Here is a 71,939-nt window from a genome sequence, read left to right as displayed (position 1 = left end):
CATCGTGTTCCTGAGCTCAAACTGCATCCACTTGACACCTTTTTTGTTGAAAAATTTTAATTTCAAAAATTTGACTTTTTTACCTGAAAGTGACCTGACCTAAGCTAAATTCGACTCAAAATGACTTCAAATGACACAGACGACATCAAATTCGAAATATATGGCCTAAATGGACCATAAATCATTTGTCACGTGACCGACGCATGATATAATATTTCCGTGACCTGTAATGACCTGACCCTTACCTGAAAATCAAAGTACAAGTTTGGTACCCTCAGGGTATCTGGAACATCTGTTCATGAGTTCATCAAAAAGTAGCCTGATCTGACTTGTAAGACGGCGGCCAGAGCCCAAAATGTGAACAAGCCAAAACACTTGTAATTTTTACTTTGACCTGACCTGTGACGTCATCGGTGACCTCGAGGTCAATGTAATTAGGTTTCGTTCGACAGTTTTTCCGGGGCTATCAGACGCCGTTTGAATTTTGACGATCAGCCCAGTAGTTTCGGAGATAGGAGGGGAGCTATGAAGAGCCCCCCCCCCCCCAGTAGGGTGTGTTATACGCAGACCCCAGTGGGGCGCGGGTTAACTTGACCTGGTGACCTGACCTAACATAACCTGGGGTCAAAAATTTCACACATTGTCCAAAATTGATGTAAAAAAGCTACCCCAAGCGGCGCGGCGCTACGCGCCGCGGGTTTTTATTTACACACAAAAAACGCGACAGGGTGGTAACATTCCCCCCCGCCCACTGGGACGAATGTTAATGGTCCATTTTACATGACAAATGTGATTATGTGGGTTATGCAACCTTTGAGGCCACTTTTAGGCTACGTTCTGGTGAAGGTCAGGTCAAGTTCAGGTCAAACTAGGTCAAATTTTGAGTTGATATTTTATGAAATAAGTATTGACTCGATGCAGCTCGTCACGGGAAGTCTAATCATCGTGGCCTTTGTTTTGCGCGACGCGGTCAGAATTGCTAAAAATGTGTTTTGGAAATCATGCGTCATCATTTAAGAACAGTTTTCTCCGCTATAACTTAGCTAAAAGAGAGGTATATAATATGTATCTCAAATTTGGTACGTGGACGATAAGGGCTATGATAATTATTGCGTTTTTATTCGAACCCTAAGCGGCGCGGCGCTACGCGCCGCGGTTTTTTATTTACACACAAAAAACGCGACAGGGTGGTAACATTTCCCCCCCCCCACTGGGGCGAATGTTTTAATGGTCCATTTTACGTGAAAAATGTGATTATGTGGGTAATGCAACCTTTGAGGCCAGTTTTAGGCTACGTTCTGGTGAAGGTCAGGTCAAGTTCAGGTCAAACTAGGTCAAATTTTAAGGTTGATATTTCATAAAATAAGTATTGATTCGATGCAGCTCGTCACGGGAAGTCTAATCGTGGTCTTTGTTTTGCGCGACGCGGTCAGAATTGCTAAAAATGTGTTTTGGAAATCATGCGTCATCATTTAAGAACAGTTTTCTCCGCTATAACTTAGCTAAAAGAGAGGTATGTAGGGTAAGGGCGGGTAAGAGGACGCAGGCGACAAGAGTACGCAGCAGCTGTGTCGGTTGCTTAGCAACGTCTCATCAGCGTCATCTCGAGTCCTAAGGAAGCTGTCTCTCACGTGGCTTCGATGGTTGAAGGTGGGCGCGCTTCGGGTTCACTTGTCTTTTTTAGAGGCTTAACCCTCGCCGGACCTATTGGTTTTCTACATACGCGCCAGCCGAGGGGGGGGGGGCGGGTACGACCCCCCCTCGCCGTTTCGCCCCTGGTGGAGCTAGCGCGTCGCGGAAAAAACGAGCGTGTGCGCCGTTACGAGACGCAGAGATTGGTACCCGATTTTAAGGTCCTAGGTCAACCGGTGACCTCTGAGGTCAGGTCAAGTGCCCCAGGGTACGGTTCAGTTTTTGGTGAATAACTTCGCAAAAAACGGTCGCAGAGCCGCGATTTTGGCAGCATCGTGTTTGCCTTGCTCAGGCGCGTCGAATGATATACTTTGGACGCCATTTAATTGCGTCCCAGAAAAGTTATTTCTGGCACCTAAAAGCTGATTCGCCCCAAAATTGGTCCTCAGCACCTATTTGGTGGATACCAGCACCAATCATGGAAAATGACCTTAATTAGCTGTTTCTGGCACCTATTCATCGGTACGCCTTACTCTTTTTTCTGAGTCTGGCACCTAAATGCTGAGCGTAGCACCAATCTAGCAGGAAAATGAACTACTGGCTGGTAGAATCATGTTGTTCTGGTATAATGACCCCTGGAGTCTAGCCTAAAGGTTGCCAGTGCAGCTACACTCTAAGACAGCCCCGTAGTGATCTCAGCATTGTATATGACGTTTAACCCTCGCGGGCCCGGGGGGGGGGGCGTTTTTCGCCCCCCCTGGCGAATATTTGCGATAACTCCCGAACGCTTAGGGATAGGAAGGCGAAACTTTCAGTACCTTTTCTCCCATCAATTTGACATCTTCTGAAGTAAAAAATTTGGACCTAGCCCCCTTGATGACGTCACAAGGTCCATTTTTCTAGACCCCTGCACGGCAAAAATCGGCGTCACAGACGCAAACTTCAAATAGCTGCTAAAAATAGAGTTTTAGAGATAAAGACAAATTACGAGCACGGCTGTGTAGCGTTTGACCTAGAGAAAAATAGAAAAATAGTTTTGGTGACCTGAGGTCAGAGGTCAGGTCAACGACCCCGAAATGTGGTTTTAGTTTTTCGCAAATAACTTCGACAAAAATGGTCCTAGAGCTACGGCAGTGGTACCATCGCATTCGCCTTGTCAAGCCGCGTCGAATGATATATATTTTGTTCGGAAAAGGTCAAGTTTCATGTTGACCTCATGTGACCTCGAATGACCTCTGGTTGACCTTGACACATGAAAGGTCGTTTATGCTGGATTTGTACCCGCTGATCACGAATCTGGCATCTATTTTCCTCCTAGCCTTCATTTAGAGCTTCCGGATGGCAAAATTGTCTTATTCATTATTACTAACTTGAATCAGTGAAATAGCCTCTAGCAGGGATACTCTTCTGTGACCTTGACCTTTGAGCAGCCTTGTATCGTAAGATGAACCACAAATAGGGAACTGATAAGCCTCAAAACATTTCAAAACATCTTGGAAGTTAACACGCCAGATGTGCGAAAAAGTGCCAAGTTTGAGGTCAATTTTGAGCGTGACCTTGACCTTGACCTTTGATTTGGAGCACATTTTCAGAATCCTCAGATTCTCTTCTTTCATTTGACACCCAATTTTGCCGGTTTGATGCAGCGTGCCGTCCTCTAGAAGGCTTACTTTGAGATCACTACACATGTGCCGGTTTTGGCCTTTGACCTTGACCTCTGACCTTGAAAATTGACCTGAGGTCAAAAATTTTAGGTGCATTAGAATCGTCTCGTAAGGACCTTTCGTTTGGTATCGCTTTTGTTTCCGTAGCTCCCTTATTTACGGAGTTAGACAGGGGGGCGAAAAACGCCCCCCCCCCCGGGCTGCGGTGGTTGGGATTACCCCCCGGGCCCGGCCGGGTTAAGTAAGCAAATAATATTGATTTGTTTGAAAAAAAACAATGTCATTTAAATATTTAAAAGTATTTATTTGTAATGCTTAAAGGGAAACATTTTTGTGAGTAATTGTCTCGATTTTGACCATTAAAACGGGTATTGTATTTTTTGACGTCATCAAATAGCTCCAAAAAAGAAATGTAATGTTTTCATTCCGTTCAAGGCCGCTGAAGAAACGCGGGATCTTGCGTGGGACATTGTCCGTTGTTTGCCGCGCAGAGTTGTGCCGTGGTTGTGCCTTTTTCATCCGTTTCTTACTTATGTGTGCATGAAGCTTTGATTTTGTTTTTGGTTATTGTGTGGCCGGTCAGTCAAACGCCCCTGTAGAAACCGGATGCTGGGTTTGATCGAGATGGAGTCAGACGATGATTGCAGAAAGCTAATAATATTGAAAAAAGGGCCGGTTGCGTGGCATGTCTGTTCAGAGTTGACATTTTGCTTTACTCCAGTTTATGACCTGAGAGCCTGGCTGGAAGTGACGGATCTAAACTTTTCACGTTAAAATGGCTGAGGGTGCAATAACCTCTACATAGCGGGCTGGTATAGGAGCGTCTTGCTATGCTGCACCATAGCTGGCTAGTGATTCTCTTTTGGCTAGAAATGGCATTAATCATTATCTCCACTGGCGAAAATGGCACTTGACATCACCGAATGCAACGTTCATGTTTGTTAGGATACATAAAATCAGGAAGATTACGCGAATTAGGTAGGCAAACGTGGAATAAAATAGGTGCTGGATGTTTTGGTTTTGGTGCTGAATCAGCAAACAGCAAATACGGAGTTCAACTAGACGATCTGGCAACTTTAGGCTGTGTGGAAGCAATTAGGTGCCAGATTCAGATATTAGGGTCGAATAAGCATTTTGGGGCTGGTCAGCAATTAGGTGCCAGAAACAGCTTTTTAGGGACCAGAAACAAATATTCCCCATATACTTTTTGTTCGGGTCAGGTCAACTTAGGGTGTTGACCTCAGGTCAAGGTCAGGTCAGCACCCCCAGGTCACGAAGTTGGTCGAAAGAGGTCATGTCGCATATCATTCGATTCGGCAGGTCTTCCTGAGTCCATTGGTGGCTTTCCCGACTCGCTAGCTCAATTTGATCGGGAGTTATTGACGAAAAACTAATATGACCTTGATGACGTCATAAATGACGTCACGGAAGGTCAACATTGCAAAAGTGACGCATCTAACCTTGCAAGGAGTGCATCAAATCACAATTCTGTGTGCTTGATATAGTTGGAGATCGTTCCCGGCGCCAGAATAGCAGTTTTCATTTTTCCCCATTGACTTATAATGGTGAGGTCACGAAAATGACCTGACCTCATATGACCTTTAGGAAAAATCCGAGATATACAAGTTGTGAGACTCATAATGGATACTAGATCCTGCAAGTTTCATTTCCCTGTGACATCTCCTCTGGCAGTGAGGGCGTTGCGAAGTTGCGACATCTGAAGACCGTGCAGAGGTTCACTTATGACGTCATAGGTCAGTGACCTGACCTGACCCAAAAATGCGGTTGGTGTCAAAAGATGCGGCTTGGATCAAAGGTCAGGTATGCCAAGTTTCAGCTCTCTATCGCCAGCGTGCTCGGAGCTATCGCGAAAAAACCCTATGGGGGGGCGGCACCCGCCCCCCCCCCCTCGGCCGGCGAGGGTTAGGGCCTGGCTACACTATGCGTTTTCTTCGTGCGTTTTTTGCGTGTTTGCGTGTTTTGCGTGATATCGTTCTAGAAAAAAGAACGATATTACGTTTTTGTGATGTTTTTCACCCTAAATTCTAGTTACATAAGAGTTATATTAGCTTTTGTATCCCTCGCCCATGTAGGGGGGGGGTTGGTGCAACCCCCCCCTGAGGTTTTTCGGAAATAGTGCAAAAACGGCGGCGCGCAGCGCCGCCAAATTTTGGGTACCTTATGGGGCAAACCTTGCGCATCTTTTGATGAAAAAAATTTGACCGGGTCATGTCAGGTCACGGAGTTATGACGTCACAAAGGGAACAGCCTCCGGCCGGATTTTCACAAACTGAGTGCCAACGCCCGAGGTTTCCTGCCGGTGGTACAGAGATCGGTTGATGGATCGTGATGAAACTTCCCATGCATGTTGGGGTAAGTATTGGCTATCATATGGTATAAGAAACTTGACCGGGTCAGGTCAGGTCACGGAGCTATGACGTCACAAGTGGAACAGCGTCCGGTACTATTTTTGAAAAGCGCCCGAACCACTTTTTTGCTAATTCTTGTCACCTCAATGGGAATATGCAGCAATATTAGCTTCTATAGGGAGCAAATGGACCTCCCAAATCCAAAAATACAATCAGATTTCAAAAATTTAAATTTTGATTTTTCGAATTTCTGCCGCCGACTGTGACCTTGCCGACTTCCGGCGCTCCCAACGCGCCATTTTTAGAGCTAGGGAAACGAAATACATACCAAACGATAGAGAATTGATCAAGGAACACGATAGTGAAGGTTTCAAGTCGATATCTCCCACCGTGTTGCCGCAATCGCCGCCGAAAGTTGAAAAAAGTCTATTTTTCCGAAAATTTGACCTTTGACCGGTCAAAAGTAGGTCAAATGTTGACCTAGGACCAAAAAATATACCACCAATCGCGAGATCTCGGCGAGAGCAATCCGTTGGTCTTTTCCGCTAAGCTCTACGACGCTCCGTTTTCAAACGCCAAGGGGGGGGTCGCACCAACCCCCCCCCCCTGCATGGGCGAAGGTGGCAGATCGCCGTTTACGGGCGAGGGGTATATAACCAAAGTAAAAATTATATTGTTTATAACTTTTTTCCTAGAACGATATTACGCAAAACACGCAAACCTGCAAAAACGCACGCAGAAAACGCATAGTGTAGCCAGGCCTTTAGACGTGTTTTTCACATCGCTTTTAGACTTTTTGGGGTGCAGGAAAAGGTGTGACCTTCCTCAGGGAGCGGCAATAGAATTTTCATTTTTTTCCTATCAAGATACCACGGGGAATCTGGTGTGTGTGTCAAGTCCCAATTGTTTACGCGACGACTGTGGCGCCAGCTCTCAGCCCGCTTTGTGTCTACCGTATGTGTCGGCCATGAGTACGCATTGCCGTGGCGGTCAAGAGTACGCAGTTTTCCGAGTGCGTGGTTGTGTTGTATTAATCAACTTAGTGCATCAGGCGCGCAACCCCTCAGCAGATTCACGGGATTGGCCAACAAGGTGGATGACACTTGGGGGGACGCCGAGCAGTTGGGGAAACCACGAAGAGCATCACTGTTTCTGGTAGACCAGGGGGCATTTGCACGACCACAGCGGGGCGCCTCGACTCTGTTAACCCTCGCCCTGGCAGGGCATTTTTCATAACACGGCCTGGCAGGGGGGGGGGGGTCGATGCGACCCCCCCCCTCGCGATTGGCTCCTATGGCACCTAGAAACACCAAATTTGGTAGGTAGGTGGGCCCCCTGCAGTTCTCTCCCCTGTGCAAATTTGGTTGCTCTAGGTCAATATTTAGGGGGGTTTTGGGGGGTATGAATGTAAAAATTTCGCTAAAAACAGGTCAAAAGTTTTTCGCTTATAACTTTTGATCTAATTAAGATAGAGCAAAAAGAAAAGCACCAGTGAACTCAGCACGTCAAGGCGCGTCGAATGATATACTTCTTACCTTGCTTAAGTGTACTTAAAGTTTTTTCTTAATTTTTAAGTAAACTTAAATTAATTAATTAAGTTCAAGTTAATCAAATTGCATCATGTCGCATATCATTCGATTCGGCTGATCACCAGGAACACAATGACACCATTTTTTAAGCTCTAGCGTCATTATGTGCCTAGTTATTGGCAAAAACGTCATTTGACCTCAGTTGACCTCATTTGACCTGACCCATGGATAAGTACACCAAACAAAGAAGCACCAAGTGACCTGCTGTTAAGTACTGTGGTTTCAAAGCACAAAAGTGATAGAACGAAGCGGATATCTCCAGTATTTTCCGAATTTAGTATTTTCCCAGTACGACGTAATGACCTCTAACTGACCTCAGGTCAGTGACCTCAAAAAAAAAACGGAATATATGTTATACAACTCAGTGAACTTAGCATATCCTGAAAGTTTGAAGGAAATCAGTCCAAAACTGTGAGTTGGACAGGTGCAAAAAGAAACTTGAAATTTGACCATGACCTTGTACCGGTTTTTCTGACCTGGTGACCTGACCCAAGGTCACCCGGACCTGAAATTTTCAGGTCATATGTAAAAAGGTTGCCCCATAGGCTGTGCAAAATTTGGCGGCGCTGCGCGCCGCCGTTTTTACGCTATCTTCGAAAAACCTTAGGGGGGGTCGCATCGACACCCCCTGCCAGGGCGAGGGTTAAGAGTGACCGTTTTAGTGGCTGCGGCAATAAAGATAGGTAACAAAAGTTTAATTAATGCATTGATTCCAGCGAGTAGGAATGCATAACATATGTTACAGTGTGTCCGCGAAATCCGTGAGTTCGCAAAGTCACTGGTTGATCCTAGGGACTCCGCGGAGTTACGTAAACTCTCGTGAATCCGCGGAATCACTGCCGTGGTTCCGTGGATTTACTAGAGTTTTCAGTGCGTCCGTGAAGTCACTGAAGAGTCGCAGGGATCTGCGAACTTCCTAGTTAATCCGCGGACTAGCGATTCTTTTTCAGTGAATCCGCGAAATGCCGATTCTTTTCAATCAATACGAGTTAAAATGATTGCATCGGACTTCAGCCGTCTATAACACTATTCGAGGTAGGTGCGTCTGTCCGTTACCGAGGTCCCGACAGTGCGACACGGTGAATATACATACGGTACGATACCTTCGGTCGGATGGAACCCCCATGGTTTTTCGCAAATTTCTCGTGCAACAAGCAGCTGATCGCGACGAGACGTTCAGTACCATCGACTTCATCAATTTTACACCCAACCTAAAAATTCCATGACCCTGACCCAACTGACCTTTTGACCCGTGACCGATTTCTCGAGACAATGTTTGGTAAGAATCGCGATTCGGCGTATGCCAGCTCACTTTATCCGCGCGTTTCCAGTCTTTATGTGGTTTTAAACGTTCGAACATGGTGTAATGATGCTGGTGTAATGCAGTATGGTGGATGACAAGGTCATGTTTAACCCACGCCCCGCTGGGCTATTCAGCCATACGCGCCCTGCTGGGGGGGGGGGGGGCAGATTCTGCCCCCCCTGTCTAACTTCCGAACCGATGGTCGTAGAAAGACGGGGAAAACGGCAATCGAAAGCTCTCAACAAGGCGGATCTTAAGAGCCCAAATTTTTTTGCTTAAGTAGGTCAGAGGTCAGGTCAAGGTCAGGTCAAGGGTACAAAATGCAAGTTTCTACAGTATCGGCCTTGCACCGTAGTTGCCGAAGAATGGACTGAGACTGATTGCCCAAAACGTGTTCTTAGACTACCAAGACAATATTCGTTACACACAAAGTCATTCAAAGGTCAAGGTCAAGGTCAGGTCAGGTCAGGTCAGGTCACCAAAAACAAAATATAGAAAAGGGCATGTGCGACACATGTTTTATGGGCCATTTTACTCATGGAATTCAATAGGCACACTCAATAAGTGATATGGACCACCTCTGGATGAATTTCAGGTCGAGGTCAGGTCAAGGTCAGGTCAAGTGAGGTCAAATTTTGAAGTTGGTTGTTAAGGCCTAAAAAGGTGTCTATCCGATGCAGTTTTTCACGGCGAATCGAATGGTGCTATTTTTATTTCCGTACGAGCTCTAGAACTTCCAAAAAAATCATTTTTCAAAATTTTTGTGTGTCGTGACGTCATAAAATTTTGAATAACTCCAACATTTTTGAACCGATTCTTCTAAAAATTGGTATGTAGGTGCACATAGACCACTTCTTTGACATATATTCCGGTTTTTTCGATAAACTCAAAATTTTGGATTTTATAATTATTTTCCCAAAAAAGTCAGTTTTTTGGAAAATTTTTGGCCAAAATCCAAAATTTTCAAAAAACCGAGATAGCTATTTGATAGACAAAGTAGAATCACGTATAACCTTTTTTGTTACGTCTTGATTCCTTTAAAAATGAAGAAGTTAGCGGCGTTTGAAATTTTGCCGTTTTTTAGGCGAAAATGGCGAACATGACGTCACTAAAACGTCAATTTCTCAAAAAATTTCCGACGGATTTCGCTCAAATTTTCAGGGAACGTGTCAAATTGATGTATGATAAGGTACTAAAAGTTTGACGTCGCTGGCGTAACGCGTTTAGAAGTTATTGGCGAAAAACGGGAGGGGGGGCAGATTCTGCCCCCCCCCAGCGGGGCGCGGGTTAAGTCAGGTCAAGGTCAATGACCTTTGACGACCTTGGTTCACTTTTTGAGTTTTACTTGTTTCTAGAGTAGTTTTTGGAGCTGATTTCGAATTTAACAGCCATTTGAACATTTACGAAGTAGTTGTGGTGCCTTCATAACATCTTACAAAGCTGTCAGTGGTGGGCAACACCTACTATGAATAGCAGGCAGGACGCCTATTGGTTGACCTGACCTAACCTAACCCGACCTGGCATATATTGCATGACCCCATCGTCTGGAATCAAAACTAACATGAAACTCGTGATCAGCACCCCGAAATACCCCCGTAACACCCTCACTTTAAGAAGTTCTAGAGAGGTCCTGATTTTCCCAACTTTTTGGGTCATTGACCTGACTTGGAAAGTCAACTAATGACCTTGGACTTTGATATTGGATATATTCGGCTTTCTCTCGTCATAAGCAACACGCTTGATTTTTCGGCGAAGCTCTAGCTTGATCAGGGGCCAAACAGCTGGGCCAGGGGTCCAATTGCCCCCCTATACTATGTTGATTATGTGCATGTACATGAGGTAACATGCTCTCACCAGAACACACCAGTCAACATCTGTGCACAATCTGGCTACAATTCTAGCTTTGGTGACTCGAGGTTGTCCGAAGGTTGATCGTATATGAAGTCATTCATGGTATATTAGGCCATTCCGACGCGTTTTAGTGGAAAAAAATCAGGCTGTTGATTTTCCCCCCATTGACTCATAATGGGGAGGTCAAGAAATTGACCTGACCTTAGGTCATCGATCTCGAAATTCCAAGCTAAACAATTTGTAGCTACCAATGACCTAATTACATCCTGCAACTGTCAAAAGACTCCGTCATCTGATGTAGCTCTGAAGCGGTGACAAAGTTGCAAAAAAGTGATTTGAGGTCAAGGTATTCCAACTGACCTGGTGACTTGACCTTGAAAGGTAGGAGGTTCAAATTTACACACAATGTGTAAAATTGATACGGGAGCAAAATTTCGCGGTGCTACGCGCAGCGTTGTTTTTCTCGTTATTTACGACAATTTTCAGGGGGGGGGGGGCAGACATACGGATATACCCTCCGGTCGGTGCGCGGGTTAACAACCATTCGCAATTGTGAGCTCGAGGTCCATTCAGATTGTTACCTAACTCTTTACAGCAAATACACACCTTTGAAGTGGAAGTGTGCGGCGCATAAGTTTTTTTTTTGAATCCAGAATTGGAGGATCAAAAGCATGCGATAGCATGCTTTTGCATCCGGAAATTCCCATTGGTGGGTCGCTGAAAAAAAGTTTGGCTGAACCTGTTTGTCAGTGAGTGAGTGAGTATGTGAGTGAGTTTGTCCAAGCTTTTTTGGACCTGGAGTCAAAATGGGTGGACCGATCGGGACGAAAGTGGGACCGTTTGATTCGTCTCCGGCGAGGTAAACTTTTGGTGCTGGCCTCGGTTCGCTCGGTGCTTCGTGGCACATGCTATTCCGCTTCAAATTTTCGGTGACACGAAATTTTTTGTCAAGGCTACAGGTCAACCCGAGGTCACGGGCAAAGCCATAGGTACTGGCGGGACACATCGGTAACACCTTGAACCAGTTTCCAGGGGGTCACCGTCTGCGAGGGTGCAGGCTGCACGTGCTGGGGTCGGAAAACCGTTTTGACGTGAGGTCCTCTGGCTCAAATAAATTTTAAGCTATCAACCTCAAAATCGGTTCAGTGGTAGTCCCAGGCAAGGCCTCCAAAATAATGCACATTTCATTGGGCTATGGATCCTCCAATTCTAGCTCAAGGCAACGCACGAGCGCTGCCGGCATCTAGTAATATAAGGATATATATTAAGGAAAAATTTAAAATTATAAAGCTAGCAGGGTATCTACGTAACAATGTAACATAAAATTTACCAAATGTCCCTAAGTTTAATTCCGATAGACTGATTGTACTTGCCATGCCGGCACACGCAGAACAGGACCAGCATATCGGCAACATGATTCGGCTCGAATTGTCTTTACCTAAGCCTCTACGAATAATCGGCATAAGAACTAAATAACGTTTGTTTTTTGGACATTCTCTGAAAAAAGAGTCGGTATTTCGCGGACTCACTGAAAAAGAATCGTTATTCCGCGGATTACCTAGGAAGTTCGCAGATCCCCGCGACTCTTCAGTGACTTCACGGACGCACTGAAAACTCTAGTAAATCCACGGAACCACGGCAGTGATTCCGTGGATTCACGAGAGTTTATGTGAGTTCGCGGAGTCCCTAGGGATTTCGCGGATTAATTAGTAAATTCGCAAACTCCCGGATTTCGCGGACGCACTGTAACACATACACGTAGTGCGTACTCCACCCGCACGAAGTGCGTACTCTTGTACTGCCTATCGGGCAAGAGTACGCAAAGGCAGGTTGTTAGAAAATTGCTTACGGTCACGCTTTAAATTGGACGTAGGCCGCTTTGGTCATGACAGTTTGTGGACAAATGATCAGGCTTTATCGGAATATACTGATCGTAGCCGTAAACCAAAACCGAACGGCGTGAGACGACAAAATGCATTAGGTGCGTACTCTTGTACGGTCCTCCCCTACCTGATGGTCTTATAACCAACACCATTGAGTTGAAAATGAAAAACTGGCCATAAAACATGCATCGCATAAACTTAGTAAAGTTGGGCTCATGTGGTGACCCTTGGTGACCTTTGGTGACCTGACCTGTGACCTGACCTGGTATGACCAGTGACCTCTAATAGCAACATATGTACTAGACAACTGACGCCTTATCGCTGATTTTCGACATAATGCGTTTTACTCGGTGTTATAGCGCTTTCCCTAGAAGCCCCGTGAACGGTGAAACATTTCATCTTTGACCTGACCTGTGACGTCATCGGTGACCCCGAGGTCAATGAAATTTGGTTACCCTAGACAAATTTGACAGGGCTATCGAACGCCGTATGAATTTTCTGGATCCGTCCAGTAGTTTCGGAGATACGGGGGGCAAAAAAAATGCCCCCTCCCCACCGCGCGGAAGGTGGCTGGTAGGCCCACCGCTTTCCGGGTTAAACGCCATGAGACTTCCAATACCATTAACAATCAAATAGCTATCTTTGATTTTTGATTATCGTTCCGCATTCTAAAATCTTTAAGTTAATCTTGGCAATTTCTCGTGACTACTTTGCGACCATGATACCTACCTGCATTTCTTAAATTGAACTTTCTGAACCAAACCCGTACACCTATGATAAAATGAATATCACCATCGTGTTTTACGCCCAAAATTACCCATAAAACATGTGTCACAGGTTGCTAATATCAGTTTTGATTTTCGGGGATACGTGCCTACCTGGTTGACCTGACGTTGACCCTGACCTATGCTTGACTGACCCCTACATGGATATGACACTCTTTTAGGCCTTTTATGAAGGATTGTGCACCGTTTTGACAGAGTTTATGACGAGAGGCGCCCATTGTGAGGTTCTGAAGGCTATGCTATTGAAAGCCCGATTTCAGGTGTTTGACTTGACCTTGACCCAACCCGTGACCTCAAAATTCAACTTTCAAGTACTCATCTGAAGCGTCTCGTCGCGTTCTTTTGTTTGCCGCCTCGTGCGTTTCGCTGCGCCTATTGTTGCTTCTCGAGTTATCGGTTGGGGCGTTTACCCCCCCCCCCCCCAGCAAACGTTGGGTGGCGAAATACCCCAGCAACTGCCGGGTTAAACATGCATAAGGGCTACAGTCTGACCGTCGAAGCCCTCGAGGTGGCCTCTGATGGCCCAACGCCAGCCTCTGAGGGCCCAGCGCCAACCTTTTACTTCAGAGGACAGAGGGCACCACGTTGGCCTAAGAGGGCCTACATTGTCCTTAGATAGCCCCAAGCTGAGCTGTTCCCAGTGGGCCCCAATCTGGCCTCAGAGGACCCCACGCCGCTGGTCTTAGAGGAACCCACGCTGCCCTTATATTGCCCCACGCTGGTCTAAAAGGGCTACGCACTGGCTTCTTTGGACCCAATGTCCACATTTGGCTATTTAACCTTGGATCGGAGGTCCCCCCATGGTTTTTCGCAAATACCTCACGTAAAAAGCGGCTGCTTTCCAAATTCTGGTTTAGGTGGACTTTTCAAGATTTTTTTCTGATTTACTGTGGACATTCTGTTTTGGTGGACCCAAAAAGTCCACGTAAAAATAAACGCACAGAACACCTTTTAGCTGGACGTAAACGTATCCGAAAGAACAAGTCTGTTTCGGTGGACTCAAAAATTGTCCACCTTAGGCGCCATCTATCTCTAAACTAAAAAATTTGATGGTTCGTAGTTCCAATATCTGCCACAGACGGCGCCACCATCGGCTGGCTCTGTGTTGAAGCTCGGAAACGCACGCCTTGATCAGCGCGGGCTAGCGCGGGCATGCAGCAAAAACGTAACATGATATGATTTATAGTGTGGTCTGTGGAATGTGAAGCGATCAAAATAGACGTTTGTTTTATTTTTAAAAAAGTGTAAAAATAAATTAATTATATTATGTATCTTAGAAACCCGTGAATTAGAGTATGATGAAGTTTTGTGTAGTTGCAACAACACTGTTTTTTGTTGCGGTGTTATCGGCGCGGCACGGCTCACCACGTGGCGGTGTCAGTGTTGGGATTTGGAAGAGATAAAGCTTTGGGTGGTACTAATTTGTGTGTTTTTTTGTGCTGGGAGCTTTTTGAAGTCTGTGAGGTAAGTGGAAATTATTTGTAGACATCTATTTGTTGGATACTGGTATTGCAGAGTACCGATTTGCCATGCGATTGTTTGGGCCGGACTTGCAGGCGTCACACTTCAACTTCTTTTTGCAACCAAGGAGCGGGGCCGGATGGTCACTATACCCAGAGATGCTTTCTAATCAAACCAAACCAAAATAGACCTAACCAAACCTAACCAAACCTGACCTAACCAGTACAACCTACAACCTAAAACCTACAACCTAAAACCTACAACCTAAAACCTAAAACCTACCACCTAAAACCTACAACCTACAACCTAACCTACAGCACCTCTCCTTGGTTGCTAAAAGAAGTGTTACGCCTGCTTTACGACTACCCTTGAAATGTGGCTAGCCGCTACTTGCTATTTCTTTACAAGATCTCAGGCCTCGGGGTCAATTAATGATGTAGGTACTCTGGCTCCGGATCAATTCAACAAAATGCAGGGCTGCCCTACATTGTGCACTAACCTGTTTGAAGTATGTACTTGTGTTCAGGATCCCAATCTGAATCCAGTTTAGGGGAAAACACCATGTTTATAAGTGTAGGTTTTGGGCAGTGGCGCCGGGCGCGGGAACCGGGGGTTAGCGGGGGCTGAGCCCTTCTAACTTTACCCCTAATTTGGGGAGGACAAGCTGCCCTAATAGTTCCTGGTCTCATGAAAAGTTGTGGGGCACTGCTCCCACGGCCCCAGAGTTGTGGGGGCAAGCTTCCCTCACTGCCCCCTCCCCCGGTTCCTGTGCCTCTGTATGAATCTATGAAATTATGTTGGTAGATTTCCGATTTTGATTCCTCCAGCTGTGAGGAGGGGGGGGGGGGGGGGGGCTCAAATACATAATGAGCCCCCCAGCCGAAAAGTTGGAGGGGCTCAGCCCCCGCTAGCCCCCCCGGTTCCCGCGCCTAACTAGGTCATTCAAAGACATTTTATGGTCATGACCTCTTAGTGTATTGTCAATAGGCCAAAGCTTGAAGAGTCTCTCAATCCCAAATGGTTTTCAGCTCAGTTTTAGCATTTTGTTATCTTATGGGTCACCTTTAATGAAATTAAGACCCACTTTGGCCTTATGACCTTAACTTATGGGTGGGTCCCCCAATGACCTACCGTTATGTCCATTTTGTATATCTCAGAATTTGTATATCTATGACCTGAGGTAAGGTCAGGTCAGATTCATTATCTTTACATTACAAGCTTATGGATAAATTTGAAATGCGCACCGCTTTGTGGAAACGAGTCAAAACCACTCAAGTCTTTCAGGATTTTGACATATTGAATCATCTATGACGATCCAGGTATCATTTACTGACAGAGACAGGAAAAGGTCATCTGAGTTCGTGTGAGGTCATCAATAGTTGATTGTCAATAAACCATGATAAATTGGCGCTAAAGACATGTAAGTGGCACCAAACTGCTTGCCTTGCCAAGTCACGCGTCGTTTGCTATACAACGTGACGTATCAACCCCGCCCCTATTGGGTCATGACCTCTCCCCCACCAGAGGTCAAGTTTTAAATTGGCCTTAATGAAGGTCATCAAGTATTTGTTTCGAATCGCCTCGACAAGAGAAGCACAATGGTGTCAATTTTATGTCTTTATTCAAAAGTTTTATCTACTATACTTAGGTTACTATTTCAATAACATTTTATTTTTATGACCTCTGGTGACCTCAATATTGACCTGACGCATTTTTATTTAAAAGTTGTAGCTCTTTGACCGACCTATCAAACGCCGTTTGCTGCGTCGATGCGTGGTTTTCGAGAAATAACGGGGGGCTGATAAGCCTGCCCTGCCTGCCCGGAATCTTACCTTTCAGAGCCCGCCCGGAATATGGTTTAAGGGTGTATACTGTATACAGCGGTGTCCTTTGCCCAGTTTTTTTATTTTTTAAGTTGCCCAACATGCCGTACTCAACCATACAACTGACCTTTTAGCATCATTTGTGTATAACACTGCAAATTGCACACATCTCAGCCATTTAAATGTAGCGATTGAAGGCATAATGCCAGTTGCCTCATAAAATATAATGGTACCTATATACCTAAGTGTGTTGTTGAGAAGGTCAACAATGTAAGGTTTTCAAGTGAGGAGTAAAGGCCAGCTCTAGAGTGCATTGTACTAGGAACCGTTAATACCTTGTTTGAAAGTCTATTTTTCTTGACCTTTTAATTCAATTCGTTGTTGGAAAATTGCAGTGGCAACAAAAATTATGAGTCACCTGCTGCATGCCCGTTGGCCATACAGATTGTCTTCTTTCTGCCTTAGTTACTAAAAGCGGCTAAAGAAAGATAAATGCTTACAGAAAAATCTCACCATACAGGCTTTCTTTCCAGGTGACTTGTTAGCTATCTTACATGCAGGCTTTCTTTTCAGGTAGCTTGGATGTTCAGGCCACTTTGATAGTCCAAGATGCTGTCTGGTACTAATGTACGCAAGGTAAGATGTGGGGTCATCCAATCTGTTTTATGTGTCTGCATTTAACAATCTCCATATCCAAATAAATAAAGTAATATTTATTTCGAAAGAACCATTCTGTATTGAGTTACTTCTGCCGTGCCTGTGAATCGTGAGAGGCAGTTTCACTGCCTCAAAAGTTAGAAATATGTCCTTAAATTAAAGTGGGAATGGGGAAGTAGGGTTAACCATCATTCTCCTTCGTTGCGCGTATAAAAGACCCATTGTTCTTTGAGCTGTTAATTATTTCCCTTCCCTTTCGAGACGTATGTGAAGGACAGAAAATTGATTTTTAAATTCAAGGTGATGCGAGTAGATCATCACAGGGTAACCAACACTAACAAACTAACTAACACAGGGTAGTAAAACTAACTTTTGTTGAGAGGAACGGCCGAAAACGTAGGCAAAGTTTGGCGGCGCTACGCACGGTAATTTTCCGCTCAGCTCAGAAAAAATACGGGTTGGCCGTCCAGACTGGTCCAGACGCCCCTTCCCGGCTCGGCGCGGATTAGTGGGAGTGAATGAGTGAGTGAGTGAGTGAGTGAGTTACATTAACCCGCGCCCGGCTGGGGGTCCTGGATTTCCACGCCCTGCTGGGGGGGGGGGGGGTGTTTGAACACCCCTCCCCTTCTAACTCGGCTCCTGGGCCACGTAGCGATACGCGGAAGGCGGCGTTCGAAAGAGCGCCAAAAATAATGACGAAATCACTTCGGTCAATTTTTTGGTCAAGTCAAAGGTCAGGTCACCAGAGGTCATTGAAGGCAAAATTTCGCCGATTTCCAGGTCGAATGTCGACAATTTCCATGAAGCCAACGCATAACTCGGGAACCAATAGAGGTAAAGCGCCGCGGAAAAGCGCATTCGATAGCCCTATTAACGCCCTTTCTGAATAATTCTCTCAGATTTGACCTAACGTCAACGGTTTTGCCTGCAGGGGGCAAAAACTGCAAAATAGCCGATTTTTTCGGAAACAGTTTTTCTGCAATGATTTTTTACCCAAGCCTTGTACGAGCTTACTTTTACCGACATCGTGTTCCTCTCGTCAAGACGCATCGAATGAACTATAACTTGACCTTGAAAGGTCAACTTGAAAATTTGACATCAGGTCAAGGTCATGACCTGACCGGAAAGTGTCATGTTGCATATCAGTTGATCCGTATCGTCGAGCTGAACACATCTAAGGCGTTTTTATCGCTCTAGCATGCCTCTATCAAAAGTAATTTGCGAAAAACTGTTGATGCCATTCGTGACCTAAGATGACCTCAGGGCATAAACAGGGGTCATGGACACCATTTTCATGTTCAGTGTGTATAAACCACTTGTAATTCAGTGTTTGGGAGTGTTTATAATGTCTTTCGTCCAAAAGAGGCGCATTTCAATTTTCTCCCATTGACTTATAATGGGGAGGTCGCAAAATTGACCTGACCTTAGGTCATCGATATCAAAATTCTGAAATATGCATTTTGTACATGCTATTGCTCTTAGCAAGCTCTGAAAGTTTCAAAGCGATCGGTCACTCGGTGTAGCTATGACAGACATTGAAACTATGAGGTGAGGTCACTTCAAGTGACCTGGTGACCTGACCTTGAATGACCTTGGTCTGAAATTTTCACAACATGTGTAGAATTGATGTGTGATAAGGCGTACAAAAAACGAGCGCCGTTTTTGAGATATTTGCGAAAAACCATAAGGGGGGTGTTCAAACACCCCCCCCCCCCAGCAGGGCGCAGGTTAAGGGGGCGCATGTAAATGAATTAATCATTCCTTTCTACCCGAATTATGAATGATGAATTGCGTGTTACCATGATAACCCTTCTATTTTTTTTTTAAATCATGGTGTGTCAATTGAAGTGAGGTAATATTTCTTTTTTTTAGAAGCGACCAGCAGCTGTTACTTCTGGACGAAGGAGGAAAGTGGCGAAAACTGTTCAGGTAAGTGTTCGTTCAGTATCCATATGCGAAAGACATTATTCATATTTCGTAAGCACCACAATTGTTTCTCATTTTGTTAATGCTTAGCTAGCAGACAATTTCATGAAGGTTTACTGTGGGTCAAACCTGGTTTGCTGATACAACTTTTACTGAGGGCATTATTAAAGGGATAAGTCCCGCGGAAGCAGCCAGGTAGCGCCTACACAATATGCAATGGCGCCTCACTTGCACCTTCTTGTGTGTCTGGTCGGGACTATCTCTTGTGGTATTAATTTAAAGAGACGCTAAAATTGTATTGAACGTAATGTTTAATTTCTCCTGCGTACTTGCTCTTAATCGGTTATACTCTAAGCAATTAGTAATGAGCCAAGTTACAGATAAAACGGCCAAGTTATGATTGATGGCCAAATGTTGCCTTGAGCAAAATAAGGCAACATGTTTCATCAACAATTACGATTTAATTTCGGATTTTGAAAGATTAGTTTTTAACTTCTCTTTTATATAGCTGATATCGATAAGACGACGCGCCACTATTACCTATCATCAGCCTCTTTTTGCAGGCTGAACACTAAAGCTAACAGTGCATTAGGAACACGTGGAGGGGGGGGGGCGAACTTACCAATTAGTTAAGCTAAATTGAAGAAAAGGTAATTGACGGAATCGATTTTTTCAGGATCTCTATTTTGTGGAAAGAATATTAGCCCACCAGTGGAAAGACGGCAACATGATGTACCTCATCAAGTGGCAAGGTTTCAGGTAAGCGTTGGAGAGTGGGGATAACTGGGACGCGGGAGAAGTGGGACACCTTCAATATCTTAGTGACCGATTGGACAAACAATTTTGTTTTTGCATATTTTCTCATGAATTCCGTTGGTGTGCAGACTTCATCGTATCATGTACTTGTATCTATTCCCGGGAATGCGGTGGGACCGCTGGCTCTTGAGATAAAGGGACCAGGCCTTCTGGTTCTTTCCATGGTTGTTCAAAGTGGGCGTTTGGTTGCGTCATCCTGCTGGAATGTCCTGGTGGTTATCGCAGTAATAGCATGGTCTTTCTTGGCCCCTGTTTCAACATATGCAGTATATTGTGTCGATGCGGGTAGCCTCGACACTTTGTGTGCACTAGGGTTAAAAAAGAAAACGATTCATTGATCGGTCTGATGGCTAGGGTCATTCATTCCTTGGTTTGGGAATCACCGAATAGGCCTCTGAACCCGTTGGAAACGTCATTGTGAAAAGGACATTGATATGCTTTTACGTTAAATCAGTTATTTTTATTGATTAGGTTCCTTTTAAAACTACAGAAACTGCATTCTGCCTAACCAGTAGTGAATAAAAGACATTCTTTAGCATGTTAACTGGTCGAAATTTATGGGTTTAGAATTGAAATAATTCACTCACATTATTTTATTTCACGCACACACTCGCGACATAATTCAACTACCTAAGGGCGACGCCTTGTTTGGGTGTCGCGGGCCGAAGGTTGTGTTTTGCATTTGTGCTAGGGGTCTTGCCATGGAGGATTCCATTGAAAACCTGAGGATGACGGAATCTTTCCCCACTCGCAGGGAATGGGGCTAAAGATCCCGAGATACCGGTGACATGGAACATTTACGGTGCGACGCCGCGAGAAAGAAGCCATCTAGCTTCCAAAGATAATCCACTTCTACTTGATTGTTTTTTTTGTTTTTTTGTTAAGCTGGCCTTCTGACATCCTTTCCTTTTCCAAAGGATGCCTACGTGGGAGCCAGCGCAGAACCTGAATCCTGTGATCCTTCAAAAGTACCACGGTAAGAGCCATACATTATGCATTCCAGTTAGCTAAACAAATCTACGGCTTGTGTTTTTTATTGGGTTTAGGTGCATGCAATTGTGACTTAAAAGAGCGTTTAATTTTTCAGTCGTTGCTTGTTTTGTTGTGCTTTATCCCATGTTTGGTTTTTGATGGACTCCATCCTTTATAAGAGCTTTCTACATCAATTTATGATGCGATTTTGTTTTCTTGAACGCTGCGAAAGCCAGTGGGTGGTTTCCCCAGGACGTGTGACTGGTCTGCCCATTGCGTGTCATATGAGCCAAATGATGTGGCAGTCGGGTGCCCCTAAAACCAAAATCATTAATTGCCGTGTGTGTACTGTGTACCTACAGGGTGATTTTTTTTTAACTGTTAAAAAGTAAACGTCAATGGTGGTCCCTAAATCGAAAAATCGCGTGCAAAAAAGCAATGCACGTGATAGATAAATCTGGGACATTTTGTATGGTGTCATCATTTGTCCCTTTTGACCGACGGCCTCGGCCCCAATGGAGCCTGAAAATGTCCCACCAATCGGGCACGCATGGTCCACCGCCGTTCAGTAAGGAACGACACAAAACGATGATTCTGAAGCATTGAGGCAGTTCGAAGCATACGATGATCAAGGAGATACCTCAGAAAGACGTTAAATAACGCATGAACAAGCTTGTAGTCATAAATAACCTTCAAACGGTCCATCTGGCGTATGAGCAGCTTTTGAAGAATCAGTCTTCAGGGAGAAAGAAAAACAGCGAGTCAGACACCATCAGGGCCGCCAGTATCAAAATCCTCGACCTGCCCTCCCTAGACTTCTAGTTTTTGGACCCAGCTATGGCAGATATAACAAGAAAACATTGGAAATATCTGGCAGAGCTGAAAATGGGCGATAGGAGCCTTTTCAGTCCGCCTAATGAGTATGAGAGTCCATGGTACTGTTCAACACGTGCTCAGGCGGGCTGAGTCGTGTCGGTGAGAGAGGGGGTAACTTCAAGCACGAGTAAAATACACGATGGACGTTCCTTCGCATCGTGTCTGCATGAAATCAAAATGTCCCAGAATGCTCGTCATCCTGGCATATAATTTTGCAAGATATATTTGCATTTTAACCCCACTAGACCTCATTACTTTTTAACAAGTAAAAAAAATCACCCTGTATATTTGTGCCTTGTGATTGTGTATGTACAAGGGGGGTGTTTGAACACCCCTCCCCCCTGTGGTTTTTCGCGAATATCGCCGCCGTTTTTGGCACACCTTATCATACATCAATTCTACACATGTAAAAATTTCAGACCAAGGTCGTTCAAGGTCAGGTCACCAAATCACTTGAAGTGACCTCACCTCATAAAAAGTTTCAATGTCTGCCACAGCTACACCGAGTGACCCATCGCTTTGAAACTTTCAGCGATTCCTAAGATCAGTAGTATGTATAAAATGTATATCTCGGAATTTTGATATCGGTGACCTAAGGTCAGGTCAATTTTGCGACCTCCCCATCATAAGTCAATGGGAGAAAATTGAAAGGCGCCTCTTTTGGACGAAAGCCATTATAAACACTACCGAACACTGAATTACAAGGAACTTAGACACACTGAGCATTAAAATGGTATCCATGACCCCTGTTTATGCCCTTGAGGTCATCTCAGGTCACGAATGGTATCTAACAGTTTTTCGCGAATAACTTTTGATAGAAGCATGATAGGGCGATGAAAACGCCTTAGATGTGTTCAGCTCGACGATACGGATCGACTGATATGCAACATGACCCTTTCCGGTCAGGTCATGACCTTGACCTGAGGTCAAATTTTCAAGTTGACCTTCCAAGGTCAAATAATGGTTCATTCGATGCGCTTGACGAGAGGAACACGATGCCGGTAAAAGTAAGCTAGTGCAAAGCTTGGGTCAAAAGTTATTACAGAAAAACTGTTTCCGAAAAAATCGGCTATTTTGGCAGTTTTTGCCCCCTGCAGGCAAAACCGTTGACGCTAGGTCAAATCTGAGAGAATTACTCAGAAATGGCGCTAATAGGGCTATCGAATGCGCTTTTCCGCGGCGCTCTATTGCTTCCCGAGTTATGCTTTGGCATTTTGGAAATTGTCGACATTCGACCTGAAAATCGGCGAAATTTTGACTTCAATGACCTCTGGTGACCTGACCTTTGACCTGACCTTTGACCTGACCAAAAAGTGACTGAAGTGATGTTCTCATTATTTTTGGCGCGCTTTCGAACGCCGCCTTCCGCGTATCACTACGTGGTCCAGGAGCCGAGTTAGAATGGGGGTGTTCAACCCCCCCCCCCCCCAGCAGGGCGTAGAAATCCAGGATCCCCAGCGGGGCGCTGGTTAAAGGAGCTAGGCGCGGATACAGGATTTTCCTTAGGAAGGACACGATTTCCAAGGGGGGGCTTGACCTTCAGGGGAGGGGCTTGACCTCCAGAGGTCCGGGGGGCTTGACCTCCAGAGGTTGGGGGGGGGGGCTTGACCTCCAGGTTAGGGCAGTGGACGGAATTCAGGGGACGTGATCGACATCTGTTTTTGTCTATGGCCAGGGCGTCCAGGGGACCTGTCACCTGTGCTGGTGCCAGGGACCCGTTTTTTCCATTGGGACCAAACTAGAGTTCTGCACGGCTGCAATTTTCCACAGCCTAGCCGCCCCGCAGCCATGGCTCCACAGCCACAGCCGCCCACAGCCGTGGCAAACTGTGGGCAGCCAGCCGTCAGCCGGCCGTGGATACTTTCAATGAAATGCAACCAAATAGTATATAATAAGTTGTTTTTAGTTGAAACATATAGCCAAAGGCACATTGCAATGGGCTATAGATTTTCAAGCTCATGAAGCATCATAGGTTAAGTGGTTGTGTATCTGGCTTTAGGCGGAAGGCCTGAAGCCTGATGCGCATCGCATGCCTACACAAGCCCTTGCAAGGGGTTAAGAAAGATGGGTAGGTAGGTAACAGAAAACATAAACAACGAACCAGAATAGAAGCACTAGCAGTGTAGACATCTAATGCCAAATCCTGAAGCATGGTTGTGGGACAGAACAACAGACCCTGATGCTTTTCATTATCAATGTTAGGTATGGAAAATGAAACTGAAGTTGATGGACTGTCAAACAGTGATTGTCTAGTCAAAACTCTTGCTTCTTTCTAACCTTGCATATTTTCTGGGGTGTGATATGCCAGGCTTGAAGCAGCCTTCTGAGCAAGTCTCAAACTAATTTGATATGCAAGGCATCAAAACACTAGTGAGCATCCAAGAAAGAAAAAACATTCATCTATTTTGATTTTTCCAAATAATGATCTTCGCTCAAATCCCCAAGGACGTGCGAGCCACAATTGCCTGTTTCAATCAAAAATTTTACTTAAGTTTTTAATGACGTCAATAGAAAGGAAGTGGCAATAAATTGTTTTGTTTCACTATAAACAGCCATAAAAATTATAATTTTTTTAATAATAACGCTATGCAGTTAAAAACTTGCTCTAAAACAAAGATCAAGTATCAAATTTTTACATTTTTAGAAGAAGACGTCATTTTGTTAGTAAAGTCAACAGCTCGCGTAAAAAATATTGTGTTCAGGGTTTTCACCGTCATGTGAATTACGTGTTCAGGGTTTTCACCATCATGTGAATTAACCGTAAGTAAGGTTCATGCTCACTTATAATCTACTTCCATTGGCTTCATTGATCGGCATTTTCTGGTAGCGGTCACTCACACACCAGTTAGAACATAAAGCGCCAGTTTTATATTACGTAATTGGACTTGCCCGAAAATCCAGAAATTCATCTAAGAGGTATTTTAGATAATATTTTATTAAGCCTTTACCTGCCTTTACCTAGGCATGATTTCTTTTTCTATTACCTGAAAGAATTATTGAACGCTCGTCTTCAATAGCTGTAAGGTGCTCTCCTAATGACCAGGTGAGATTGATTTGAGAGGGATGTGACAATGCAACATGTTGCATTTTCTGAAACTGTCAAGCTCTTGATGATGAAGGAACAATTGGTACCTATTATTAGTATTCTGTACCAGAGTGCAAACTCCCCTACAGCAAATGGTAAAACCATTACAGGTTCTCAAAGGCTTCACCACTTTCAATGTTGCTGGGCATCCTTTGCATGATTTTTACAGGCTAGACTGCTTATCAGAATGTAAGATTAAGGATTTAAAATTTTATATTTGAGTACTTAAGATTGAGCTTGAAATCTCACAGCCGTGGCCACAGCCGTAGCCGTGTTCTTGGAGATATTTGCAGCCGCCCCGGCCCACAGCCGTGGGGCTGCAGCCAGCCGCGGCTGCAGCCGGCCGGTGCAGACCTCTAGACCAAACAGTGAGGGACCACGTGAAGGGGGTCCTTGATATACCAAGGACCCTGTATTTCTAGGAGTTAGTAGTGGCTCAAGAGGACCTGCAGGCGAGGTTAGGGGTCCCGGATGACCGGGCGCCTGGCTTCTGGGCCATGTGCTGCTAGAGGCCTGGGCTGAAAGGGGTCCTAGCTACATGGGGCCCACCCTTCTGGTTACCCGAACTGGGTCCTTTCGGGGAGCCGGCCAATCAGGGGACCCGTGCCGTTGAGTGCCCAAGTACCAGAGACCCACCCGTCTTCGGGGGAGGGGCTTTGACCTTCAAAGGGCCATGTTGGCGGGGAACTAGGCCTGCAGTGGCTCGTTCTTCCAGGGACCCGGGCAGCCAGATGGTCTACATATGTTATTACACCTGTTTGCATTTGCCTTTGACAGATCTGGATAACTATACAGTATCAGTTCGGTAAAAGTCATTCATCGTGACTATACCTCCATAACCAGTGTCGCCTCCTATATGCATAATGGTTAAACAGTTAAATCGGTCAAATGTAAAGGTATAGTAAAGGAATCGACCTGTGCTGCTGGGGCCCGTCCTCGAAGGCCTGTGCTGCCGGCGTTGTCGGGAGCCCTGGATGCCAGGTGCCCGATAGGCGAGAGCCAAGTGCCAAGCGCTTCTGGGGTACCGGGCCTTTCGGGGGCTCGTCGGTCTGTGATACCCGGGGCACGGACTGTTAAGGATCCGAGCTGCCGGGGGATCAGAATACCAGAGGGGGACCAGCCATCAATTACGTAGGGGCCAGCCGGTCAGGATCAGGGGCCCGCGTCCTGCTAGTGCCCGTCCTGTTAGGGTCCCGGTGCCAGAAGATTTGCATGAGCCATCACCCCTACCCTTTTGGATGTTAAAGCGGGCGTAGCCGGAATGGCAGCCTACTACCTACTGCATCCTAGTGACGTCACTGGGAGCATTCAGCTTTAACCCGCGCCCTGGTGGGGTCTGTTTATAACGCGACCTGGTTGGGGGGGGGGGAACTATTCCCCCCTCGTATCTCCGAAACTACTGGACGGATCCGCAAAACTCAAACGGCGTTCGAAAGGCCTGTCAAATTTGTCTACGGAAATCAAATTTCATTGACCTCGGGGTCACCGATGACGTCACAGGTCAGGTCAAAGATGAAATGTTTCACCGTTCACGGGTCTTCTAGGGAATGCGCTATAACACCAAGGAAAACGCATTTTGTCGAGAATCAGCGATAGGGCGTCAGTTGCCTAGTAGATATGTTACTATTAGAGGTCACTGACAATACCAGGTCAGGTCACCAAGGGTCACAGGTCAGGTCACATGAACCCAACTTTACTAAGGTTGTGTGATGCATGTTTTATGGCCAATTTTTCATTTCCAACTCAATGGTGTTGGTTATAAGACTATCAGGTACGGCTTAGGTCACTTTCTGGTGAAGGTCAGGTCAAGGTCAGGCCAAAAAAGGTCAAATTTTAAAGTTGATAGTTTTGCATAAAATGGGTATTGATTCGATGCAGCTCGTCACGGGGGAGTCTAATGGTGGTCTTTGTTTTGCGCTACGGGGTCTAGAATTGCTAAAAATTGAGTTTGAAAATTTGACATCATCAATTTTGAACAGTTTTTTCGCTATAACTTCGCCAAAAAAAGAGGTATCAATCTCAAATTTGGTATGTGGATAGAAGGCGGTAAGGACTACCACATATATTCCGGTTTTTGCGAAATTCAAAAAACGTTTTGGATTTTTCGACTATTAAATCCAAAAATTTTTTTTTTGATTTTTGGGATCAAAATCCAAAAATTTTAAAAATCCGAGATGGCAGTTTTGTAGCCCTGTCAATTCTACAGCTTTTATGTCATTTATGTTTATTTATGTTTTATGCTTTTTTATGTTTATCATTTTTCTGTATTTGCAAAGCTATAGGCCTGACAGCTCTTCCCGCGAAACCTTTTTTGGTTCGAAAACGGCAGAACATGATGTTACTCTGACGTCATTTCCGGCCAACCTATCATAGCCTTTGGAAAAATTTTTGGTCACAATGTGTAAAATTGATGTCCGGGAGGGTACTGAAAGTTTGGTGACGATCGGCGCAGCGGTTCTGGAGATATATCGAAAAGTCTGGAGGGGGCAAAAAATAGCCCCCCCCCCCCCCCCCACCAGGTCGCGGGTTAATATTGTGTACCCTAGACGCTAACCTACTAAGTTGAATTGTTTTTTTTTTCATAAGAGTTTTTTAGTTTTGACTGGTGTACTACTTAAGTATAATACCAAAATGGTATCCTTTCAGGCCAGATAAGGTCAGGTCAAGTCAACCATTATTATGACTAAGATGTCTGAATGACATAAAATCCCTAAGCCCATCATCGTATTTCCCTTCAGTTTTCCTTCGTTCCAACGATACCCATGACGACCTATTTAACAAAGTTACTGTAGGAGGGCAGGCCAGGTCAGGTCAGGTCAAGTCAACACTTATTATTACGCATATATCTCTGCATAACTGTATTTTAGTACAAATTGTCTCTACTTTTATGCCAAGGAACATCTAAGCTTTATCTGGCAACCCATTACACTTATGGTAAATCACGATCCTTAAATCTGACTTCTGACATTGCCGTGATCTAACCTGACATTTGATACTTCCAAAATTGTGTACACATTACCCTAGGTGTGCAAAAGTTTCCTGTTGTGTGCAAACTTTTGCATCCTGTTGTGTGCAAAAGTTTTGTTTTGATACACCCAGACATTTAGAAGATTTTTGGGAAAACGTTAAGGGGGCAATAAAGTCCCCCCACCGCGTGGAAGGTGGCCTGGAGGCCCACCGCCTGCTGGGTTAACTTCGCTATCTCTCAAATATAATGTTAAGGTGGGATACTGGTCTCGCAAAACAAAGACCACCATTAGACTCCCCGCGACAAGCTGCATCGAATCGATACCCATTTTATGTAAAAACTAAAAAAATATCAACTTTCACCTAATTTGACCTGACCTTGACCTGGCCTTCACCAGAACGTAACCTAAACTGGCCCCAAATGTCGCCTAACCCACATAATCGCATTTGTCATGTAAAATGGACCATAAAACATGTATCACACGACACTTTTATTGTGAACCTCAGTGACAGTAGCGGCGTAACACCTTCAATTAAGGGAGGGCACTGCCGACTTTTGGTCCCATTCTTTCCATGCAACGCCCATAGGGCTAATGTTAAAATGCCAAAATCAAAGGGGGGCACGGTGCCCCGGTGCCCTCCCCGTTCCGCCGCCTATGCTCAGTGACCTGACCTCTATGATCTGACCTGGTATCAGTGACCTCAAATAGCAAAAGATGTGTTTGACGGACAATGCCCAATCGATGATTTTCAATGGTGCTCCTTTTTACTCGTTTTTACAACACATTTCTTGAAATGCCTGTAAACGGTGAAAATTCGAACTTTGACCTGACCTGTGACGTCATCGGTTAGGCCGAGGTCAATGAAATTAGGTCACAAGGTAGTTCCCTGTTAGCGCTATCCAAAGCCGTTTGAATTTTGAAAATCGGCCGGTAACTTTCCGAGATCTAAGGGGGGTGGGTAAGTTCCGCCGATAGACCTACGGGCGCGGGTTAAGTCTGAACGGTATAGATGGCTCTTTGTAAACTGTTTTAGTAGTTATGAAACGCAGCAGTTTAGGCCTGGTAGTGGTACCTGTCCCGGAGCTGTCTATTACGTTTTGGTGGGCGACCTTCCTGACTGACTGGTGTAACTGTACCAATGCAAGTATGATGCAGAAAGAATGATGTCAATATAATGTAGAACGATTTAATGCAGAAAAGCGTCCTGCGAACGTTAACTGCTTTGGTCAGATCCTAAAGAAGAGGAAGTCTGTCATATTACAGGGTCATAACTTCGAAACCAGAATTTGCTTATACAGTGTCCCAAAATTTGTAGATGTGGGTGGGAAACGACATCGAAATGCAGATCATTTTCCACTCTCACCTCCAGTTTTCAAGCCCAATTTTCCACTCCCAATCCCACCGAGAAGGAGCAATTGCGGGAATGGTTGTTTTACATCTGTCACAGTTGTAGATAGATTAATGTTTTTGATCATTTTCCCACTCTTTTTGGGCCTTACCTGACCGACAATTTTCACTTTCATCCTTTTTTTGGTCAGCAATTTTCCCCTCTGACACCCAAGCAAAAATATGATTTTGGTACACTGTGCTTATATGTATCCCCACGGTGAAAGGCTGGTTCGGATGCCACTCATTATACATTTTTTTAAGGCTTTGTGCAGTAACACTAAAATTGGCCTTTGTTTTTATTGTTAATGTTTTGCGTCTTCCAGAAAACCTCGGCATTCCTGTACCGGACTCTGCTGGCGCTCACCTACAACTGGACCTGGACAAAACGGTGGCGGGAGCATCAGCTGCAGACGCACCTGTACCGGACTCTGCTGGCGCTCACCTACAACTGGACCTGGACAAAACGGTGGCGGGAGCATCAGCTGCAGACGCACCTGTACCGGACTCTGCTGGCGCTCACCTACAACTGGACCTGGACAAAACGGTGGCGGGAGCATCAGCTGCAGACGAACCTGTACCGGACTCTGCTGGCGCTCACCTACAACTGGACCTGGACAAAACGGTGGCGGGAGCATCAGCTGCAGACGCACCTGTACCGGACTCTGCTGGCGCTCACCTACAACTGGACCTGGACAAAACGGTGGCGGGAGCATCAGCTGCAGACGCACCTGTACCGGACTCTGCTGGCGCTCACCTACAACTGGACCTGGACAAAACGGTGGCGGGAGCATCAGCTGCAGACGCACCCGCTGCAGACAGACCAGCACACTCGCCCGCTGCAAATGAACCTGCAGAGGACGCACCTTTGATTGAAATGCGAACGCCTCCGCTACAGCGGCACAGAAATCGGATGGTGGCCACGCGTGAAAACATGTCGTCATTTAACAAGGTTGCGCAAGTTCTCCCCACGATACGTGTACAAAATGATTCCAATGATGACAGACTGGATGACGTGGTGTCAGACACAGACTCTGATCCTGACTGGATGCCTCCCAGCAACGAGTCTGCTGACATGCTTGACCGGACGTGGTCCCTCGACGAAGTGTGTGAAATATTTCCTGAAGTGAGAGGTGAGATTCTTCCCAATTCACCCGATCACGCAGATTCGAACCCATCACTGCAGTCACACGCCACCTACTCACCTGTCGCGGGAGCATCTGCGGACGCCCTCTTGCCACCCGCACCCGCAGCTGCAGACGCTTCTGCCGCACCTGCCGCACCCGCACCCGCTGCAGATACTTTGACGACCCAACCTGCAGTGAATGTACCGACAGCGAGTACATCTCGCGAGGATGAACCTCACCTGGAAGGATCCCCCAGTCATGGTGTCTTTTATAGAGTGTCGCCTACTGCTAAAACGTACGATACAATAAACTCATGCCTGTTTTGTAAAAAGAAAATCAAACAGAAAATGCGCCGCCATTTGAAAACAAAACATTCAGACAAACAGCAAGTGGCGCATGCCATGACGGGGACAGCTGATCAACAGGACAGAAAGTTTTCCCTTCTTATCAGCCGGGGTAACTTTGAGCACAACTTGGAAGTACTGGAAGCTGGGAAAGGGGAACTTATGTTGAAGAGGAGACCCAAGAAGCCCGACATACCAGTCACCAAGTTCCTGCCATGTCCTGGATGCCTGGCGTTTATGTTGCGTGAGGACCTGCAGCAGCATCATCCAGTTTGTCCTGCAGACAACATGGACAGTCTGGACAACGCAATGATCACCACCAAGGCGGAAAACCTGCTGCGCAGGTTTGATCCAGGAGACGTACCTGAGTTCGTAAGGGAGATACGAGACAAAGCTATAAGGGACGTAGTTTGTGGCGACAGAACGTTGGTGGCATATGCCAACTACACCGTAGAAAGCAAAGGAAAAAACGAAAACCACTTGAAGCCAATAAAAACCAGAGTGACCAAACTAGCCAAAGTTCTCCTAGATGTACGGGACAGGAAGAGTCAGCCAAACCTCACTATGGATGAGCTTTGTGACGCTCGATACTTTGACGACATTGTGCATGTGACAAAGCAAGCAGCGGGATACAGGGAAGGCACTAAGCTGACCCCACCAACGTTCCTAGTGCCTACTGTGCCAAGAACAGTGGGAACTGCGTTGGGGAAGGTTTGCCATGTACTACTGGGCGTCAGTATGCGAGAAGGAAACACGGAGATGCAGAACCGAATCTCCATCTTCAAGAGACTGCTAGAAAACGAATGGGGCGATAAAATGGGGCGCGCCTCACTCGAAACATTGAATTTGAGAAAACAGAACGCAGAGAAACAGCTGCCAACCACCGAAGATATGAAACGGCTACAGAACCACCTTCAGACCAAACTGGCATCCACGATGGAGTCTGTGAGTAGAAAGCCTAGCGTCAAGTCATACAACACCTTGGCGTGCGTAACAGCCGTCAGCCTCATGGTGTTCAACAAACGTAGAGGTGGAGAGTCCATGAAGATTCGTGTCCGTGATTACACTTCAAGAGCGGCGTACACCCAAAACGAGACAGTCGTCAATTCGCTATCAGACTTGGAGAAACAGATCATGGACAAGATGTGCCTGATCAAAACGCGTGGCAAACGTGGAAGGACTGTGCCGGTTCTCATACCACAGATGGAGAAACGGGCGATCGATCTTCTGGTTTCTCTCCGTGAGTCGGTGGGTCTGCGTGATAGTGTACCAGAAGAGGCGCTCCTCTTCTCAAAGGCTCCGGAAGGAAGACTCGTAAACGGGTGGTATCAGCTGAAGAAAGAATGCAGAGATGCTGGTTGCCGAGACATAAACGCCATCACTTCAACAAATATGCGCAAATATCTAGCCACGATCGCCCAGATCATGAACCTATCAGAAAATGAAATGGATCAGATTGCCTCACACCTCGGACACGATATAACCGTTCACAGAAAATACTATCGCCTACCGGACAGCACAGTAGAACTCGCGAAAATAGCGAAACTTCTACTGTCTACCGAAGAAACGCTTGGAGCCAATCTCGACGATGATGCTGAAGGTCAGTACCATTTACCATTCAGAATACGTAATTTGTCTGAATAACGCATAAATAGCTTGTTGGTAATTACCGGTTGTTCTTATTTATTAATTTTACCATTCTCAGGAAATACATGTAATTGTAAACGCTAAAGCAAGCACAATTGAGCTGGATGTCACCGTGTTTTTCGGGTCGGCCCCATACATGTCCGCTTTAATTATTGTCGTTCTGTGCTTCAAAACAGATGTGCACCGCATGTCAAATCCTAGCATGTACACCAGCATGCGTGGCCTTGTCCACTACACCCGCGCAGCCCGTGGAATGAAAAGTGAAATTTAAGTGAGGGCCCATTTTCGACGCGACGATTTTCGACCCGAGGCATCAAGTGCTGCGGCTTGTTTATTCAGAAGCTGTTCTTATCTCCGTAACTGTAACACATCTGATTTACATACAATAGTTGCGGCCCAGTAACACTGTCCGCAGTTCGTAAGGTATCGAGATATTTATCCTTAGTACTTTCTGTTGTGTACTTTCGGTTGTGTTTGCTCTGTCACACTGCCACCAGCGGTCCTCGTGTGCCCTATCACTGTGTTGGGTCATAGTGTTTTGTCTGTGTGGCCGCCAGGAGCGTCAAATGCAGTCGGCGCTACGGCTGGCCGTGTCAGCGACCCACCTGCTCGGCCACGGCCAACAGGCAGCCGGCTCCGACGTCAAGTAGGCGCTACGGTTCCTGACGCCAGCAGGAGCACTTGACCAGCAGCTCACCGCCACCGCACAGGACCTGGCACAGCTCGGCACAGGTACACGATCTTATTGATCTGATGCTTCATAACGCTTGTCATAGTTTGTTTTCACCTTCGTGACCTTTACTTAAGGTAAATACTTAAGGTTAATACTATACTGATAAGTGCACTGATTGTTTATGTGTCCCTATTAAATTAGATCATGAAATGAGAAACTTTTACTGTTCGTGTGAATCGTGATCGTTCACTCTGATCCAGCACGGCAGACCAAAGTGTTCGTGTAATCGTCAAGTTCACTAATAATTGCGTATCTGATCGAATCGTTTCATTAACCGGAGGACCAAAAGAGTTCTTTGGTGAATGTCTATTTCTTGAATATTCACCACACAATGCACGTTAATCGTATCGTACGACGCCGGCGCCGTTGCGCCGGCGGAGCCGCGTCGCCGTCGTCGTCGCGTCGCGAACTGCCGAGCCGGCCGGCGTCGGGCCGGTCATCGCACACATGTGCCCCAGATGACCACGCGGGCCCCAGTACACCACGTGGGCGGCGAGGCTCGGCTGAGCCCGCCGATCGCTGCCGTCTCCTCCACGGCACAGTACGTTTTCTCTCAAACATGGCCGGCCCGAATTTTCGCCTCGCTCGCGGAAATTCTAAACGTAAGAGAGAAAACATTAGCGAAACAACAAACAGCTGCTCGCAGGCAGTGTCTCTGTCTGTATCGTACAGCAATAAACGACCACTAAAGCTAAGACTGTAAACTACGTCGGCTGCGCCGCGCGTCGGTCCCGATCTAAGGCTGCTACACTCTAAGGCTGTAAACTTCTAACTCGTACAAGACCAACCGGCTAAATGAGCCAGGAGCGACACTGCGACAGTGTGAACGCTGGCGACTGTCGGACGGCTCACAGCTGTTGGCTAATGGCTAAACACCAAACACAAATGACCGGCGCACAGAATGAACGACTCATTCTCGCACACGCACACGTTAACACCGCGAATGGCGGACGCAGTAAACACTAATAGATGGCCAGACTCCGACACTACTCGCCGGCGGCACAGAGGGGTCGTAAACGACTCACCTCAGTCGTCTCACACGCGCACATTACCACTCTGAGTCCATTTACTGTCCGTCACCGTCGCGCTCGAGACGGCAGAGACCAGAGACCGACCGCCTATTCCGAATTTCCGACCAGTGGCGGTGGCCACTAACACTTTGACCACCTGCACTCGGCTGTCGGCGCCAGGGAACACGGTCACCACTCGCTCCAATAGCCAGTGCCCGCGAGGCAGGTTGTCCTTTGTCACCAGCGCTAATTCGTCGAGCTGCACGTCTGCCGGGTCTGCGCGTCACTTCACCCGTGTGGTGAGCGTCCGGAGGTGCGGCCCGGGGCCGGCTTGCCCACTTGGAAGGCTGTAGGTCACTCGTCGGCGTCGGCGCTGGCTGGGCTGACCGTTTCCGGCACGGCATGCAGGCAGGTGTGTACCGCTCCGCAGCGGCCCTGCCACTGATGACCCAGAATTGGTGCCGCAGGTGAGTCAAAACGTGCTCTGCCGTCTGCGCCAGAATGGGAGAGCTTCTTGTGTCGATCGGTGACTATCAGCCGAGTGATGTCTCCGCGTGCAGGTAGAATCACCCGGTGCTTGACCTTGAAGTCTAGCTGAGCGTGGCGCAGCTGGCCCCCGACTCTTAGAAGGCCGCTCGAGTCCAGGAAGGGGTTAAGCCGGTGCAGCTGGCTGTTCGGGGGAAGCCGCCTTCCGTGCTGGAGAGCGGCGATATCATCGCCGAAATGCTCGGCCTGTGTGCTGAGCAGCCAGACGCGCTCAGCTTCTCTCAGCTCTTCAGCAGTCAGCGGTCCCGTCCGCCGATCAGCTGCTGCCCGGCTGCGGCTGTTGTAAGCGAACCTGCGCACCCACGCTGTCACACGCAGCAGCCTGAGCCACGATGAGAACCGGCTGGGGTTTATGGCCGGCTCAGCTCCCCTGATGACGCAGGCTGGTGCTCTCATTTCGGCCGTTTCCTCGTCTCTCGGGCGCTCTGTCGGGCGGGGCGGCGCGGCGGGCCGGTCCTGAGGACGGCGCGACAGGATGGCGCGACCTTGGCCCCACTCTTCGCCCGGTGCCACCTCAGCCACCGAGCAGCCTCGGCTGCCTATGTTCGATGAGTTCAGTGACCCTGGCACGTTTTGCCATCGAGTCACTTCCGAAGCGTCCTGGGTTTCCTCGCTGACACGGATATGGTGCACGTCCTTGTTGACTGGCAGGTTCTGGTACGGCGCGCGGCCGGTGACCGTCCAGCCGAGCAGTGTTCTCACGGCGCACGGCGCACCCGGTGGTCCGTCGATCACCTCACGTGCCACGATCAGTTCTATGACGTCAGCGCCCAGAAGTACTTCTACTGGACCTCGAGTCGCACTCGGCAGATCCAGGTCAGCGAGATGAGGCCATTTGCCCTTCTCCCGTGACCAGTCCATGGCGTGATTTGACACACTCAGCGTCGGCGTCGTTTGGGCGTTCCGTATTTCGTGACGTGTGCCACCGCTGCTGACAGGCTCGATCACGAAGGACACACGGCATGATCTGAGTTTCACTTCCGTTTATGGTACTCAGGACCGAACTGTCAATGGGTCCAGAGATGCCGAGACGGTCGCTCAGGCCTTCGGTCACCAGCGTTACCTGGCTCCCGAGGTCGAGAAGCGCGTGGGTCGTGCAGCGCCCAGCAGGACCATGCACCGTTATCGGCAGTGTCTGCAGCAGCACCTTACAGGGTGGCTCGACCACCGCAGTGCCGACATGTTTCACTGGTGACGGCGCGCTGCCGGCAGCACTGCGCCGTGGAAACACACGGCCTCCGTTGTGCAGAAGCGTGTGGTGACGTTTTCCACAGTTCTCGTGTCCACAGTTTGTACCGGACGGGCACGCGGCGCTGATGTGACCTCGCGCGAGACAATTGAAGCAGAGTCCGTTACAACCGGCAACCTCTGCTCTCTCGCTCGCTGTCAGCTGTAGGAACCTGTCACAGCGCTCTACGACGTGTGTCCCCTGACAGAATACACATGCGTCCTCACTCGCGACCGGCGCTGCCTTTATTGCACTAATTTTCTGTTTTACGACCTCTCGGGGCGCGGCCGGCGCTAGCGCAGTCGCGTAAACACGCCGCTGCCGGCTCTCCCCACTGTTGACCTCGGCCTTGGATTGCTGGTGGCCCGTCAGGGTCAGGGACGCACGCCCAGCAGCCACGTAGCCGCGCAGCCAGCTGTCCAGGTCGGGGAGCGTGGGGCGGACGAGTCCGTTGTGCACAGAGTGCTCGCCCCATTTCAAAGCCAGCGCAGCAGGAAGCTTGGAGATCACGGCTGTTACATTGGTGGCAGCCGAGATGTCCGCGTCGTAGTGAAGGCACTGTAGCACACGAACCGCGGTGCGAAGGTCACGTGACAGCTCTGTCACAGCCGACATATCACCATCTTTCACCGGCCGCGAATCGAGCAGTTTTTTCATCGTCGCGTGAATGACCCGTGCAGGGTCACCGAACTCCTCCTCTAGCTCACGCATAGCCTCACCGTACAGAGAAGAGTCGCACAACATACCGCGCACTGATTCCTTGGCCGGCCCGGTGAGATGAGCCTGGAGATAGGTCAGGCGCTCGACGTCAGTCAGGTCGTCTCGATCGTGCACTAGAGCCCTGAACAGCGCGATCCATCTCGGCCATTCCAGAGCGGAGCCGCTGAACTTATCCAGGGTCACTCGAGGCAGCTGTGGAGTCGTTTGCTGTCTCACGGGCTGTAGCGGACGTCGTGCTTCCTGCTGGTGACGGTCGTCGTATGGCTGCGCGCTCACCAGTTGTCCGTACTGGGAGGACTGCTCCACCCAGTCCCGGGTGCGTGAGGACCTGTCACCCGGCTGCAGCGGCTCACGCAGCTGGGCGGCTGGCTCACTTGGAGCTGCGGCAGCAGGCCGAGCTAGAGCCTGACGGTCGACGGCAGATGGCTGGTGATCATACTCCTCCTCCTCGAGCAGCTCCAGCTCCAGCTGACGGCGTTCCGCTTCGTCGGCGAGCTGTTGAGCTTCGAGAGCTGCCCGCTGTCGTGCCAGTTCCGCCTCTTACCGCGCCCGCTCCGCCTGCGTCTCCGCCTCCTGCCGTGCCCGCTCCGCCTGCGTCTCCGCCTCGCGACGCGCCCGCTCCGCCTGCGTCTCCGCCTCTTGCCGTGCCAGCTCCACCTTTGCTGCGGCCGCTCGCTGGCCCTGCTCCGCTGCGAGTTTGCTCAGCGCGGCTCGGCGGCGGGCTGCGCTGATGGTGGACGACGCTGCGCTGCCGAAGGTCTCGCTGCGGGTATGGCATGTCCGCGAGCTGCGCGTAGATTTCGCGTCACACTGTGCGACCGCCCTTGCGTCCGACCTGGCGTTCGATTTCGCGTCGGATTTTGCGTCTGACATCACTCCTTCACTGCACTCGCGTCCGGACTGTACGTCCATTCACTCACTAGTTCACATACATCCGGCCCGGAGGACCAAAATGTTCGTGTGAATCGTGATCGTTCACTCTGATCCAGCACGGCAGACCAAAGTGTTCGTGTAATCGTCGAGTTCACTAATAATTGCGTATCTGATCGAATCGTTTCATTAACTGGAGGACCAAAAGAGTTCTTTGGTGAATGTCTATTTCTTGAATATTCACCACACAATGCACGTTAATCGTATCGTACGACGCCGTCGCCGTTGCGCCGGCGGAGCCGCGTCGCCGTCGTCGTCGCGTCGCGAACTGCCGAGCCGGCCGGCGGCGGCCGGCCCGGCGCGTCGGGCCGGTCATCGCACACATGTGCCCCAGATGACCACGCGGGCCCCAGTACACCACGTGGGCGGCGAGGCTCGGCTGAGCCCGCCGATCGCTGCCGTCTCCTCCACGGCACAGTACGTTTTCTCTCGAACATTTACCAAAAATACAGTCAAAGAACTTCACGAAAAGTAAATTCAGCTTGCCTAAAACGCAATGTTTTTAGATGACCTAGGTTGTACAGACACACAAACCCACAGACATACAAACACATATCAGTGACCTTGACCTAACTTGACCTGAAATGGCCTCAGCCAGCCAAAACCTAGTCGGATAGTGTAACAAAGAGGTTCTTGCTGGCTTGGCACCACAATACGTCAGCGTCATCGGTATATGATAAGCAGCGCACTTGATATCCAACGGTGACCCCAAACAGCAACATTTTTTGTTTGACCTGACCTGGAAGGTCACTGACTGACCTGAGAAGGTAAAACTGTGTATCATTGGATTCGTCTCTTCCCAAAAAAAATCTTTTTAGTCTTTACCGCGAAGCTCTATCTCCAGCAGGAACGAAATGGCGCGGGGGTGGCAACCCCCCCCCCCCCCCCATGTGCGTTCTAGGATGGGAAAGTGGCATGTGCGGGCGAGGGTTAAATTGCGCTAGTTGAATTCACATGCTGAACGAACTTCATCATCGGAACTTGTAGATCGTATAACAAAATGTGACCCGGGTTGCAATGTACAGTACATTCTAGGTATGTCAAGGCGTTAGTGTGACTGGTTAGTCAATCTGGTTGTGAATTTATCGTTGGTGGGTCCAGTGAATAATTATCAGCTTGTTTACTTTGTGTCTCTTGTTCTGGTGTAATTGCCTGCATTATCTCTAAGTCATTCGTTCCATAGATATTTTATCTACATGAAGATGCCCATCCAATGTCGAAACACTTATTTTCTGCCGTCTGACTGCTTTACACTCGTGATCGATGGTATCAGCATTCTCCTTGGTAGAAAACGAGTAAAATGAGATGTTCAAAGGTCATCGACCATCACTGTCGTCAAAATATTTCAGTAAAGTCGTACCCTATTTCGTTTTCGGAAACCTCCTTCGGGGAAATAAATCCAAAGTAAAGCTAAATTTGTCAGTTAAAAGTCGTGAAATCAAGCTCGCACGATGTTTCAGCTCACATTCCCTAACTTGAATTCCTCCAATGAAACGGCAGGATAATAAGCGTCAGGGCATCTCTATGTATATAAGACCTCTATGATCCGTTCTACATGAATGGAAAGATGTGTTCTGGAACAAACGTTGATATTATATCTCTTGATTCACAGGCATGCACATTGACCCAGCAGTGGTGCAAGAATGCGAATGGCAAGCTCTGCACTGATTCCTCCGTTTTTAGCATTAGTGTTTCGCGTAACTTTCCGTTAAACGGACGGGGCCGCCGCCGGCCCCGGCCGCCGCCGTGCGAGTCGGCCGCCGCGCCGCTACGGACGACTGGCACACGCCACAAGTGTGATGGATTTTCGGCCAACGCGGCGACACCGGCGTAGCGTTCAATTGGCCGCGCTGCCCTGACGCTCCGGTGACGGACAGGTGGACCGAGGGCGCCGCCCGCCCATCCCTCCGGACCAGGCCAGGCCGGCCGATCTGAGGGAGGTAGGGAGGAGCCGCGTGGCTGGCCGAATGGACGGCCGCGCCGGGCCATTGTCACTGATTGTTGGCCATTGTCACTGATTGTTCATTGCCGCACCGAGGTCCGGCGATGTCACCGGAATGCCGCCACTGGTTTGAGTTTCCGCGAAACCGGCTTGCCCAGAGATGTTTGTCACTGGCATTGCTATGTGCTATTTGTGATGTTCATATATACCATTCCCGTTACGGAGTACATATCTTGTTTTGAACGTTAAGTTCCGATATACGAACTGGCCGTCTGAAAAAGAGCCGCACGTGCACGATGCTTGTAGATATTCCTGACGACCACGAACCGACCACGAATCAGAACTGCGCCTCTCGTAATGGGAGTGCGAGTAGTTGTTGCGAGTTAGAGCTCCTTGGCGAGTGGCTGACTCTGAACTGACTGACTAAACACCGGTTAGCTGTTTCACCAGCAGTCCCAGTGGAGGGAAGTAGGCCCAGGCGAGCAGGGTGTCGCAGCGTAAGTCCGACGATGGCGGCGCAGTAGTCGAATGGCGTCCACATTTAGCCGACGAAGGCTGCGCTGAGCGCCATACCCGCCTCACCTTATCTCCGAGTCACGTGTTCATGACTGACACGGGCAACCATACGGCCCGTCGTTGCCCACGCGCACCCCAGACGGGGCCGCCAGTCGCGGCCCCGGACACGTCAGTCCCCAGATCTGCAGTGATGTCGCCCGGCTCTGACGATGGCGCACAGCCGCCGTGTCCGCGGTCTCCGTCGCCGCCGCGGTATGCGGCGCTGGGCGGCGACTCGTACATGTCGCGGTCTCGCCATTGGGGGCCGAACGATTCGCGGCTCCCGCCGACCCCGCCGGCGACGAGTTTCCTCCGGCGAGTCCTGCGCCGTCTGGCGTGGTCGACGCTGCCCGGGAGGTTCCTGGCTGGCAAGCTGCTGCTGTGTCTACCGACGCACAGAGGTCAGTAGCTCCGGTGCCGGCCCTGCAGTGCTCTGAGAGAGCGTCGAGACCGCCTAACCGATTCTGTCCCTAATTAAGGTCTTTGTAAATATGTGTTCATCGTGCATCGTTTGTGATGTGAGCCGCGTGATCAGCTGCTAACTGATAATTTTTACTGCGATTTTGCTGTGGTCGTTGCTGGCGAATTGTTTAGTAATGTCGTGGCAAGCTGGTTGGGGACGCCCGTCTGGCTGTTCTGTTGACGGAACGCGCCGATCGACATGGCATGCAGCCATCCAGCGCCTCAAATCGGCGAATCTGTCCAGCGTGGTCTCAATGGAGTGCTGAGCGGTGCTAAAGGACATGGTTATTTTCATGCGTTCTGTTCACAGTTTTGTCGTGGCTGTGCTGTCCGCGGCCGTGCTCCACGGTTGCGACGTCTGCGGCCAAGCTGCCCGCTGCTGAGCTCCGCGGCCGAGCTGCCAGCGGCCGTGCTCTGCGGCCGTGCTCTGCGGTCGTGCTCTGCGGCCGTGCTTCCCGTGGCTGGGCCCTCCGTGGTCCCGTGATCGTGGCCGCGGCGAGGGTGCCGCGACCTGCGCGATGCCGTGCGCTGCAGTGATGGCGCCGCGCACTGTGCAGTGATTTTGCCGAGCGCTGCGTACGCGGTGGGTGCCGCGCGCCGCGCTGTTGAGCGTGCCGTATTCGGACGGTGGCTGCCGCGCGCAGCGTGGTGATTGCTGCGCTCTGCCATGAGTGCCGCTCACTGCCGTGGCCTGAGTGCCGCGCTCGGACGGAGTGCCACGCGCCGTTGTGTTGCGTCGCCTTCTGCCTTTTGATATGTGCTATCTCCGAATTTAATGTTGCTTGTTGCCGATGTTCGCTTCTTTTCGTTAAGAGGGTCGGGTATAGTCGGTCGATTTATTCGCACCGTTTGATTTCGTACCGGCTTCTCTTCTGTTTCTTATTGTTTTCTGCGATGTCACTTGTCCGATTTTATATCTGATTAATTCACGTCACTTAAGTATTTATTTTATATTGTCATAATAACTTACGGCGCTGTTCCTTTATTTTCTGTTTAGTTGCAGCCCTAGTACCTTAATTTCCGATGTCTCTTCGGTTTGTTGTCGCTCGCATGTTCAGAGAGTCCTGGTTGGCCGGCGCGAGCGGCGGTTGTGGAATACAAGCTCGTCTGTGAAGGTTGTGTGTCGGAGCCGGGTTGGCGAGGCGGGACCCGTCTACATTTCAAACACCATTGCATTTCTCTCATCAAGACGCGTCGAATGATGAATAATGTGACCTCAAACATAGGCGCGGGAACCGGGGAGGGGGCAGTAGGGGCAGCTTGCCCCCCCCCCCAACTCTGGGGCCGTGGGGCCGTGTATCTTATGGTCAGGGCGCGTGTTTGAATTTATTTTCGGGGGTTGGGTCACTTAACTTGACCTGGTGACCTGACCTTTGATGACCTGGAGCTAAAATTTTCAAAGCCTGTACGGAAAAGACGTATAATAAGCTGTACCAAACCGTTTTTGAGATGTCAGCGAAAACCTGGGGGGGGGGGGGGGCGTGAAAACGCCGAGCGGGTTAATGAACCAGTAAGACGCCTTTCGGGGCGATACGCGAGCGAGCAAAAGGATGAGCCCTGCAAGTGCGAAACTGAGTGGGGGTATTTCCAACTGACTTTTGCACGGCACCCTGCCAACCGGTCGCTATCGGTGTATCAAATCTGAGCACAATCGGTCCAGCCGTTCCTGAGATCTGGAAGCGGCACCCTCCACGTGCGCACGTGTAGTACACTTCAACGTTGGTCGTTGACGCATTGAAATACATTGCCAAGTTGCTCATAGGTACTCAGAATTTTCCGCCATTCTACGAAAGCTTGCTTCGCTCGCTCCGCTGGCTCGCTTGTAATAAAGCACGTAAAAAATATGTCAACTTAAAGTGCAATTTAAAAACAAAAATGTACGTCCACCTATGCACTACATTTCAAAGCAAAAAAAAATGTCCACTTATACCGTTATCTCAAGACAAAAAAAAATATGTCCACCTAAAAGTACAGTCCACCGAAACGCTTTTTTGCACCCAAATTCGACCGGCTACCACATCAAAACTAACCGGCATAGGACAGCGGCCAGTTGATATTTTCTTGCTACCTACCTGACGTGTGCTGCCATCTAAAAGTCATCCTCCCAGCATGCGTAGTTTTCAAGTCCACCGAAAGACGAAATACGCTAAAGTCCACCCATCCCGGAATTTGGAATATGTGTGGGGGACAATTTAGAAAGGTGGCTGGCACAAGTCATATGGAGTCTCAGCGCGTGCGCACGTGCAGTGGGCCAGTTTGATATCTCAAGAACGGCTGGGCCGATCGCGCTCAAATTTGGTACGTTACTTTAATCGAGTATGAGAAGGGTAACTATGTGTAAGTTATTAGTAAGGTAGGGTATGGGTAGGTAAGGGTAGGGTAGCTTTGAGCTCGATAAAGGAAAACCACGAGAAAGGCGCTAACAACCCGCAACCAGCACCAGCATACCATGCCGTTCAAACAAATATCCAACTCCGACAAAATAATACAAATAAAAATCAGAAGTTCCCACACCCAAACTAATGCCCCCTCAAACGCATCTATCAAAACGCACAGTTATAGCGCAAAACATGCCATCTAGTCTATCTATCTATATTATGATTTATAAGATGTCCGTGCGTGCCCGTGTCTGTCAGGACTTATGTGTCTTATTGCGCCTGAAAGGCGCCGCGTATCGACGTGAAATTTGGCATGCCGAATCTGCGGGCGTGGGGGACCTCTGCATTAAAATTTGGGAGTCATCGGCCCAGGGGTGCGCCGTCAGCACGCGCTCGCGTGCGCCATAGGGTTAACACGGGAAACGGTCAAATCGAAGATCAGGCGAAAACCGGCCTGCGGCGCCTGCTTCCCGGCTGTATAAGTCGGCAACGGGTGGGCGCAGCGAGAAGCGGTTTTCACCACTGGATAGAGGAGAGATGGAACTAGCGTATCGATATGGTTTCATAGCATAGCACGCGCCACGTGCAAGACAGCACCCCCGGTTGTGAAAAAAATGACCGATTTCGTGCATTGTGGGAAGAAAAACGATGCCGCTGGAAAACGGCTTGACGGAATGAAATCGGTGTTGTATCATTTTGCAGACAAATGTACGTGTAATCAGAGGATAGCAGATAAAAAGTGATGATCCGTACCATTTCCTTAATAACGAAAAATTAATTTGAAAATTTGATTCGCGCATAGCGCGACGTCCTTTACAACATCAAAACGTATTGAAAACGCTGATCAATCGCTATGAAACCTACATATTCGGAAAGAGCATTCTTTTCTGACCAATATCCACCCAAAATATTATCGAAAAGTCAATAAACTTTTGTGAAAATGACTCAAACATACGACCGTGTTTTGTTAACGTTACAGGTATTTTTCGACAAAATCCGATCGATGGCTTATGGCCGTCAGGTCATTTCACTTTTCACAATAGCTATCAAAGCATGGGCTGCAATGCACCGCCCGCAAAGGAGAATTCCAAACGCTGCAAATAAGCGCCTACCAGTAAACAGCACATTATTGTACTAGGAATAACTCAGCTGCTACTAGGCCGATTGCGCTGAAACTTGGACTGTGGTTGGAGGGCGCACTAACCTGGTGATGTATGGTCATTTGTGACAGGTAGGGTGGATCGATTGCACGTGCGCACGTGAGGGGTCCGCTTCTGCATATCAAGAACGGCTGGGCCGATTTCGCTCAAATTTTGTACACTGTTGAGTGTTGGGGACAATTTAGATTTTAGAAAGGTGGCTGGCACAAGTCATCTGGAGTCTCAGCGCGTGCGCACGTGCAGCGGGCCGCCTTTATATCTCAAGAACGGCTGGGCCGATTGCGCTCAAATTTGGTATGTTACTTTAATCGAGTATGAGAAGGGTAACTTTGTGTAGGTTATGAGTAAAGTAGGGTATGGGTAGGTTAGGGTAGGGTAGGGTGGTTTGAGTTCGATAAAGGCAAACCATGAGAAAGGCTCTAACAACCCGCAACCAGCACCAGCATAACATGCCGTTCAAACAAATATCCAAATATCCAAAAATATCAAAACAAATATCCAAATAGCCGGTCCCGTAGCTCAGTTGGTTAGAGCGTTGGACTCCGCGTGGTGAGAGCACGCGTTCCCGGTTATAACAGTCCGGGTTCGAAGCGCGACGGGCGCTCGACATTTATGGGCCTCCTGACAGGTATGGTTGCGGTTGGTGGCAGGCCGTAGCCAGGTGAAGTCAGCGAGGGGACCGGCCGTGCGCGGCTTTGTGCGCACGTTAAACTTTGGACTCTAAATTCTGCCATATAATCGGAATTGCGCGATCGGAGGGTAGAGGGCAGGGTCATCGCAACAAGCTTCGCTTAGCGGTGGCTCTGTCCTTGTGAATCCTTCCCATCAAAAGGTTCGGACAAAATTTATAAAAAAAAAATCCAACTCCGACAAAATAAGACAAATAAATATCATAAGTTCTCACACCCAAACTAATGCCCCCTCAAAGTACGCATCTATCAAAACGCACAGTTATAGCGCAAAACATGCCATCTAGTCTATATTATGAATTATAAGTCGTCCGTGCGTGCGTTCTCCATCCATCCATGTGTCATGTCTTATGTGTCTTATTGCGCCTGAAAGGCGCCGCGTATCGACGTGAAATTTGGCATGCCGAATCTGTGGGCGTGGGCGGCCTTTGTATTAAAATTTGGGGGTGATCGGCCCAGGGGTGCGCCGTCGGCACGTGCAAAAGGGTGCTCCCATAGGCTTAACACGTGGCCGGCGAAAACCGCCAACGGGCGAAAACCGGGCCTGCAGCGCTCCTTTCCCGAGCTTATATCTCGGTAACCGTAAGTCGCAGCGACATGCGGTTTTCACTGATGGATACAGAAGAGATGGGTCTATCGTATGCAATAAGTTTTTTTCTTAGGTATGTACCACGTGCAAAGAAATAGCCTCTAATCTCGAGAAAACGGGCATTTTTTACACATTTCAGGAAAAACGTTGGCATTTGAAAACGATGCACTCGAATGACACGGGGTGCATTTCACGGACTAAAAGAGGATCTGGCCTCTTCAGAATATATATATTTTTGGCCATTCACTCGCACATCTTTATAATTAAACGCTTACAAATTGCGAGTTTTACGTGAAACAGGCACGCTTACCTTTACAACATCATAATATATTGATAACGTAGACTTATGGCTAAAAGTCCTTAATATATTTAAAGAGCACTCTTTTCTGATCAATATCGACCCAAAATATTTTCAAAAAGTTATCAAGGGCTCTAAGAAACAGAGCAATGATTGTACCGTTTTCGACGCATTTTTACCGGTTGAGCGGCGGCCGCAGTGCTGCCGCTATGGTACGATTGTACCAGATCTGGTACATTTTAACATTTTCTGGTACGCTGGTACATTGAGGCCCAAATCTGGTACATTTCACGGTTTCGCGCAGGCGCTTCTTTTTTACGTTAAATTGATCTATTTCTGCCTCCAAACATCAATCGGAAATCGGAATCAACACTAAAACAAATATGCTGTAACAGGAAGACCACTTAATTAAGCATTGAGTTAAATCTGATTTCGTCTCCAACTGTATGGGTAGGGTATGGTAGGGTAGGGTAGGGTAGGGTAGGATAGGGTAGGGTAGGGTAGGGGTAGGGGTAGGGCTAGGGTATAGGTAGGGTAGGGTAGGGCTTTTTTGAAGCGTTTCCGGCGGCATTTGCGGCGTTTCCGATTGGCGGCGTCGGGCGGTTTTCTTTTTTTGCGGCGTTTGCGGTGCTGTTTGTGGTTTGCAGCACTGTTTTTTCTAATTGTGACGTTTGCGTTGGTGTTTTGAGCGTGCATTTTGTGCGTTTTTGCGTGTTAGCGTTTGGCGGCGGGCGGCTGGTTTGCGCCATTACGTTATTATAGGGTATGAGTAGGGTAGGGTATGAGTAGGGGTATGAGTAGGGGTAGGGTATGAGTAGGGGTAGGGTATGAGTAGGGTATGAGTAGGGGTAGGGTATGAGTAGGGGTAGGGTATGAGTAGGGTATGAGTAGGGGTAGGGTATGAGTAGGGGTAGGGTATGAGTAGGGTATGAGTAGGGGTAGGGTATGAGTAGGGGTAGGGTATGAGTAGGGGTAGGGTATGAGTAGGGTATGAGTAGGGGTAGGGTATGAGTAGGGGTAGGGTATGAGTAGGGGTAGGGTATGAGTAGGGGTAGGGTATTAGGGGTAGGGTATGAGTAGGGTATGAGTAGGGGTAGGGTATGAGTAGGGGTAGGGTATGAGTAGGGGTAGGGTATGAGTAGGAGTAGGGTATGAGTAGGGGTAGGGTATGAGTAGGGTAGAGTGTGTATGGTAGGGTAGAGTGCATAAGGGACCTAACATGCGAAAGACTCAAACAATCCGTTATCAGCGCCAGCATACCATACACTTTAAAGTATCAAATTTCACCTAACTCATACAAATGAAAATATAACCTCATACATCAAACTAATGGCCCCATGAACAATTGCCATCGAAACGTACAGTTATCGCGTTCATCCATCCATCCATCCTGGGTAGGGTAGGGTATTGTAGTGTATGTATGTTAAGTTTGAGTGCATAAGGGGCATCCGAAAGACTCAAACAACCTGGTAATCAGCACCAGCATACCATACAGCTCAATTAAAACCAAATGTCAAACTTCACCTATCTCATACAAATAAAAATATAACCTCATACACCCAAACTAATGCCCCCATTAACAATATCTATCGAATCTATACAGTTATCGCGCAAACATGGCCATCTAGTCGGCTATATTATAAAAGAGAAGTTGTCTGTGTGTCACAAACGAAAAGTGTCATCCACTTCTGGGTGTCTTGCGCCGGAACGGCGCCATGTAGGAGCGTGAAATTTGGCAGTCGACAAGCGTGGTCAAATCGAACGATCGTATTAAAATTTGGGCGCAATCCGACCAGGGGTGCGTCTCTGGCGGGGTCAAGAGCACGAGGCACGCTCGCCATTGGTTTAACACGGGGCGCGAAAAATGGCGATATCGGCCGAAATCGGTCCGACGCGTGTCCCTTTCCGGGCCTATATCTTGACGACCAGTTGTCACAGCGACACGCGGTTGCCACCGATCGATAGAGGAGAGCTAAAGCTAGCGTATTGATGTGGTTTTATAACGTTGGGCGCGTCACGTGCACATCAGGACCAATTGTTGTGAAAAAATGACCGATTTCGTGCCTCGTGGAGGAAAAATCGGTGCCATTTAAAAACTGTTTGGCCGAATGAGTTCGGTGTGGTGTCATCTTTCAGGTAAATATACGAGAAAATAAATGATGGAAAACAAAAAGTGATTATGTCTACCATTTCCTTAATAATGTAAAATTCATTTGAATGTTTGATGCGCGACGAGTGCGCTGTCCTTTACAACATCATAACGTATCGAAAACGTTGAAAATTGGCCATGAAACACACATATTCAGATAGCGCATACTTTTCTCATCAATATTCACCCAAAATATTATCAAAAAGTCAATAAACTTCCGTGAAAATGACTCAGGCATACCACCGTGTATTGTTAACGTTAGACATATTTTCCGATGAAATCCGATCGATGGCTTATAGCCGGCATGTCATTGCACTTTTGCCAATCAGTCAGCACGGCATAGGCTGCAAGGCACCGCCCGCTTAGGGATATTGCAAACCCTTGAAAATTGTACTTGCATATAACTCAGCCGTTTCTGGGCCGATTGCGCTGAAACTTGGACTGTCGCCAGGCAGGGCACTGACCAAGCGATGTAGGGTCATGTGTCACAGGTGGGATGGACTCATGCACGTGCGCACGTGAGGGGGTCCGCTTCTACATCTGATGAATCCCTGGGTCGATTTCACTCAAATTTTGTACACTTTTGGGGACAATTTAGATAGGTGGCTCACATAAGTCATCTGGAGTCTCAGTAAGCGCGTGCGCACGTGCAGGGGTCCATTTATATACATCAAGACCAGGTTAGACGATAGCACTCAAATTCGGTAAAACTCCTCGGTCAAGTATGAGTAGGGCATGAGTATGCCGGGTATAGGTAGGGTACGGTATGGGAAGGGTAGGTTATTGTATGGGTAGTGTATAGGATAGATGTAGTTTTGGGTATGGGTAGGGTTAAGTATAGGTATGGTAAGGTATAGGGTAGAGGTGGGTTCGCCGTTTGGGTAGGGAAGGGAAAAGTTGGATATGCTAGGTTAAAGTTGGGTATGGTAGGGTATAAGGTAAACCTAGGGTAGGGTATGGGTAGGGTATGGGTAGGTTTAGGGTATGGGTAGGGTATGTATATTGGTAGGGTAGGGTAGGGCCTTTTGTGGCTTTTTCGGTTGGCGGCGGTTAGACGTGCGATGCGGGCGGTTTCCTTTGTTGCGGCGTTTGCGGCGTTTTGCGGTTGGCGGCGGGCAGGCGTGCGATGCGGGCGGTTTTTTGCGGCGGTGTTTGCGTTTTTGCGGTGTTTGCGTTTGTCGGCGGGAGGCCGTTTTTTGCGGCGTTTTGCGGTTGGCGGCGGGCAGGCGTGCGATGCGGGCGGTTTTTTTGCGGCGGTGTTTGTGTTTGGGGGCGGGCGGGCGGGCGATGCGGGCGGTTTTGATTTGTTTGCGGCGTTTTTGCGTTTTTTTTTGCGGTTTGCGACGGGGGGCGATTTTTTATTTGTTTTAATTTATTGCGACGTTTGCGTTGGCGTTTCGGGCGTGCGTTTTGCGTTTTGGGTCGGGCGGGCGCTATTTTGTTTCTTTTTTACGGTGTTTGCGTTTGAGGCAAGCGGGCGCTTTTTTGCGGTGTTTGTGTTTGGTGGCGGGCGGGCGATTTTTAGGCGTTTTCGGTTGGCCGTTAGCGTGCGTGCGATGCGGACGGTTTTTAGGCGTTTTAGCGTTGGGCGGGCGATTGGCGTTTTGCGTTGGGCGGGCGATTGTTTATTTTTTGCGACGTTTGCGTCGGCATTTCGGGCGTGCCTTTGGCGCATTTTGCGGTTTTAGTGTTTGGCGGCGAGCGGCCGTTTTTTTCGAGGCGTTTGCGGTTGGCGGCGGGCGGGCGTGCGATGCGGGCGGTTTTCATTTTTGCGGCGTTTGCGGTTGGCGGCGGGCGGCGCACGATGCGGGCGGTTTTTATTTTTTGCGGCGTTTGCGGTTGGAGGCGGTCGTTTTTTATTTTTGCGGACTTTGCGGTTGGCGGCGGGCGGGCGTGTTTTTTTTTTAATAATTCAAAGTCCAAACTTTTGGATCCGTAGTGCTCCTCCAAAAGCCATGCCTACCTACAATACATTTAAATAAAGTAACTATTAAACTCAACCCTACTTATATAAACATACAAACCAAACTAATGGCCCCATCAACAATATCTATGCAAACGTACAGTTATCGCGTAAACCTGTATTCTAGTCGGATATATTATAAAAGAGAAGTTGTCGGTCTGTACGTCTGTGTGTCACAAACGAAAAGTGTCATCCACATCTGGGTGTCTTGCGCCGGAACGGCGCCATGTAGGGGCGTGAAATTTGGCAGGCTCCAAGCGTGGTCAAATCGAACGATCGTATTAAAATTTGGGCGCAATCCGACCAGGGGTGCGTCTCTGGTAGGGTCAAGAGCACGAGGCACGCTCGCCATTGGTTTAACACGGGGCGCGAAAAACGGCGCCGTCGGCCGAAATCGGTCCGACGCGTGCTCCTTTCCGGGCCTTTATCTTGACGACCAGTTGTCACAGCGACACGCGGTTGCCACCGATCGATAGAGGAGAGATAAAGCTAGCGTATTGATGTGGTTTTATAACGTTGGTCGCGTCACGTGCACATCAGGACCAATTGTTGTGAAAAAAATGGCCGATTTCGTGCCTCGTGGAGGAAAAATCGGTGCCGTTTGAAAACTGTTTGACCGAATGAAATCGGTGTGGTACCATTTTTTAGGTAATTGCACGTGTGATGCAATGAATAAAAAGAAAAAGTGATTGCTACTACCACTTCACTAATAACGAAAGATTTATTTGAAAGTTTGATGCGCGCCGAGTGCGCTGTCCTTTACAACATCATAACGTATCGAAAACGTTGAAAATTGACCATGAAACACACATATTCGGATAGCGCATTCTTTTCTGATCAATATCCACCCAAAACATTATCAAAAAGTCAATAAACTTCCGTGAAAATGACTCAGGCATACCACCGTGTTTCGTTAACGTTAGACATATTTTCCGATGAAATCCGATCGATGGCTTATAGCCGGCATGTCATTAAACTTTTGCCAATCAGTCAGCACGGCATAGGCTACAAGGCACCGCCCGCTTAGGGATATTGCAAACCCTTGAAAATTGTACTTACATATAACTCAGTCGTTTCTGGGCCGATTGCGCTGAAACTTGGACTTTCGGCAGGCAGGGCACTCACCAAGCGATGTAGGGTCATGTGTCACAGGTGGGGTGGACTCATGCACGTGCGCACGTGAGGGGGTCTGCTTCTACATCTGATGAATCCCTGGGTCGATTTCAATCAAATTTTGTACACTGTTAGGGACAATTTAGACAGGTGGCTTACATAAGTCATCTGGAGTCTCAGTAAGCGCGTGCGCACGTGCAGGGGCCCATTTATATATCTCAAGAACCGGTAGGACGACAGCACTCAAATGTTGTGAAACTCTTTGGTCAAGTATGAGTAGGGCATGAGTATGCCGGGTATAGGTAGGGTACGGTATGGGAAGGGTAGGGTATGGATAGGGTAGGCTTTGGATAGGGTAGGCTTTGGATAGGGTAGGCTTTGGATAGGGTAGGGTAGGGTAGGGTAGGGTAGGGTAGGGTACGTATGGGTAGGGTAGGGTAGGTTATTTTATGGGTAGGGTAGTGTATAGGATGGAGGTAGTGTTGGGTATGGGTAGGGTAGGGAAAAGTATAGGTATGGTAAGGTATAGGGTAGAGGTAGGTTTGCCGTTTGGGTAGGGTAGGGTAGTTGGGTATGGTAAAGTAAAGTTGGGTATGGTATGGTATAAGGTAAACGTATGGTAGGGTATGGGTAGGGTATGGTTAGGACTAGGGTATGGGTTGGGTATGTATATTGGTAGGGTACGGTAGGGCCTCTTACGTCTTTTCCGATTGGCGGCGGATGGGCGTGCGATGCGGGCGGTTTCCTTTGTTGCGGCGTTTGCGGCGTTTTGCGGTTGGCGGCGGGCAGGCGTTCGATGCGGGCGGTTTTGCGGCGGTGTTTGCGTTTTTGCGGTGTTTGCGTTTATCGGCGGGCGGCCGTTTTTTTTTTGCGGCGTTTTGTGGTTGGGGGCGGGCAGGCGTGCGATGCGGGCGCTTTTTTTGCGGCGTTGTTTGCGTTTTTGCGGTGTTTGTTTTAGGCGGCGGGCGGGCGGGTGATGCGGGCGGTTTTGATTTTTTTGTGGCGTTTTTGCGCTTTTTTTGCGGTTTGCAGCGGGCGGGCGATTTTTTTATTTGTTTTAATTTATTGCGACGTTTGCGTTGGCGTTTCGGGCGTGCGTTTTGCGCGTTTGGCGTTTGGGGCGGGCGGGCGCTTTTTTGTTTCCTTTTTTCGGTGTTTGCGTTTGGGGCGAGCGGGCGCTTTTTTGCGGTGTTTGCGTTTGGTGGCGGGCGGGCGATTTTTAGGCGTTTTCGGTTGGCGGTTTGCGTGCGTGCGATGCGGACGTTTTTTCGGAGTTTCTGCGTTTTTGCGTTGGGCGGGCGATTGTTTATTTTTTGCGACGTTTGTCGGGCGTGCCTTTCGCGCATTTTGCGGTTTTAGCGTTTGGCGGCGGGTGGCCGTTTTTCGAGGCGTTTGCGGTTGGCGGCGGGGGGGCGTGCGATGCGGGCGGTTTTCATTTTTGCGGCGTTTGCGGTTGGCGGCGGGCGGGCGCGCGATGCGGGCGGTTTTTATTTTTTGCGGCGTTTGCTGTGTTATTTGCGGTTGGAGGCGATCGTTTTTTATTTTTGCGGCGTTTGCGGTTGGCGGCGGGCGGGCGTGTTTTTTTTTTAATAATTCAATGGCCAAACTATTGGATCCGTAGTGCTCCTCGAAAAGCCATACCTACCTACTTACAATTAAATAAAGTAACTATAAAACTCAACCCTACCTATATAAGCATACAAGTTTTGACAACCAAACTAATGGCCCCATCAACAATATCTATCCAAGCGTACAGTTATCGCGTAAACCTGTATTCTAGTCGGATATATTATAAAAGAGAAGTTGTCTGTGTGTCACAAACGAAAAGTGTCATCCACATCTGGGTGTCTTGCGCCGGAACGGCGCCATGTAGGAGCGTGAAATTTGGCAGTCGACAAGCGCAGTCAAATCGAACGATGGTATTAAAATTTGGGCGCGATCCGACCAGGGGTGCGTCTCTGGCGGCGTCGCGAGCACGAGCCACGCTCGCCATTGGTTTAGCACGGGGCGCGAAAAACGGCGCCGTCGGCCGAAATCGGTCCGACGCGTGCTCCTTTCCGGGCCCATATCTTGACGACCGGTTGTCACAGCGACACGCGGTTGCCACCGATCGATAGAGGAGAGATAAAGCTAGCGTATTGATGTGGTTTTATAACGTTGGGCGCGTCACGTGCACATCAGGACCAATTGTTGTGAAAAAATGACCGATTTCGTGCCTCGTGGAGGAAAAATCGGTGCCGTTTGAAAACGGTTTGACCGAATGAAATCGGTGTGGTACCATTTTTTAGGTAATTGCACGGGTGATACAATGAATGAAAAGAAAAGGTGATTGTTGCTATCACTTCCTTAATAATGAGAAATTTATTTGAAAATTTGATGCGCGCCGAGTGCACTGACCTTTACAACATCATAACGTATCAAAAACGTTGAAAATTGACCATGAAATACACACATTCGGATAGCGCATTCTTTTCTCATCAATATCCACCCAAAACATTATCAAAAAGTCAATAAACTTCCGTGAAAATGACTCAGGCATACCATCGTGTTTTGTTAACGTTAGACATATTTTCCGATGAAATCCGATCGATGGCTTATAGCCGGCATGTCATTAAACATTTGACCATCAGTCAGCACGGCATAGGCTACAAGGCACCGCCCGCTTAGGGATATCGCCAAACCCTTGAAAATTGTACTTGCATATAACTCAGCCGTTTCTGGGCCGATTGCGCTGAAACTTGGACTGTCGGCAGGCAGGGCACTCACCAAGCGATGTAGGGCCATGTGTCACAGGTGGGGTGGACTCATGCACGTGCGCACGAGAGGGGGTCTGCTTCTACATCTGATGAATCCCTTGGTCGATTTCACTCAATTTTTGTACACTTTTGGGGACAACTTAGATAGGTGGCTCACACAAGTCATCTGGAGTCTCAGTAAGCGCGTGCGCACGTGCAGGAGCCCATTTATATATCTCAAGAACAGGTAGGACCAAGGCCATATATAGAAGGTACAGTCACTCCCCCGCCGACCAATCAGAGACAGATCCTGAGTGACGTCATCCCTGATGCTCGCAAGGGGTACTCCATTCCTTAACAACGTAAAAATGACAAACTTCATTTGAAGATTATTGATGGTACTTTTCACATATTGCTCAACCGTTGATGTCACTGGAAAGCCCAACTAATTTTCTAGCGACAAAAAAGAGCAGCAATATGCTAAGAAATGGCCGGTTTTGAAGATAACGGTGATTTAAAAACCCTCTGCAGTAGCAGAAAAGCAACGTAAAAACGCATCGAGACTATATTTTTACTATAAGTAAATCATTTTTCAGTATGTTTTTAGATAACGTATAGATATGAATAATAACTTAATTACAATATTTTTTAGTATTTGTAACTTTATTTCAAAATAATATTTTCAAAAATGGCAGCTGTTGGCAAGAAGCTTGGAAGCGATTGTGGCGCACCATAGAGCACTTCATGGGCCTGATAAATCCGTTATCCACGGATAAATCCGCGGACCGGATAGGATTGGATTCTAAATTTGTTAAAAAAGAACGGATATGGGCGGGCCGGATTTGGGAATTGAAGGTTGAACCTGGATCAAAACGGATCAAAATTTTAACATTCAACATTGAAGTTAAAAATTAACCTAATGTGTTAAGCGGCAGCAGAGGTTTGATTAAAGTAATAGGCATCATTTTATGACACTCACTTGTCACAAGACTTGTATGGCTGTCTGGTCCCTTAGATTGAATTTGTTAGTCCAGTTTTGGGTGAAACCAGTTATTGGTGAAACGGATTATTACGGATATTTTTTGGAAGTTTGGCTGCAATACGGGCCATGGGTGGGCCGGATTCTGATATTCAAAGAAAGGCGGATAATGGGCGGATCTGGATATGACTTGCCGGATATGGGTCGGGCCGGATCCTAAAAAGCCTATCCGTGAAGTGCTCTAGCGCACCACGCCATTATTGTCTTGATGCCCCCTTATGATGTAATCAAAAGTGGAGTGACATGGGCCTGGGTAGGACGATAGCACTCACATTTGGTAAAACTCCTGTCAAGTATGAGTAGGGCGTAAGTATGCCGGGTATAGGTAGGGTACGGCATGGGAAGGGTAGGGTAGGGGTAGGGTAGGCTATGGGTAGGGTAGGGTAGGGTAGGGTAGGGTAGGGTAGGATAGTTTAGGGTATTGTATGGGTAGGGTAGGGTAGTGTATAGGATAGAGATAAGTTTGAGTATGGAAAGGGTATGGTAAAGTATGGGTATGGTAAGGTATAGAGTAGAGGTAGGTTTGCCGTTTGGGTAGGGTAATAAGTTAATAATAAGTTGGGTATGGTAGGGTAAAGTTGGGTATGGTAGAGTATAAGGTAATCGTAGGGTAGGGTAGGGTATGGGTAGGACTAGGATATGGGTAGGGTATGTATATTGCTAGGGTAGGGTAGGGCCTTTTGCGGCTTCTCCGATTGGCGGCGGTTGGGCGTGCGATGCGGGCGGTTTCCTTTGTTGCGGCGTTTGCGGCGTTTTGCGGTTGGCGGCGGGCAGGCGTGCGATGCGGGCGGTTTTTTGCGGCGGTGTTTGCGTTTTTGCGGTGTTTGCGTTTGTCGGCGGGCGGCCGTTTTTTTTGCGGCGTTTTGCGGTTGGCGGCGGGCAGGCGTGCGATGCGGGCAGTTTTTTTGCGGCGGTGTTTGTGTTTGACGGCGGGCGGTTGGGCGATGCGGGTGGTTTTGATTTGTTTGCGGCGTTTTTGCGTTTTTGTTTTGCGGTTTGCGGCGTGCGGCCGATTTTTTATTTGTTTTAATTTATTGGGACGTTTGCGTTGGTGTTTCGGGCGTGCGTTGTGCGTTTTGGGGCGGGCGGCGCTTTTTTGTTTCCTTTTTACGGTGTTTGCGTTTGGGGCGAGCGGGCGCTTTTTGCGGTGTTTGCGTTTGGTGGCGGGCGGGCGGTTTTTAGGCGTTTTCGGTTGGCGGTTTGCGTGCGTGCGATGCGGACGTTTTTTTTCGGAGTTTCTGCGTTTTTTGCGTTGGGCGGGCGATTGTTTATTTTTGCGACATTTGTCGGGCGTGCCTTTCGCGCATTTTGCGGTTTTAGCGTTTGGCGGCGGGTGGCCGTTTTTCGAGGCGTTTGCGGTTGGCGGCGGGCGGGCGTGCGATGCGGGCGGTTTTCATTTTTGCGGCGTTTGCGGTTGGCGGCGGGCGGGCGCGCGATGCGGGCGGTTTTTATTTTTTGCGGCGTTTGCGGTGTTATTTGCGGTTGGAGGCGATCGTTTTTTATTTTTGCAGCGTTTGCGGTTGGCGGCGGGCGGGCGTGTTTTTTTTTTAATAATTCAATGGCCAAACTATTGGATCCGTAGCGCTCCTCGAAAAGTCATACCTACCTACTTACAATTAAATAAAGTAACTATAAAACTCAACCCTACCTATATAAGCATACAAGTTTTGACAACCAAACTAATGGCCCCATCAACAATATCTATCCAAACGTACAGTTATCGCGTAAACCTGTATTCTAGTCTATATTATGAATTATAACATGTCCGTCCATGCGTCATGCCTTATGTGTCTTATTGCGCCTGAAAGGCGCCGCGTATCGGCGTGAAATTTGGCATGCCGAATCTGTGGGCGTGGGGGGCCTTTGTATTAAAATTTGGGGCTGATTGGTCCAGGGGTGCGCCGTCGGCACGCGCTCGCGTGCGCCATAGGGTTAACACGGGAAACGGTCAAATCGACGATCGAGCGAAAACCGGCCTGCGGCGCCCACTTCCCCGTCCCAAAACTCGGCGACAGATTGCCGTAGCGAGGTGGGGTTGCCACCACTGGATAGAGGAGAGATGGGCCTAGCGTATTGATATGGTTTCATAGTATAGCACGCGCCACGTGCAAGACAGCACCCCGGTTGTCAAAAAATGACCGATTTCATGCATTGTGACGGGAAAATCGATGCCGCTGGAAAACGGCTTGACGGAATGAAATCGGTGTGGTACCATTTTGCAGACAAATGTATGTGTAATCAGAGAATAGCAAACAAAAACTGATGATCCGTACCATTTCCTTAAAAATGAAAAATTAATTTGAAAATTTGATTCGCGCGAAGTGCGTTGTCCTTTACAACATCAAAACGTATTGAAAACGCTCATCAATGGCTTTGAAACCTACATATTCGGAAAGAGCATTCTTTTCTGACCAATATCCACCCAAAATATTACCGAAAAGTCAATAAACTTTTGTGAAAACGACTCAAACATACGACCGTGTTTTGTTAACGTTACAGGTATTTTTCGACAAAATCCGATCGATGGCTTATGGCCGGCAGGTCATACAACTTTTGACATTAGCTATCAAAGCATGGGCTGCAATGCACCGCCCGCAAAGGGGAATTCCAAACACTGAAAATAAGCGCCTACCAGTAAACAGCACATTATTGTACTAGGAACAACTCAGTTGCTACTGGGCCGATTGCGCTGAAACTTGGACTGCGGTTGGAGGGGGCACTCACCTGGCGATGCATGGTCGTTTGTCACAGGTAGGGGGGATCGATTGCACGTGCGCACGTGAGGGGTCCACTTATACATCTCAAGAACAGCTGGGCCGATTTCGCTCAAATTTTGTTCACTGTTGGGGACAATTTAGAAAGGTGGCTGGCACAGGTCATCTGGAGTCTCAGCTAGCGCGTGCGCACGTGCAGCGGGCCAGTTTTATATCTCAAGAACGGCTGGGCCGATTGCGCTCAAATTTGGTACGTTACTTTAATCGAGTATGAGAAGGGTAACTATGTGTAGGTTATTAGTAAGGTAGGGTATGGGTAGGTTAGGGTAGGGTAGGGTGGGTTTGAGTTCGATAAAGGCAAACCATGAGAAAGGCTCTAACAACCCGCAACCAGCACCAGCATAACATGCCGTTCAAACAAATATCCACCTCCGACAAAATAAGACAAATAAAAATCATAAGTTCCCACACCCAAACTAATGCCCCTCAAACGCATCTATCAAAACGCACAGTTATAGCGCAAAACATGCCGTCTAGTCGGATATATTATAAAAGAGAAGTTGTCTGTGTGTCACAAACGAAAAGTGTCATCCACATCTGGGTGTCTTGCGCCGGAACGGCGCCATGTAGGAGCGTGAAATTTGGCAGTCGACAAGCGCAGTCAAATCGAACGATGGTATTAAAATTTGGGCGCGATCCGACCAGGGGTGCGTCTCTGGCGGCGTCGCGAGCACGAGCCACGCTCGCCATTGGTTTAGCACGGGGCGCGAAAAACGGCGCCGTCGGCCGAAATCGGTCCGACGCGTGCTCCTTTCCGGGCCCATATCTTGACGACCGGTTGTCACAGCGACACGCGGTTGCCACCGATCGATAGAGGAGAGATAAAGCTAGCGTATTGATGTGGTTTTATAACGTTGGGCGCGTCACGTGCACATCAGGACCAATTGTTGTGAAAAAATGACCGATTTCGTGCCTCGTGGAGGAAAAATCGGTGCCGTTTGAAAACGGTTTGACCGAATGAAATCGGTGTGGTACCATTTTTTAGGTAATTGCACGGGTGATACAATGAATGAAAAGAAAAGGTGATTGTTGCTATCACTTCCTTAATAATGAGAAATTTATTTGAAAATTTGATGCGCGCCGAGTGCACTGACCTTTACAACATCATAACGTATCAAAAACGTTGAAAATTGACCATGAAATACACACATTCGGATAGCGCATTCTTTTCTCATCAATATCCACCCAAAACATTATCAAAAAGTCAATAAACTTCCGTGAAAATGACTCAGGCATACCATCGTGTTTTGTTAACGTTAGACATATTTTCCGATGAAATCCGATCGATGGCTTATAGCCGGCATGTCATTAAACATTTGACCATCAGTCAGCACGGCATAGGCTACAAGGCACCGCCCGCTTAGGGATATCGCCAAACCCTTGAAAATTGTACTTGCATATAACTCAGCCGTTTCTGGGCCGATTGCGCTGAAACTTGGACTGTCGGCAGGCAGGGCACTCACCAAGCGATGTAGGGCCATGTGTCACAGGTGGGGTGGACTCATGCACGTGCGCACGAGAGGGGGTCTGCTTCTACATCTGATGAATCCCTTGGTCGATTTCACTCAATTTTTGTACACTTTTGGGGACAACTTAGATAGGTGGCTCACACAAGTCATCTGGAGTCTCAGTAAGCGCGTGCGCACGTGCAGGAGCCCATTTATATATCTCAAGAACAGGTAGGACCAAGGCCATATATAGAAGGTACAGTCACTCCCCCGCCGACCAATCAGAGACAGATCCTGAGTGACGTCATCCCTGATGCTCGCAAGGGGTACTCCATTCCTTAACAACGTAAAAATGACAAACTTCATTTGAAGATTATTGATGGTACTTTTCACATATTGCTCAACCGTTGATGTCACTGGAAAGCCCAACTAATTTTCTAGCGACAAAAAAGAGCAGCAATATGCTAAGAAATGGCCGGTTTTGAAGATAACGGTGATTTAAAAACCCTCTGCAGTAGCAGAAAAGCAACGTAAAAACGCATCGAGACTATATTTTTACTATAAGTAAATCATTTTTCAGTATGTTTTTAGATAACGTATAGATATGAATAATAACTTAATTACAATATTTTTTAGTATTTGTAACTTTATTTCAAAATAATATTTTCAAAAATGGCAGCTGTTGGCAAGAAGCTTGGAAGCGATTGTGGCGCACCATAGAGCACTTCATGGGCCTGATAAATCCGTTATCCACGGATAAATCCGCGGACCGGATAGGATTGGATTCTAAATTTGTTAAAAAAGAACGGATATGGGCGGGCCGGATTTGGGAATTGAAGGTTGAACCTGGATCAAAACGGATCAAAATTTTAACATTCAACATTGAAGTTAAAAATTAACCTAATGTGTTAAGCGGCAGCAGAGGTTTGATTAAAGTAATAGGCATCATTTTATGACACTCACTTGTCACAAGACTTGTATGGCTGTCTGGTCCCTTAGATTGAATTTGTTAGTCCAGTTTTGGGTGAAACCAGTTATTGGTGAAACGGATTATTACGGATATTTTTTGGAAGTTTGGCTGCAATACGGGCCATGGGTGGGCCGGATTCTGATATTCAAAGAAAGGCGGATAATGGGCGGATCTGGATATGACTTGCCGGATATGGGTCGGGCCGGATCCTAAAAAGCCTATCCGTGAAGTGCTCTAGCGCACCACGCCATTATTGTCTTGATGCCCCCTTATGATGTAATCAAAAGTGGAGTGACATGGGCCTGGGTAGGACGATAGCACTCACATTTGGTAAAACTCCTGTCAAGTATGAGTAGGGCGTAAGTATGCCGGGTATAGGTAGGGTACGGCATGGGAAGGGTAGGGTAGGGGTAGGGTAGGCTATGGGTAGGGTAGGGTAGGGTAGGGTAGGGTAGGGTAGGATAGTTTAGGGTATTGTATGGGTAGGGTAGGGTAGTGTATAGGATAGAGATAAGTTTGAGTATGGAAAGGGTATGGTAAAGTATGGGTATGGTAAGGTATAGAGTAGAGGTAGGTTTGCCGTTTGGGTAGGGTAATAAGTTAATAATAAGTTGGGTATGGTAGGGTAAAGTTGGGTATGGTAGAGTATAAGGTAATCGTAGGGTAGGGTAGGGTATGGGTAGGACTAGGATATGGGTAGGGTATGTATATTGCTAGGGTAGGGTAGGGCCTTTTGCGGCTTCTCCGATTGGCGGCGGTTGGGCGTGCGATGCGGGCGGTTTCCTTTGTTGCGGCGTTTGCGGCGTTTTGCGGTTGGCGGCGGGCAGGCGTGCGATGCGGGCGGTTTTTTGCGGCGGTGTTTGCGTTTTTGCGGTGTTTGCGTTTGTCGGCGGGCGGCCGTTTTTTTGCGGCGTTTTGCGGTTGGCGGCGGGCAGGCGTGCGATGCGGGCAGTTTTTTTGCGGCGGTGTTTGTGTTTGACGGCGGGCGGTTGGGCGATGCGGGTGGTTTTGATTTGTTTGCGGCGTTTTTGCGTTTTTGTTTTGCGGTTTGCGGCGTGCGGCCGATTTTTTATTTGTTTTAATTTATTGGGACGTTTGCGTTGGTGTTTCGGGCGTGCGTTGTGCGTTTTGGGGCGGGCGGCGCTTTTTTGTTTCCTTTTTACGGTGTTTGCGTTTGGGGCGAGCGGGCGCTTTTTGCGGTGTTTGCGTTTGGTGGCGGGCGGGCGGTTTTTAGGCGTTTTCGGTTGGCGGTTTGCGTGCGTGCGATGCGGACGTTTTTTTTCGGAGTTTCTGCGTTTTTTGCGTTGGGCGGGCGATTGTTTATTTTTGCGACATTTGTCGGGCGTGCCTTTCGCGCATTTTGCGGTTTTAGCGTTTGGCGGCGGGTGGCCGTTTTTCGAGGCGTTTGCGGTTGGCGGCGGGCGGGCGTGCGATGCGGGCGGTTTTCATTTTTGCGGCGTTTGCGGTTGGCGGCGGGCGGGCGCGCGATGCGGGCGGTTTTTATTTTTTGCGGCGTTTGCGGTGTTATTTGCGGTTGGAGGCGATCGTTTTTTATTTTTGCAGCGTTTGCGGTTGGCGGCGGGCGGGCGTGTTTTTTTTTTAATAATTCAATGGCCAAACTATTGGATCCGTAGCGCTCCTCGAAAAGTCATACCTACCTACTTACAATTAAATAAAGTAACTATAAAACTCAACCCTACCTATATAAGCATACAAGTTTTGACAACCAAACTAATGGCCCCATCAACAATATCTATCCAAACGTACAGTTATCGCGTAAACCTGTATTCTAGTCTATATTATGAATTATAACATGTCCGTCCATGCGTCATGCCTTATGTGTCTTATTGCGCCTGAAAGGCGCCGCGTATCGGCGTGAAATTTGGCATGCCGAATCTGTGGGCGTGGGGGGCCTTTGTATTAAAATTTGGGGCTGATTGGTCCAGGGGTGCGCCGTCGGCACGCGCTCGCGTGCGCCATAGGGTTAACACGGGAAACGGTCAAATCGACGATCGAGCGAAAACCGGCCTGCGGCGCCCACTTCCCCGTCCCAAAACTCGGCGACAGATTGCCGTAGCGAGGTGGGGTTGCCACCACTGGATAGAGGAGAGATGGGCCTAGCGTATTGATATGGTTTCATAGTATAGCACGCGCCACGTGCAAGACAGCACCCCGGTTGTCAAAAAATGACCGATTTCATGCATTGTGACGGGAAAATCGATGCCGCTGGAAAACGGCTTGACGGAATGAAATCGGTGTGGTACCATTTTGCAGACAAATGTATGTGTAATCAGAGAATAGCAAACAAAAACTGATGATCCGTACCATTTCCTTAAAAATGAAAAATTAATTTGAAAATTTGATTCGCGCGAAGTGCGTTGTCCTTTACAACATCAAAACGTATTGAAAACGCTCATCAATGGCTTTGAAACCTACATATTCGGAAAGAGCATTCTTTTCTGACCAATATCCACCCAAAATATTACCGAAAAGTCAATAAACTTTTGTGAAAACGACTCAAACATACGACCGTGTTTTGTTAACGTTACAGGTATTTTTCGACAAAATCCGATCGATGGCTTATGGCCGGCAGGTCATACAACTTTTGACATTAGCTATCAAAGCATGGGCTGCAATGCACCGCCCGCAAAGGGGAATTCCAAACACTGAAAATAAGCGCCTACCAGTAAACAGCACATTATTGTACTAGGAACAACTCAGTTGCTACTGGGCCGATTGCGCTGAAACTTGGACTGCGGTTGGAGGGGGCACTCACCTGGCGATGCATGGTCGTTTGTCACAGGTAGGGGGGATCGATTGCACGTGCGCACGTGAGGGGTCCACTTATACATCTCAAGAACAGCTGGGCCGATTTCGCTCAAATTTTGTTCACTGTTGGGGACAATTTAGAAAGGTGGCTGGCACAGGTCATCTGGAGTCTCAGCTAGCGCGTGCGCACGTGCAGCGGGCCAGTTTTATATCTCAAGAACGGCTGGGCCGATTGCGCTCAAATTTGGTACGTTACTTTAATCGAGTATGAGAAGGGTAACTATGTGTAGGTTATTAGTAAGGTAGGGTATGGGTAGGTTAGGGTAGGGTAGGGTGGTTTGAGTTCGATAAAGGCAAACCATGAGAAAGGCTCTAACAACCCGCAACCAGCACCAGCATAACATGCCGTTCAAACAAATATCCAAATATCCAAAAATATCAAAACAAATATCCAAATAGCCGGTCCCGTAGCTCAGTTGGTTAGAGCGTTGGACTCCGCGTGGTGAGAGCACGCGTTCCCGGTTATAACAGTCCGGGTTCGAAGCGCGACGGGCGCTCGACATTTATGGGCCTCCTGACAGGTATGGTTGCGGTTGGTGGCAGGCCGTAGCCAGGTGAAGTCAGCGAGGGGACCGGCCGTGCGCGGCTTTGTGCGCACGTTAAACTTTGGACTCTAAATTCTGCCATATAATCGGAATTGCGCGATCGGAGGGTAGAGGGCAGGGTCATCGCAACAAGCTTCGCTTAGCGGTGGCTCTGTCCTTGTGAATCCTTCCCATCAAAAGGTTCGGACAAAATTTATAAAAAAAAATCCAACTCCGACAAAATAAGACAAATAAATATCATAAGTTCTCACACCCAAACTAATGCCCCCTCAAAGTACGCATCTATCAAAACGCACAGTTATAGCGCAAAACATGCCATCTAGTCGGATATATTATAAAAGAGAAGTTGTCGGTCTGTACGTACGTGTGTCACAAACGAAAAGTGTCATCCACATCTGGGTGTCTTGCGCCGGAACGGCGCCATGTAGGGGCGTGAAATTTGGCAGGCTCCAAGCGTGGTCAAATCGAACGATCGTATCAAAATTTGGGGGCAATCCGACCAGGGGTGCGTCTCTGACAGGGTTGCGAGCACGAGGCACGTTCGCCATTGGTTTAGCACGGGGCGCGAAAAATGGCGATATCGGCCGAAATCGGTCCGACGCGTGCTCCTTTCCGGGCTTATATCTTGACGACCGGTTGTCACAGCGACACGCGGTTGCCACCGATCGATAGAGGAGCGATAAAGCTAGCGTATTGATGTGGTTTTATAACGTTGGTCGCGTCACGTGCACATCAGGACCAATTGTTGTGAAAAAATTACCGTTTTCGTGCCTCGTGGAGGAAACATCGGTGCCGTTTGAAAACGGTTTGGCCGAATGAAATCGGTTTGGTACCATTTTTTAGGTAAATATATGAGAAAATGGATGATGGTAAACAAAAAGTGATTATGTCTACCATTTCCTTAATAATGTAAAATTCATTTGAAAGGTTGATGCACGCCGAGTGCGCTGTCGTTTACAACACGATAACGTATCGAAAACGTTGAAAATTGACCATGAAACACACATATTCGGATAGCGCATTCTCTGCTGACCAATATCCACCCAAAATATTATCAAAAAGTCAATAAACTTCCGTGAAAATGACTAAGATATACTACCGTGTTTTGTTAACGTTAGACATATTTTCCGATGAAATCCGATCGATGGCTTATAGCCGGCATGTCATTAAACTTTTGCCAATCAGTCAGCACGGCATAGGCTACAAGGCACCGCCGGCTTAAGGATATCGCCAAACCCTGGAAAATTGTACTTGCATATAACTCAGTCGTTTCTGGGCCGATTGCGCTGAAACTTGGACTTACGGCAGGCAGGGCACTCACCAAGCGATGTAGGGTCATGTGTCACAGGTGGGGTGGACTCATGCACGTGCGCACGTGAGGGGGTCTGCTTCTACATCTGATGAATCCCTGGGTCGATTTTAATCAAATTTTGTACACTGTTAGGGACAATTTAGACAGGTTGCTGACATAAGTCATCTGGAGTTTATTAAGCGCGTGCGCACGTGCAGGGGTTCATTTATACATATCTCAAGAACAGGTAGGACGATAGCACTCAAATTTGGTAAACCTCCTCGGTCAAGTATGAGTAGGGCATGAGTATGCCGGGTATAGGTAGGATACGGTATGGCAAGGGTAGGGTATGGGTAGGGTAGGGTAGAGTACGTATGGATAGGGTAGGGTAGTGTATAGGATAGAGATAGGTTTAAGTATGGGAAGGGTATGGTAAAGTATGGGTATGGTAAGGTATAGGGTAGAGGTAGGTTTGCCGTTTGGGTAGAGTAGGGTAAAGTTGGGTATGTTAGAGTATAAGGTAAACGTAGGGTAGGGTATGGGTAGGGTATGGATAGGACTAGGGTATGGGTAGGTTATGTATATTGGTAGGGTAGGGTAGGGCCTTTTGCGGCTTTTTCGATTGTCGGCGGTTAGGTGTGCGATGCGGGCGGTTTCCTTTGTTGCGGCGTTTGCGGCGTTTTGCGGTTGGCGGCGGCCAGGCGTGCGATGCGGGCGTTTTTTTTTTTGGGGGGGGGGGCGGTGTTTGCGTTTTTGCGGTGTTTGCGTTTGTCGGCGGGCGGCCGTTTTTTTTGCGGCGTTTTGCGGTTGGCGGCGGGCAGGCGTGCGATGCGGGCAGTTTTTTTGCGGCGGTGTTTGTGTTTGGTGGCGGGCGGTTGGGCGATGCGGGTGGTTTTGATTTGTTTGCGGCGTTTTTGCGTTTTGTTTTGCGTTTTGCGGCGGGCGGGCGATTTTTTATTTGTTTTAATTCATTGCGACGTTTGCGTTGGTGTTTCGGGCGTGCGTTTTGCGTTTTGGGGCGGGCGGGCGCTTTTTTGTTTCCTTTTTACGGTGTTTGCGTTTGGGGCGAGCGGGCGCTTTTTTGCGGTGTTTGCGTTTGGTGGCGGGCGGGCGATTTTTAGGCGTTTTCGGTTTGCGGTTTGCGTGCGTGCGATGCGGACGTTTTTTCGGAGTTTCTGCGTTTTTTGCGTTGGGCGGGCGATTGTTTATTTTTTGCGACGTTTGTCGGGCGTGCCTTTCGCGCATTTTGCGGTTTTAGCGTTTGGCGGCGGGTGGCCGTTTTTCGAGGCGTTTGCGGTTGGCGGCGGGCGGGCGTGCGATGCGGGCGGTTTTCATTTTTGCGGCGTTTGCGGTTGGCGGCGGGCGGGCGCGCGATGCGGGCGGTTTTTATTTTTTGCGGCGTTTGCGGTGTTATTTGCGGTTGGAGGCGATCGTTTTTTATTTTTGCGGCGTTTGCGGTTGGCGGCGGGCGGGCGTGTTTTTTTTTAAATAATTCAATGGCCAAACTATTGGATCCGTAGTGCTCCTCGAAAAGCCATACCTACCTACTTACAATTAAATAAAGTAACTATAAAACTCAACCCTACCTATATAAGCATACAAGTTTTGACAACCAAACTAATGGCCCCATCAACAATATCTATCCAAACGTACAGTTATCGCGTAAACCTGTATTCTAGTCTATATTATGATTTATAAGTTGTCCGTGCGTGTGTCATGCCTTATGTGTCTTATTGCGCCTGAAAGGCGCCGCGTATCGACGTGAAATTTGACATGCCAAATCTGTGGGCGTGGGCGGCCTTTGTATTAAAATTTGGGCGTGATCGGACCAGGGGTGCGCCGTCGGCACGCGCTCGCGTGCGCCATAGGGTTAACACGGGAAACGGTCAAAACGAACATCGTACGAAAACCGGCCTGCGGCGCCTGCTTCCCGGCTGTATAAGTCGGCAACGGGTGGGCGCAGCGAGAAGCGGTTTTCACCACTGGATAGAGGAGAGATGGAACTAGCGTATCGATATGGTTTCATAGCATAGCACGCGCCACGTGCAAGACAGCACCCCCGGTTGTGAAAAAATGACCGATTTCGTGCATTGTGGGAAGAAAAACGATGCCGCTGGAAAACGGCTTGACGGAATGAAATCGGTGTGGTACCATTTTGCAGACAAATGTATGTGTAATCAGAGAATAGCAAACAAAAACTGATGATCCGTACCATTTCCTTAATAATGAAAAATTAATTTGAAAATTTGATTCGCGCGGAGTGCGTTGTCCTTTAAAACATCAAAACGTATTGAAAACGCTGATCAATCGTTATGAAACCTACATATTCGGAAAGAGCATTCTTTTCTGTCCAATATCCACCCAAAATATTATCGAAAAGTCAATAAACTTTTGTGAAAACGACTCAAACATACGACCGTGTTTTGTTAACGTTACAGGTATTTTTCGACAAAATCCGATCGATGGCTTATGGCCGGCAGGCCATACCAAGGCCATCTATAGAAGGTACAGTCACTCCCCCGCCGACCAATCAGAGACAGATCCTGAGTGACGTCATCCCTGATGCTCGCAAGGGGTACTCCATTCCTTTGCAACGTAAAAATGACTAACTTCATTTGAAGATTATTGATGGCACTATGCACATATCGCTCAGCCGTTGATCTCAATGGAAAGCCCAACTAATTTTCCAGCGACAAAAAAGAGCAGCAATATGCTAAGAAATGGCCGGTTTTGAAGATATAGACGATTTAAAAACCCTCTGCAACAGCATGAAAGCAACGTAAAAACGCATCGAGCTTATATTTTTACTATGGATAAATCATTTTTCAGTAAGTTTTTAGATATGGTATAGATTTAAGTTACAACTTTATTACAATATTTTCATTACTTGAAACTTTATTTCAAAATAATATTTTCAAAAATGGCAGCTGTTGGCCAGTAGCTTGGGAGCGATTGTGGCGCACCGCGCCATTAATTGTCCTGTGGCCCCCTTATGATGTCATCAAAAGTGGAGTGACATGGGCCTGGGCCATACAGCTTTTGACATTAGCTATCAAAGCATGGGCTGCAATGCACCGCCCGTAAAGGGGAATTCCAAACACTGAAAATAAGCGCCTACCAGTAAACAGCACATTATTGTACTAGGAACAACTCAGTTGCTACTGGGCCGATTGCGCTGAAACTTGGACTGCGGTTGGAGGGGGCACTCACCTGGCGATGCATGGTCGTTTGTCACAGGTAGGGGGGATCGATTGCACGTGCGCACGTGAGGGGTCCACTTATACATCTCAAGAACAGCTGGGCCGATTTCGCTCAAATTTTGTTCACTGTTGGGGACAATTTAGAAAGGTGGCTGACACAGGTCATTTGGAGTCTCAGCTAGCGCGTGCGCACGTGCAGCGGGCCAGTTTTATATCTCAAGAACGGCTGGGCCGATTGCGCTCAAATTTGGTACGTTACTTTAATCGAGTATGAGAAGGGTAACTATGTGTAGGTTATTAGTAAGGTAGGGTATGGCTAGGTTAGGGTAGGGTAGGGTGGGTTTGAGCTCGATAAAGGCAAACCATGAGAAAGGCTCTAACAACCCGCAACCAGCACCAGCGTAACATGCCGTTCAAACAAATATCCAACTCCGACAAAATAAGACAAATAAAAATCATAACTTCCCACACCCAAACTAATGCCCCATCAAATGCATCTATCAAAACGCACAGTTATAGCGCAAAATATGCCATCTAGTCGGATATATTATAAAAGAGAAGTTGTCGGTCTGTACGTCTGTGTGTCACAAAAGAAAAGTGTCATCCACATCTGGGTGTCTTGCGCCGGAACGGCGCCATGTAGGAGCGTGAAATTTGGCAGTCGACAAGCGTGGTCAAATCGAACGATCGTATCAAAATTTGGGCGCGATCCGACCAGGGGTGCGTCTCTGGCGGCGTCGCGAGCACGAGGCACGCTCGCCATTGGTTTAACACGGGGCGCGAAAAACGGCGCCGTCGGCCGAAATCGGTCCGACGCGTGCTCCTTTCCGGGCTTATATCTTGACGACCGGTGGTCACAGCGACACGCGGTTGCCACCGATCGATAGAGGAGAGCTAAAGCTAGCGTATTGATGTGGTTTTATAACGTTGGGCGCGTCACGTGCACATCAGGACCAATTGTTGTGAAAAAATGACCGATTTCGTGCCTCGTAGAGGAAAAATCGGTGCCCTTTGAAAACGGTTTGGCCGAATGAAATCGGTGTGGTACCATTTTTTAGGTAATTGCACGTGTGATGCAATGAATAAAAAGAAAAAGTGATTGCTACTACCACTTCACTAATAACGAAAGATTTATTTGAAAGTTTGATGCGCGCCGAGTGCGCTGTCCTTTACAACATCATAACGTATCGAAAACGTTGAAAATTGACCATGAAACACACATATTCGGATAGCGCATTCTTTTCTGATCAATATCCACCCAAAACATTATCAAAAAGTCAATAAACTTCCGTGAAAATGACTCAGGCATACCACCGTGTTTCGTTAACGTTAGACATATTTTCCGATGAAATCCGATCGATGGCTTATAGCCGGCATGTCATTAAACTTTTGCCAATCAGTCGGCACGGCATAGGCTACAAGGCACCGCCCGCTTAGGGATATTGCAAACCCTTGAAAATTGTACTTACATATAACTCAGTCGTTTCTGGGCCGATTGCGCTGAAACTTGGACTTTCGGCAGGCAGGGCACTCACCAAGCGATGTAGGGTCATGTGTCACAGGTGGGGTGGACTCATGCACGTGCGCACGTGAGGGGGTCTGCTTCTACATCTGATGAATCCCTGGGTCGATTTCAATCAAATTTTGTACACTGTTAGGGACAATTTAGACAGGTGGCTTACATAAGTCATCTGGAGTCTCAGTAAGCGCGTGCGCACGTGCAGGGGCCCATTTATATATCTCAAGAACCGGTAGGACGACAGCACTCAAATGTTGTGAAACTCTTTGGTCAAGTATAAGTAGGGCATGAGTATGCCGGGTATAGGTAGGGTACGGTATGGGAAGGGTAGGGTATGGGTAGGGTAGGGTAGGGTAGGGTAGGGTAGGGTATTGTATGGGTAGGGTATTGTATAGGATAGAGGTAGTTTTGGGTATGGGTAGGATAGGGTAGAGGTAGGTTTGCCGTTTGGGTAGGGTAGGGTAAAGTTGGGTATGATAGGGTAAAGTTCGGTATGGTAGGGTATAAGGTAATCGTAGGGTAGGGTATGGGTAGGGTATGGGTAGGACTAGGGTATGGGTAGGGTATGTATATTGGTAGGGTAGGGTAGGGCCTTTTGCGGCTTTTCCTATTGGCGGCGGTTAGGCGTACGATGTGGGCGGTTTCCTTTGTTGCGGCGTTTGCGGCGTTTTGCGGTTGGCGGCGGGGAGGCGTGCGATTCGGGCGGGCGTTTTTTTGCGGCGGCGTTTGCGCTTTTGCGGTGTTTGCGTTTATCGGCACGCGGTCGTTTTTTGCGGCGTTTTGCGGTTGGCGGCGGGCAGGCGTGCGATGCGGGCGGTTTTTTGCGGCGGTGTTTGTTTGGTGGCGGTCGGGCGGGCGATGCGGGCGGTTTTGATTTGTTTTCGGCGTTTTTGCGTTTTTTTTTTGCGGTTGACGGCGGGCGGGCGATTTTTTATTTGTTTTTATTTATTGCGACGTTTGCGTTGGCGCTTCGGGCGTGCGTTTTGCGTTTGGGGCGGGCGGGCGCTTTTTTGGTTCCTTTTTTCGGTGTTTGCGTTTGAAGCGAGCGGGCGCTTTTTTGCGGTGTTTGCGTTTGGTGGCGGGCGGGCGATTTTTAGGCGTTTTCGGTTGGCGGTTAGCGTGCGTTCGATGCGAACGGTTTTATTTTTGCGGCGTTTTTTGCGTTTTTTTTTTGCGTCGGGCGGGCGATTCTTTATTTTTTGCGACGTTTGCGTCGGCATTTCGGGCGTGCCTTTGGCGCATTTTGCGGTGTTTGCGTTTTGCGGCGGACGGGCGGCGTTTCACAATTCAAAGTCCCAACATTAGGATCTCCATTGCTCCTCGAAAAGCCATACACACCTACTATACAGTTTAATGAAGAAACTACCAAACTCTACTTATTAAACCTAGAAGTTTTGACAACCAAACTGATAATCCCCTTAATATATCTCGAACCTATACAGTTATCGCGTAAACCTGTATTCTAGTCGGATATATTATAAAAGAGAAGTTGTCGGTCTGTAACAGACGAAAAGTGTCATCGACATCTGGGTGTCTTGCGCCGGAACGGCGCCATGTAGGAGCGTGAAATTTGGCAGGCACCAAGCGTGGTCAAATCGAACGATCGTATCAAAATTTGGGCGCGATCCGACCAGGGGTGCGTCTCTGGCGGCGTCGCGAGCACGAGGCACGCTCGCCATTGGTTTAACACGGGGCGCGAAAAACGGCGCCGTCAGCCGAAATCGGTCCGACGCGTGCTCCTTTCCGGGCTTATATCTTGACGACCGGTTGTCACAGCGACACGCGGTTGCCACGGTTCGATAGAAGAGAGCTAAAGCTAGCGTATTGATATGGTTTTATAACGTTGGGCGCAGCACGTGCAAATCAGGACCAATTGTTGTGAAAAAATGACCGATTTCGTGCCTCGTGGAGGAAAAATCGGTGCCGTTTGAAAACGGTTTGACCGAATGCAATCGGTGTGGTACCATTTTTTAGGTAAATATATGACAAAATGGATGATGGTAAACAAAAAGTGGTTATGTCTACCATTTCCTTTATAATGTAAAATTAATTTGAAAATTTGATGCGCGCAGAGTACGCTGTCCTTTACAACATCATAACGTATCGAAAATGTTGAAAATTGACCATGAAACGCACATATTCGGATAGCGCATTCTTTTCTGATCAATATCCACCCAAAATATTATCAAAAAGTAAATAAACTTCCGTGAAAATGACTCAGGCATGCCACCGTGTTTTGTTAACGTTAGACATATTTTCCGATGAAATCCGATCGATGGCTTATAGCCGGCATGTCATTAAACTTTTGCCAATCAGTCAGCACGGCATAGGCTACAGGGCACCGCCCGCTTAGGGATATCGCCAAACCCTTGAAAACTGTACTTGCATATAACTCAGCCGTTTCTGGGCCGATTGCGCTGAAACTTGGACTGCCGGCAGGTAGGGCACTCACCAAGCGATGTAGGGTCATGTGTCACAGGTGGGGTGGACTTATGCACGTGCGCACGTGAGGGGGTCTGCTTCTACATCTGAGGAATCCCTGGGTCGAATCAATCAAATTTTGTACACTGCTAGGGACAATTTAGACAGGTGGCTGACATAAGTCATCTGGAGTTTATTAAGCGCGTGCGCACGTGCAGGGGCCCATTTATACATGTCTCAAGAACAGGTAGGACAATAGCACTCAAATTTGGTAAATCTCCTCAGTCAAGTATGAGTAGGGCATGAGTATGCCGGGTATAGGTAGGGTACGGTATGGGAAGGGTAGGGTTTGGGTAGGAATAGGGTATGGGTAGGGTATGTATATTGGTAGGGTAGGGTAGGGCCTTTTGCGGCTTTTTCGATTGGCGGCGGTTGGGCGTGCGATGCGGGCGGTTTCCTTTATTGCGGCGTTTGCGGCGTTTTGCGGTTGGCGGCGGGCAGGCGTGCGATGCGGGCGGTTTTTTGCGGCGGTGTTTGC

General features: G+C 48.1%; 1 protein-coding gene across 3 annotated transcripts; it reads left to right on the top strand.

Moving 5' to 3' along the window:
- The first annotated feature begins 13,967 nt into the window (after positions 1-13,967).
- LOC122391185 lies at positions 13,968-41,405 on the top strand. 3 transcript variants are annotated; one of them, XR_006258305.1, is made up of 9 exons: positions 13,968-14,540; positions 16,934-16,996; positions 18,890-18,946; positions 19,620-19,702; positions 20,677-20,735; positions 29,374-32,118; positions 32,723-32,897; positions 38,945-40,230; positions 40,602-41,405. XR_006258305.1 is itself a non-coding variant. In XM_043384861.1 (8 exons), the coding sequence occupies exons 2-7, from the start codon at positions 16,970-16,972 to the stop codon at positions 32,848-32,850; spliced, it is 3,099 nt and encodes a 1,032-aa protein (XP_043240796.1). In that variant the 5' UTR covers positions 13,968-14,540; positions 16,934-16,969; the 3' UTR covers positions 32,851-32,897; positions 38,945-41,405. The 3 variants fall into 3 exon arrangements, 1 of the variants encoding a protein (XP_043240796.1); XR_006258306.1 differs by having other exon boundaries at positions 20,514-20,735; XM_043384861.1 differs by having other exon boundaries at positions 38,945-41,405.
- The last annotated feature ends 30,534 nt before the right edge of the window (positions 41,406-71,939 follow it).

The sequence above is a fragment of the Amphibalanus amphitrite genome, unplaced genomic scaffold (assembly GCF_019059575.1).
Source record: "Amphibalanus amphitrite isolate SeventyFive unplaced genomic scaffold, NRLGWU_Aamphi_draft 000425F_arrow, whole genome shotgun sequence".
Taxonomy (NCBI): domain Eukaryota; kingdom Metazoa; phylum Arthropoda; class Thecostraca; order Balanomorpha; family Balanidae; genus Amphibalanus; species Amphibalanus amphitrite.
Note: the sequence above shows the minus strand (reverse complement) of the source record. Positions and strands in the feature narration are given on the sequence as shown.

Coding starts and splice junctions, on each gene's coding strand:
- LOC122391185 (XM_043384861.1), top strand. CDS start 16,970: ATGCTGTCTGGTACTAATGTACGCAAG. Junction 20,736..29,373: donor GATCCTTCAAAAGTACCACG/GTAAGAGCCATA, acceptor TGCGTCTTCCAG/AAAACCTCGGCATTCCTGTA. Junction 32,119..32,722: donor TCTCGACGATGATGCTGAAG/GTCAGTACCATT, acceptor TGTGGCCGCCAG/GAGCGTCAAATGCAGTCGGC.